Consider the following 60,948-nt stretch of genomic DNA (forward strand, 5'->3'; position numbering starts at 1 on the left):
ATAAACCTACTTTAGAGGAATCTGATGAGGCAAGACTAGAGCAAACTTCGAAAAGTCTGGTTCACTGATCATCTGACTGTTTCCCAGATTTCACATGACATTTCCGACGATAATACTTCTCAAAATGCAGTGCTTTTGCAATTCTTATGTAGAAAAAAAAAAAAAAAAAACAACAATAGCGTCATGACAATGCAGATCAGCAGTTATGCCGAAGCTTTCCTGTTTAGGACAGATGTGAGTCACATTAGCGTTCTTCAAACTTAAGTTTAGGGGTATGAGAAAAAAAAAAGGTTACACTTTATTTTAAGGTGTCTGTGTTACAGTGTAATTAAACATTTACGAACTGAGTAATAGTATGTAACTGCATGTACTTACTATAGGGTTAGTTTGGTTTAGGGTTAGTTGCATTTAATTATGCATAATTTATAGTTATTACTACATTAATTACATTAAAAACACTAAAACAGTGTTACCAAAATTCTTTTGAACTTCTGTTAAATAATTAAATAAAATTGAAACCATTATTGAAGTTACAAAAGCTATTCAGTCAAGAGTGATTTCTTCGTGCTTTGTCATTTGATTAACTTTAAAACACAGAGTAGGAATATTAGACTGCTGTCCCTTTAAGATATTATTCAAAGATCCAGTACACTGATACTGACACACATGTGTTGTCTCTCGTTTTTCTCCACAGACATTACCTACTATGTTTGTTAGGATACTCACTAAGATGGGCATGTTGACAATTTTTGTGTGAATTTGTCTGTTTAGGTGCAAGACTTCAAAGAGAATTTGTGCGAGTATTTGCACGATGTGACGCGGCTCCATGCACGCATTTCGGATGAGTACACACAAATTACGGATGAATGTTTAAATTGGCAAGGTTTAAATGAGTTTAGTTTAAACACAGATAGCAACGTGACATGTTCAGGTCTCACCTGCGCTCGCGTCACGCGCTATCAACACCCGGGTGATGACGCCGTAAATGACTGCTTACAGAGCTTTCGGCACATCATTGAACATTTGTTTACAATGAGTGATATATATATATATTTAAAGGGATACTCCACCGTTTTTTCATATTAAACTATGTTATTCCCTTAACTAAGACGAGTTGATGCATACCTCTCTCGTCTCAGTGCGTGCACTAAATCGCTCTGTCTTGCGGCGAAACTTTGTTAGCACTTAGCTTAGCCCAGTTCATTCAATAGGGGCCAAGCAGAGAAGCTACCAAACACCTCCACGTTTTCCCTATTTAAATACAGTTACTCGAGTAGTGTAACTCGACCTAGGACGGTGACACAAAACAAAACGTTGCGCTTTTCTAAGCGTGTAAAATGGATAACTATATTGTATGGCGGAATACCATAGCAAGTGCTCGGGAGCACTTTGACTTGGCGCAGTAATATCTTCACTCGTGAAAAGTCCTCTCACCGGCCCCCGCTCCCTCTCATTTCCGTCAATAGAACCAACGTGACCTGCACCAGTAGTAATAGTTTGAGCAGAGTTGACGAAGTATCAGGTTGTAGGAAGATAGTTTGTGGACAATCATGGTTATAACGTGCATCGTAAAGGGTTGTGATAACAAGGAGAAGGTATATAGTGCCGTCATGTTTCACAGAATTCCAACTCACCACATACAGCGGAGAGCTTGGTTAGCTGCTTTGAACAAGAATCCAAAAACACCGTTGCTGTTCGCAACAGTCACACTTGCACCACCAATTGCTGTTTGCCCGTGTTCTTTCGCCGGCTCCGGTCTGTTCTGGTTCGTATCTTTTTTCCCTCTCACGGTCCATAAGAGCTAATTCCTCCTCCGTGTACTCGGGTTCAACAGATATGGCTCTGGGTCCGCTACAAACAAGTCATAATCATCTACAAAGTCCGCCATTGCAAATGATATCTTGCAGTTTGCTAATAGCACAGGTGGTAAAAGTCACGTGGTTCTATTGACGGAAATGAGAGGGAGGAGGAGAGGGAGCGGGGGCCGGTGAGAGGACTTTTCACGAGTGAAGATATTACTGCGCCAAGTCAAAGTGCTCCCGAGCAATTGCTATGGTATTCCGCCATACAATATAGTTATCCATTTTACACGCTTAGAAAAGCGCAACGTTTAGCGCAACACTACTCGAGTAACTGTATTTAAATAGGGAAAACGTGGAGGTGTTTGGTAGCTTCTCTGCTTGGCCCCTATTGAATGAACTGGGCTAAGCTAAGTGCTAAAAGTTTCGCCGCAGACAGAGCGATTTAGTGCACGCACTGGACGAGAGAGGTATGTATCAACTCGTCTTAGTTAAGGGAATAACATAGTTTAATATGAAAAAACGGTGGAGTATCCCTTTAATGTGTGTGTGTATATATATACACACACACACACACACACACACACACACACACACAGTGCTTCCCACACAGACTTTACTTGGGCGGGCCGCCCATTTTAAAGAGGGACTTGTAGAATTTCAAATCATGTTCGGAAGTAGTCACACCAACAACAAACATGTAACCAATCAACATTAGGGGCGTTTCAGGAGAGAGAACGAGCAAGAGGGAGATTGTCTGGAGCTGATGAGCTGATGGCGTTGGCGACTAACAACGAACACTTGTTTGCATTTACTCTTGTGCACTGTACGTTCATTTTTTATGCTTCTTTGTCATTCGTTCATCAACTGCGCTTTATGTTTTGTGAAGCATTTTGTTGCGCATCAGCTGTGCTAAACAGACATCCACTTGCATTGCGTGTGTAACAGTGGCCAGATAGTAAGAGTTTTGCAGGTAAACTACTGCGCTGATGACTGCTAGAGAATCAAGTGCTTAGCGTCATTGGTAGTGCATTCGCCTCGCATGCCAGCTGTGATGGGGCCGGGGTTCAAGACTGACTCGGAGCAGGGTGCAACAATGTTAGACTGATTGGAGTGTAAGTTTTGGAGGCAGAGCAATGAAGAGAGGGGTCGGTTTATAGCCTTTGTATAATGTTTTAGATTTCAAATATCAACAATGTCCAATCTGAGCGTAGTTCAAGATCTACTTACCGCACCTTTCCTGGACGGCTGCCCAAGTATATTTGGAGACACACCAGCCTGGAAGTTTTGCTTGCGTAAAAAACTTGATGCATTCAGGTTTTTATCCGGGTAGGAGCCCGAGATAATGGCCCTCCAACCAGGACTGGACACCCCTGGTACAGACATTGAATAACTGTGTATTGGCTTGTAAAAAATCTCCATTTTTTTCTCGCCCTAGGCGTTTTGTACCTGTATTTGATTTCTTTATTTCGTTCTAAAATCTGTGTCCCATTCACTGAGAGACACAAGAACAAGGTGTCAACCATCACTCCCGCTGACATAATTTACAATGCATAATAATGCATAATATTAGTATTTAATTACATGTAACAGTAGCCTATGTAATTAAAATGAATTTCAATAAATAAAAATATTGATAAAATTCACACATTATTTGTTGTTTGTCACATGCAAGGGTTCACCCAAAAATGAAAATTCTGTCATTTATTACTCACCCTCATGCCGTTCCACACCCGTAAGACCTTCGTTAATCTTCGGAACACAAATTAAGATATTTTTGTTGAAATCCGATGGCTCCGTGAGGCCTGCATGAGCAATGACATTTCCTCTCTCAAAATCCATAAAGGTACTAAAAACATATTTAAATCGGTTCATGTGAGTACAGTGGTTCAATATTAATATTATAAAGCAACGAGAATATTGTTGGTGCGCCAAAAAAAACAAAATAACGACTTCTATAGTGATGGCCGATTTTAAAACACTGCTTCAGGAAGCTTCAGAGCATAATGAATCAGCGTGTTGAATCAGCTGTTCGGAGCGCCAGCAGTTTGGCACGCGATCCGAATCATGATTCGATATGCTGATTCATAATGCTCTGAAGCTTCCCGAAGCAGCCATCACTAAATAAGTCTTTATTTTGTTTTTTTGGCGCACCAAAAATATTCTCGTCGCTTTGGGGTGGTTTCCCGGACAGGGTTTAAATTAAACCAGGACAGGCCTTAATCCAGAATAGTTAATCATGGTTTAAAAAATGGCTTTCTGAAACACAGATTAAGTTCAGATTACTAAAACCTGGACTATGGAGTCCTGAATTAAAATAAACCAGATTAATTTAAAACCAACTGTGTTAATCTGAATTAGCACGAGAGAGGTTGCCTGTAAAACATGGAATGAACCAAAAACAGCTTAAAATTGCATGGAAATGAGAAGCAAATCTAAGGAAAACCATGTCAGCAAAAAAGACTCCAATATAAAAACTTAACTAAACAAGAGACATTTATTTTAAAGCAAGCAAAATACATCAGCTGTGAAAAAAAGAAGAAATGCCTGGAAATATGTTTGTAATGAATTCCTTTTAAATAGATGAATTGTATATATATATATATATAATAATCATATGATTATTAATGCTTCTGTTTTGTCCTTTATATAGCAACAAACTAAACATAACTATTTACATGTGATAATCGGTGTTGGCTGGCAGTCTAGAAATGATACGGGTTTGATCCTAAGCACTATCATAGTGGCTGTTTCATTATATATGTATTTATAAAAAAAAAAAAAAAATCTTGTTAGCAGGTCCTCAACCCAAGCACAAGCTCAACACTTCACAACAACGGTAATCACCAAAAAAACATTAACTTAACATAAAAAAAATTTACATAATAGAACATTAAACAGTAAGAAGTCTCTCCATATTCTCATCTTTCTAAAAAATGCGTAAAATAACACTTTTTCAACATTTACTCTCCCACTTCAGCCCAGTGCAAAGCATGATGGGAAGTGGAAGTCCTATTTGATTGGGTTACTTGACTGAAACATGTTATTTCAAAATGAAAACATCAAGTGAGTTCCAATTTAAGCCTCAATTTAGTCCTGGAGTAGCTCTAGTCTTCCTCCAGGAAATCAGCTTATTAAACTCTGGACTAGACTAAGTTTAGGACTATTTTAAACCAGAGAAAGCAAATTTCTGTTATTCTGGTTTAAAGGGCCATTTTATTCTAGGACTAGGCTTAATCTCTGTCCAGGAAACCACCCCATTATAATATTAATATTTAACCACTGTACTCACATGAACTGATTTAAATATGTTTTTAGTACATTAATGGATCTTGAGAGAGGAAATGTCATTGTTGGCTATGCAGGCCTCACGGAGCCATCGGATTTCAACTAAAATATCTTAATTTGTGTTCTGAAGATTAATGAAGGTCTTACGGGTGTGGAACGGCATGAGGGTGAGTAATAAATGACAGAATTTTCATTTTTGGGTGAACTAACCCTTGCAGTACACCATTTTTGTGACGAGTAATAGGAGGATTTTTCACCTGGCTCCCACTGCAAGTGTATTTCAAACCTGTGGGAAGCACTGATTATATATATATATATATATATATATATATATATATATATATATGTGTGTGTGTGTGTGTGTGTGTGTGAGAGAGAGTGTTGGGGAAAGTTACTTTTAAAAGTAATGCATTACAACATTGCGTTATTCCCTAAAAAAAAAGAAAATAATTGCATTACATAGTTACTTTTTATGGAAAGTAATCCGTTACATTACTTTTGAGCTACTTTTTCTCATCTGGACTAGGCTGTTTGTTTGTTTTTATACCAACAAAGAGTTCTATTTTTGGCAAATGTAAAGGCCCTTTCACACCAAAAGTGAAATGAATAAGCCTCAGGCTGAAGCAAATGCAAATTCACGCCTGTACAGTAGAGCTCAAACAAACAAGCCTTTCAGCTGTGCTGCCATTCAGGAATACAGAAGAATAGCAGGGCTCGACAATAAGGACTGACCGATGGCCCGGGGCCAGTGTGAACGACACTCGGGACAATAGATGGAACTGTCACTTGCCCAATCGGGCCAGTGCTGTAGGGTGTGCGTTATATATTGTCTATGATATCGTAATTTAACTATCTGACATTATAGAGTATGTCCCTCACTTCACAAAAAACAAACGAAAAAACACACACACTGAGTGCACGCATACACTACGTGACGTAGTCTAGTACGTTAGATTAGTGCACGTGGATATTTAGAGCTTCACTGCGTGATTTAGTCTATTACAATGCATTTAGAATGCCACCAGAATTCAAGATAAGGGACAAACATGCCCTGTATATCATTTAATACAGTTAACCAATATTACATGAAGAGCACCATTTTTATCCAAATTGAAGCATGAATACAAACGTGATATTGATTTTATACAACTTACAGTTTAATAAACAAGCAGTTTATATTAAGTGAATTACATTTTAGACACCAAATTGCTTGTTTTGCTCTATTTCGCCAACGAAAATAGTTCCAGTTGTGTCTCTGAGCAACACTTCCTGAATGAGTCAGCCATTTGAATGAATCGGTTGAATCTCAAAGACTCGCTCATTAACAGGGACCTGCTGCCACCTACTGGTGGGTTTAATTTCACATTTAAAGTATATTTAGTATTTAATGCTTTACATTTTCAACATTTTAAAAAATTTATGCATCTGTAACTGCTCTTGACTGATTAATTTTAAAGGTGCCCTAGATTATGTGTTTTACAAGATGTAATATAAGTCTAAGGTGTCCCCTGAATGTGTCTTTGAAGTTTCAGCTCAAAATACCCAATAGAATTTTTTTAACTGCCTATTTTGGGGCATCATTATAAACGCGCCGATTTTATGCTGCGGCCCCTTTAAATTCCGTGCTCTCCGCCCACAGAGCTCGCGCTTGCCTTAAACAGTGCCTTAAAGTAACCCTCTAATATAACCCTCAAAATGGATCTTTACAAAGTGTTCGTCATGCATGCGGCATGCATGCGTTGGATTATGTGAGTATTGTATACTGTTATATTGTTTACTTCTGATTTTGAATGAGTTTGAGGCTATGCTCCGTGGCTAACGGGTAATGCTACACTGTTGGAGAGATTTATAAAGAATGAAGTTGTGTTTATGCATTATACAGACTGCAAGTGTTTAAAAATGAAAATAGCGCCGGCTCTTGTCTCCGTGAATACAGTAAGAAACGATGGTAACTTTAACCACATTTAACAGTACATTAGCAACATGCTAACGAAACATTTAGAAAGACAGTTTACAAATATCACTAAAAATATCATGATATCATGGATCATGACAGTTATTATTGCTCCATCTGCCATTTTTCGCTATTGTTCTTGCTTGCTTACCTAGTCTGATGATTTGGTTGTGCACAGATCCAGATGTTAATACTGGCTGCCCTTGTCTAATGCCTTTTATAATGTTGGAAACGTGGGCTGGCATATGCAAATATTGGAGGCGTACATATTAATGATCCCGACTGTTACGTAACAGTCGGTGTTATGTTGAGATTCGCCTGTTCTTCGGAGGTCTTTTAAACAAATGAGATTTACACAAGAAGGAGGAAACAATGGTGTTTGAGACTCACTGTATGTCATTTCCATGTACTGAACTCTTGTTATTTAACTATGCCAAGATAAATTCAATTTTTCATTCGAGGGCACCTTTAATAAAAGTTTAATCTATAGTTATACATTAGATTACAATTGCTGTACCTGAAAATCTCCTGTTTAAGCCTACATAAAAACCCATTTATTTCATTTATTCTGTTGTATTTATTTGTGCCATTACTTGTAATTTGATTATTTGTTCCTGTTTTATTAATTACTGTTTACTTGTCTAACAATATTTAAAATTTAAGTGAGTTACTCTAGTAGCTTTTGGTGTCATAAAGTTATTTATTAAGGTTACATGTATTAAAAACAATGAAAACAATAACTAGGCTTATTTTATAGGCCCATTTTCTTTTCTTTTACTTTATTATTTTTTTATTGTGGGGCCAGTGAAATTTTGGCGGGGCAAGTAAAAATTTTAACCACTGGCTCGACTGGGCCTGTAGAAAAAATCCTTAGTGTTGAGCCCTGAATAGGACACAGGAGAAGAAGTAAATGACTATATGTATGCTCACATTTAGTCTAGAACTAGACTAGAATAACCAACATGTTCACACAGCGCACAGTCTCTGCAGTCCCGATATCTCTCAACATGCAGACAGGAGAGCTGTCAGTAAATAAATGGTAAAACAAAGTAACTTGCGTTACTTATTTGAAAAAAAAAAACTTAGATATTTTGATGTAAATCTAAAAGTAATGCATTTACTTGAAAAAAGTAATCTGATTACGTAACTTGTTCCTTGTAATGTGTTACCCCCATCACTGCACGTATATTATATATATATATATATATATATATACACACACACACACACACAGTACAGTACAGTTTATGTTTTTAAAAGAAGTTTCGTCTGCTCACCAAGGCTACATTTATTTAATTAAAAATACAGTAAAAACAGTAATATTGTGAAATATTATTACAATTTAAAATAACTGTTTTCTATTTGAATATATTTCACAAAGTAATTTATTCCTGTGATGCAAAGCTGAATTTTCAGCATCATTACTCCAGTCTTCAGTGTCACATGATCCTTCAGAAATCATTCTAATATGCTGATCTGCTGCTCAAGAAACATTTAATGTGTACAATTGTACAAAATATTTGTGTACAATATTTTTTTTCAGGATTATTTGATGAATAGAAAGTTCAATAGAACAGTGTTTATCTGAAATCTAATCTTTTGTAACATTATAAATGTCTTTACTGCCACTTTTGATTGATTTAATGCATCCTTGCTGAATAAAAGTATTCATTTCTTTTCAAAAAAATACAAATAAAAATTCTTACTGACCCCAAACTTTTGAACGGTAGTGTATAATGCTACAGAAGCTTTGTATTTCAGATAAATGCTGTTCTTTTGAACTTTCTATTCATCAAGGAATCCTGAAAAAAAAAAAAAGTACACAACTGTTTTCAACATTGAAAATAATCATAAATGTTTCTTGAGCAGCAAATCAGCATATTAGAATGATTTCTGAAGGATCATGTGACACTGAAGACTGGAGTAACGATGCTGAAATTCAGCTTTGATCACAGGAATAAATTACTTTGTCAAATATATTTAAATAGTACACAGTTATTTTAAATTGTAATAATATTTCACAATATTACTGTTTTTTACTGTATTTTTAATTAAATAAATGTAGCCTTGGTGAGCAGATGAAACTTCTTTTAAAAACATTAAAAATCTTAGTGGTTCCAAACTTTTGGACTGTACTGTGTATATATATATATATATACACATATATATATAATGTGTGTGTGTGTGTGTATGTGTGTGTAAATAAATTGACTTTTTGACTGCAGAAATCTTATGGGTTTCATTTATGTATAACTAATAAATAATCTAGGCCCTTGCATTTAGCTTTTCACTTGTCAAATAACCAGACAACAGCAACAAAATTCTGTAAAGTAATCTTTTCTTTATTTAATCAAAGTGAAAATGCTTACAAAAAGACTTTCTTCTGCAGCATTCACACCTTTTCAAACTCTAAGCTAGTCATGACTTTATAAACGCTTATAAAATGAAAACCATTCCAAAACTATCATGACTTTACAGTATGGACCTCTCTGGAAAGGCACTGAAGGAGTATTAGCAACATATGATATGAGCAGAAACCGAACAAGATAACGGAACACGGCTACACGGCGTTCTTTAGTAGCAGCGCGGCAACTACTAACATCTGTTTCAAGTCTGAGGGGTGTTTGAGGAACCAGATCAAAGCAGCAGAGGATCATTCAGCTGCCCAAGTTGGGGAACATCTCAGTAAGGGTGGTCTGCTTCGCCCCCTTCTTCAAGCTAGTCGGGACCGTCGTTGAAGGAGAAGATGCAGGGGGCGATCCCACTGTTCCAGTCAGTCTCTTTTCAGTTTTCCCGTCGTCCCTGCGTCCCGTGCTGCTCCTCGCAGTCGACCGTGACGTACTAATGTTCTTTTTCGTACTCTCCACATCTGGGTTTGTACTTGTGGAAGCCGGAGTGTTTTTTTGCCTGAGCTGATAGCTACCGGCTGAACCCTTCCTGCGGTCCACAATGTTTTCACGGTTCAGCTCCCTCTGAAGTCGCATCGCCAATCTTCGGTCCTCTTCTTCCTGCTGCCAGCGGCTCCGTGCGGTCTCCTCGTCCCATGCCATTTCAGACAGGAAAGGGCTGTTGGCTGAAGGAGAGTCACACTGCGGAGCAGCACAAGGCCTCTTAGTGTGTAGGTCGGCTTCGCTCAGAAGCTCTATCTCTGAACTCTTTCCTTTTCGAAGAGCTGCTGTTAGGACTGTTAAAAACAAAAGTGTATTCTGAGCAGCTGGGATTGAAGTTGGAGGTGGAGGGTTTCCCGTTGTAGTCCAGCACAGGCACGATCTGTTTGACTGTGTCCTCCACAGATGGTGCTGTGAGGGGTTTTGGAGGGCTAAGAATGTTCTCCTGAAAAATGGAACATTTATCATCTTTAAAATTAAACTATGCAACTATGTTTTATCTTCCACCAAACATGCATGAATTTTTCATATACACCACTGTACAAAAAGTTTTGGATCAAGTAAGACTTTTTTCAAGAAGTGACAGTATAATGTTACAAAAGATTTTGGTTTCAAATAAATGCTGTTCATTTGAACTTTCTTTCCATCAGAGAGTCCTGAAAAAAAAAAAGGTCGACTGATTCATCGGTTTTGCCGAATAATCGGCACGATAATTGATTGGTTGGAACAATTGGTTATCAGCAAAAATCCATGCCGATAGTTGTTGCCGGGTTGCGTCCAATGCTGGAGTAGCTGAGAAGGCTCTGCTGTCATCATACAGTACGAGAGCGACCTCTAGAGGCGGAATCACTGATACCTCATGTTTATTTTGACACACGAGGCTGCGCTCTGCACGGAGAGCTCTGACACTTCAGATGCGCAATTTGCTCATTTAAAACACCGACAGTGAGACGGTATAAATACAGAACACGTCATATCATTACAAAGTAATTCATTTGCTGACAAAAGATCAGCCGTAGCCTATGTTTGCCATCAAGGCTGAGAGTGTGCTAACATTAGTAGTACCTCAAGCGGTTAAAACAATGACGTGACTAATGTAAACGAGTGTGCATTAGTTTAAATTTAGCTGGTCACTTATGCATACATTAGCCGGCGAAGTTGCATATTTAAAGCTAGTGACATGCATCTGATAATAATATTTATCCAGCAGACAGAAAATATAAACAAATAATATTTAAAGATGACCATTTTTAAAGGGTTAGTTCACGCAAAAAAGAAAATCCTGTCATTAATGACTCACGCTCATGTCGTTCCACACCTTCGTTCATCTTCGGAACACAAATTAAGATATTTTTGATGAAATCCGAGGGTATCTGATCCACATATAAAAACAAATATACAAAATAATGACTTTATTCAACAATTTGAACCGGATACGTAGTGAACACAGTGCAGGCTTCCTTGTTTATGTCTGAACAACTCAGTATTGGCCGAAGCTGAACACATGAGCAGCATGATGCAAGCATGTGATTCTGCCACAGGATCCGGCCAAATTGATGGCATATGGACATAAACAAGGAAGCCTTCACTGAGTAAACTATGTATGACAACAGTTCAAATTGGTGAATAAAGTTGTTATTTTTGTTTTTGCACACAAAAAGTATTCTCGTCACTTTATAATTTGATTTATAGTCAAGTTAACTATTTTAACCATGTTTTTAACTACCTTTCTGGACATCAAAAGGTGCAATGACGTTGCTGCCTATGTGTGGATCAGATACCCTTGTATTTCATCAAAAATATCTTAATTTGTGTTCTGAAGATGAACAAAGGTCGTGTAGAACGACATGAGGGCGAGTACTTAATGATAGAAATTTCATTTTTGGGTGAACTAACCCTTTAAGCATGACTGTTTGGATTTATATGAAATGGTAACACTTTACAATATGATTCCATTTGTAACATTAACTAAGATTAATAAATGCTGTAAAAGTATTGTTCATGGTTCATGGTTAGTTTGTTAATTTCAACATTTACTAATACATGTCTTTTATTTATTTCAATATTTATTAATATAATTAATATATTCATAATTATATATTTGTGTTAAGTTTTTGTTTTTTTATCCAGTATCCAATTTAAAAGATATCGGTTGATTAATCGGTTAATGGCAAGTATGGTCCAACCTAGTTATCACTATCGGTAAAATCAGTCGACCTCTAGTATAAGCACATATTAACCCCTACTCTTAACGGTTTTCAACATTCATAATAAGAAGAAATGTTTCTTGAGCAGCAAATCAGCACATTAGAATGATTTCTGAAGGATCATGTGATGTGACACTGAAGACTGGAGTAATGCTGCTGAAAATTCAGCTTTGATCACAGGAATAAATTACATTTTAAAACATTTAAACAAAAAACAGTTATCTTAAGCTAATACAATATTTCACAATATTACCGTTTTGTTTTTTTTGTTTTTTTATTAAATAAATGCATACTTCTCAATAATGTTATAACAGATATAACAGGACTTTCCCCAACATTTAATTTGGTCTTTTTTCATAAGCTGTATTTTAGAGAAAAACTGTTATTAATTTGGTATTAAAATTGTAAAAAAAAAAAAAAAAAAAACCTTACAGAAAACATGACTCAATGTCTTTCACAAAAAAAGCATTATAAAAGTATTTTTAACACATTAATTATGCCTTTTAATACAGCTTATAACGAATTGTATGGTCTCATGTGTAATAGTAACCAGTTTTATTACATTATAATACTTATCTATTCACTGAACACAGCTTTAGAAAGTACAATGCATTAAAGGGAGAGTTCACCCAAAAATGAAAATTCGGTCATTTACTCACCCTCAATTTGTTCCAAAGCTGTATAAATTTCTTTGATCTGTTGAACTCAAAGGAAGATATTTTGAAGAAAGTTTATAACCAGGCTTCCATAGTAGAAAAAAAGTTTCCCACATTCTTCAAAATGTCTTCCTTTGTGTTCAACAGAACAAAATACATTTATGTAGGTTTGGAACAACCTGAGGGTGAGTAAATGATGACATAATTTTCTTTGTTGGGTGAACTAACCCTTTACACGACAAACGACCAATTTCAGAATCTGCAATTATTTTAATGCATTTTAACTCTGGTTACAATTATTTGTTAAAATATATAATGCATTATAATGTGCATTATGAGTACCTTTATACTGCATTATACATTAAAGCTTTAGGTAAAGTGTTCCCAAAAAACTTTAGATGTTTCTTTAGATGTTTAACATTTAAAAATCAAATAAATTACAACTGATAACTACAAATGAATGAAGCTTTTGTTCCACATGCATGTGGCATGTATGATCTCAAAGACAACATTATTTATTTGATAAGTAATTAAATCAATGCGTTTTATTTTTATCATCACTTTTAAAATTAATTTCAGTTTATTTCCTTTGTAATGATTTCATTTATAAGAGGAGGAGAGAATCAAAGCATCATCAAAATCACCTTATTAGCCATCAGAGTGGAGTTTGGGCTGCTGTCAGAACCGCTCGGCTGTTTATGAGACACTGGACGCAAAAACCTGACATGTAAGAGAATGCAGTGCATTAGAAAAAACCCTCTCTCTTTATGGTCTTTCAAAACTTTCAACAATAACCAGACCTGAAAAGATGAGTTATGTTACCGATATACTGGGGCTCAACAGCAGGTACTCACTTCTCAATATCCCCCATATTTGGTTTTGTTTTCTTAGCCGGCGTAGCATCAGTAGGTTTGACGTTCCATGGCGACTCAGAGATTGGTCCTGAATTCTGCACAAACAGCACAAAACAGCATTAATCATCCCCAAAAAGTTTTGCTGAGCTTTACTTAACAATGCTTAAGGCTGAGCTTGACAAATGCAGTCAATGCTTTAGGAAGACAGAATGAGATTATTTACGTCTTCCTGTTATGCTCAGACGGTCCAAATGTCTGCTGTCAGATTTTATTGTTGTTTTGACATGTTATTAAAACAATCTTGACAAACAGTTTTAGGGATTTCAGTCCGTCCAAAAAGAGAGGAGCCACACTTTTATGACCGTGCATGTCACTGATTTTGGCTCACGGTCTCTGATGTGTGACCTCACCAGTTCTTGGCTGAGCAGTCTGGCCAGTTTCTCATCATTCTCCAGCTGTTGCTCTTCCTGCCTCCTCCTCTCCTCCGCCATACGCTCCTCCTCCTCAGCCAGCAGGCGCTGAATGTACTCCTCGCTGGCTCTCCGCTCGGCTTCCTCCAGAGCTCGCTTCTCCTCCACAAGCTATTCAAAACAAGAGATGAGATGATGAAAGCCACTCTTCACAACAACAAAACACCAAAAACAAATTCTGTTCTGATTTGCACTAAAATTGACCATGTCATTACAAGAAAAAAAAAAAAAAAAACATCATGAAATCATATTACAAAAAAAAAAAAAAAAAAAATGCTATTAATATTTTAAATAAGACTTCAAATGGACAGTACTATTGAAAAGTTTGGGGTCAGTGAGATTTTGTTTTAAATCAATTCTTTATTCAGCAAGGATGCATTAATTAATCAAAAGTGACAGTACAGACTTTCATAGGCTTTGTCCACACTAGTACATTTTCATTTAAAATCTTTTTCTCTCAGTTTTCATCTTCCACCCACACTGAGACTGTTTTTGTCAATGAAGCTTTTTGAAAACACTATACCAAATGGATACATTTGAAAACGCTGTTTTGGCAAAGTAGCATGGACTGTGAAAACGGAGGTGATCGAAAACAATGCATGTTCAGTAATGTGATGCATATTGTACATACAATATCTATGGTAATACCTGCATTGCTGTTCCTGATATTAACTTTAGTGTTTCTAAAGATAAATGTTCCATTGCAGAATATTCTTATTGCATTCCTGCAATGCAAAACATGATGACAAAGGTGTTTTAGACCATATGATTTTGAGTGCGACCTGGACGCAACAGTGAGTGGTGGGATATTTTGCTAATAAAATGATTGTGCCAGATGAACTTTACGTCTGCTACGTTTATTGCGTTTCACGTATGCGCAGTAAGGTGATCTAAGCATTTGTAATGTTTCAGTGTGGATAAGCATCTTTTGGAAAATGCTTAAAAATGCTAGTGTGGATGATTAGTGATTTAAAACAAAAACACGGTTTTGAAGTGTATACGCTAGAGCTGCATGACTCTGCACGATTTTTTGTTTTTTGTCTTAAAGGTGCCCTCGAATGAAAAATTGAATTTATCTTGGCATAGTTAAATAACAAGAGTTCAGTACATGGAAATGACATACAGTGAGTTTCAAACTCCATTGTTTCCTCCTCCTTGTGTAAATCTCATTTGTTTAAAAGACCTCCGAAGAACAGGCCAATCTCAACATAACACCGACTGTTATGTAACAGTCAGGATCATTAATATGTACGCCCCCAATATTTGCATATGCCAGCCCATGTTCCCAACATTATGAGAGGCATTAGACAAGGGCAGCCAGTATTAACGTCTGGATCTGTGCACAGCTGAATCATCAGACTAGGTAAGCAAGCAAGGACAATAGCGAAAAATGGCAGATGGAGCAATAATAACTGACATGATTCATGATGACATGTTATTTTTAGTGATATTTGTAAATTGTCTTTCTAAATGTTTCGTTACCATGTTGCTAATGTACTGTTAAATGTGGTTAAAGTTACCATCGTTTCTTACTGTATTCACGGAGCCGTCACTATTTTCATTATTAAACACTTGCAGTCTGTATAATTCATAAACACAACTTCATTCTTTATAAATCTCTCCAACAGTGTAGCATTAGCCGTTAGCCACGGAGCACAGCCTCAAATTCATTCAGAATCAAATGTAAACAATATAACAGTATACAATACTCACATAATCCGACGCATACATGCCGAACACTTTGTAAAGATCCATTTGAGGGTTATATTAGCTGTGTAAACTTTGTTTATGCACTGTTCAAGGCAAGCGCGAGCTCTTGGGGTGTGGAGCACGAGAATTAAAGGGCCAGTAGCCCTGAATCGTCTCATTTATAATGATGCCCCAAAATAGGCAGTTAAAAAAAATGAATAAAAAAAAATCTATGGGGTATTTTGAGCTGAAACTTCACAGACACATTCAGGGGAGACCTTAGACTTATATTACATCTTGTAAAAAGTTCTAGGACACCTTTAAACAGAGATCACGATTCTCCTACGATTCTGAACACACAGCTGAAACAATAACATGTAATTTAGTAGACTTTCTGCAGTCTATTTAAAATGTTTAATCTGAATGATTTATTTTTTTTTTTAAATCAGTTTGAATGAATGATTCAGTGACTCACTCATAAATACTTCACTTATTTCATTATTAAATGAATCAGCAGTTCTGAACAAATCTCTTGAATAATTCAATGAGAAATACATTTCTTAACAGTCACTTGCTGCCAAGTGGCGTAACGATGTAATCATATACAATCATATTTTGAAGCACCAAGTTACTTTAAAAGATGATTTACTCTATTTTGAATGTTAATCAAACAACAAATGTCAAAGAAATCACTCATTGCTCCTGACTGAATAGCTTTTGTAACTTCAATGATGATTAATCTTTATTTAAAGGTGCCCTAGAACCACTTTTCAAAAGATGTAATATAAGTCTAAGGTGTCCCCTGAATGTGTCTGTGAAGTTTCAGCTCAAAATACATCATAATTTTTTTTTTTATTAATTTTTTTATCTGCCTATTTTGAGCCATAATTACATATGCACCGATTCAGCTTGCGGCCCCTTTAAATCTCCCGCTCCCCTGCCCCCGAGCTCTCGACTGCCTTAACCAGCATAAACAAAGTTCACACAGCTAATATAACCCTCAAAATGGATCTTTACAAAGTGTTCGTCATGCATGCTGCATGCATACTTCGGATCATGTAAGTATGGTATTTATTTGGATGTTTACATTTGATTCTGAATGAGTTTGATAGTGCTCCGTGGCTAAAGCTAACATTACACACTGTTGGAGAGATTTATAAAGAATGAAGTTGTGTTTATGGATTATACAGACTGTAAGTGTTTTAAAAATGTAAATAGCGATGACTCTTTTCTCTGTGAATACAGTAAGAAACAATGGTAACTTTAATCACATTTAACAGTACATTAACAACATGTCATTTCCATGTACTGAACTCGTTATTCAACTATGCCGAGGTAAATTCAATTTTTCATTCGATGGCACCTTTAATACAGTGAAGATAATATGCAGTGTTATTTTATATTTGATTATTTTATTCATTTTCTGTACCTGAAAACTACTATTAGAGACCTGATATACCTGCTGTTGCTTGAAGTTTTATTATTTGTTCTTATTATCTTTATTTGACAGTTGTCCTTTTTTCCCTGACCATAGCACATACCAAACCATACTGAAACCGTAACCATAAAACCGTGATAAAAACTGAACGGTGAGTAATTTGAACCGTCGCAGCCCTATAATATACACATAAAGAATATCGGCCGATATATCAATATCATTGGCCCCCCAATAACACTAGTAGTAATAATAATAACAACAAATCTTAATGCTAATTATATGGCTATAAACAACTATACATATTATGTGCATGGAAAAAAAATCTCAGATCGTCCACTGCAGCAATGTTGGGATGCAGCATTGTGCTCGGAGCAGGACTGGACACACAAACAAAAACTATTGTGTTTGCAGAACAACAATACAACCCATGTAAACATGGGATTGCTGTCTGCAATGTGCATTCATGAGGCCCACCTGTTGTTTCATTGACTGCTGGCTAAAAATCCACCACCATCATGAATCTCTCACCTTGCTGATCTGGTCCTCATACTCTTTTCTCAGCTCTCCTGGCTGACATACTCGAGGTCTCGATATCAGCACTGGAGGAAAAAAAAGCAACATGCATTACCATGATACAGTTATTAGGCACATACTGCTTCAGTCAAGCTGTGCTCCATACCAGCATCATCACAATCATCAATTCCCTGCACTCTCCGCTCGCACTGAGTGGGGAAAGCGTCCTGTATGCGTCTCCACAGCTCCATGTTGACCAAGGTCTTGTTCCGGCTGTTGAGTCGTGCCCAAGTGGACACACGTTTCCGGCAAAGCGGACAGCACATGTTGGACTTGTCCACGGTTTCCAGAAAGCAGGGTTTGCAGAACGTGTGTGTGCAAGGCAGAGTGACCGGCTCCAGGAATATGTCCAGACAGACCGGACAAAGACAGTCTGAACGTTCAAGACCCCCGGAGCTTTCTTCAACGGGACCCGTGTCCATTTCAGACACAGGCGGCATTCTGCGGCCGGACTCTCTGTGTCAATAAATGACGACTCTCTCTCAGCTTCTACTGCAGCATATGACAGCCAGCTGAAAGACAAAACAACAACTGAAAGGCTGATCTAAAACATAGTATTATTACCCAGAAATGTACTACATTAGATCCAGGGTTTCCTCCACCACCAAAATACAGCAGATTTTGTATGGAGAAAATATACAAAACATTTTCAGTTTTCATGGGTCTCTAAAGGCTGAAACCTCCTGCATTAGAAAACATTAAATCGAATGTAAATATCTATATATGAACTGCTTATTCATATCAACAAATAATCAATTCTTCAGCAAGTGTCTGCAAACCTGCACATCACTATAGTTTTATTGTTTATCAGTTAAGTGTTCGTCATTAGCAACATTAACATGTGTGAATTTTAACACGAGACGTCCAAAAAGGCTGTTAATAAAATATATTTTTCAGAATGAACTGAGGTTTATTTTAAACAAGTTCTTATGCTAACCCGCATCTGAATGCTAGAGTAATTAGCAACTTTCCAGCAGTGGGAGTGATTATTGTGAGGGCAAAATTGAAGTACACCTTTATATTGTTTGAAGTACGTAACATCTCTGTTGTTATATGGTTCATCAATGCGAATGTCAAAAAACAATTACAAATATTACAATTCACACTTATTTGCTTACTTACTGACTAGGCCCCGCAGTCCCGGGAATTTTTTGCGCCCTACTACTCACACATGTGAAGCCATGAGCGCCAATAACAGACTGGCATTTCAAAATAAAAGTCCTTCGATTTCACAATGGACTTCAAACTGGGTTCCGGGGCCCACAAGGGACTCATATATTAATAGTAATAGAATAAGTAGAAATAGTATAAAAATGTAAAAAATAAATAAATAAATGCAAAAATAAGATTAAACTAACTAACTAACTAAATAAATGTAATTAAATAAATAAAAAACTGATTAAAATAAATAAATTGATTCATTAATAAATAAATAATACATCTGTATAGCACATAGCGAGTAGAAAAACGTAAAAACGTAACAAAATAGAATATTTTCCTAAATAATTTGTATGCATATTCATAATATTCGTTTGCACAACCTTTTAAATTGCACTAGGAAGATCCTATTAGGGGGTCGATGGCATCTAAAAGACTGAAAACCTGTGCTAGTTAGCTTGTTACCAGATGGATAGATATAATAGGCTTTTCTAAAATTAATAGACAACTATAGAAGACTATATCATCATCAAAAAAAAAAAAAAAAATGTTGACAATGTTGAAATGATTCTCGTTCTGATCCTGTGACCAGCAGAGGGAACTACTGTTACACACATCAGTGAAATGTGAACGGATGTGTCCCAGTTCACACACTATGCACTAAAAGTATACTTCACTAGTCACGGGAAAGTTCATACTTTTGATTGTGTAAAATAGTGCATCATGCCATTTTGTTTCATTTAGATTTGGTCTCTTTTTGAATAGCCAAAAGGGTTTAGCTTACATCAATAATGATTTTCTTCCATTTTTCTTCTATTCTTTTTTTATTACAGGTTTATTACAATTTCAATTATGTAGCTATATGAAAATGCCTATATGTATACTATGATTGTAATGAAAAATAATGAATATATCCTTTTGTGTTTTTCTTTTATTATGAAATAGATGTAATAATCCACTATCTATCTATCTATCTATCTATCTATCTATCTATCTATCTATCTATCTATCTATCCACACACACATACAGTGCCCTCCACTAAAATTGGCACCCTTAGTAAATATGAGCAAAGGTGGCTGTGAAAATTAATCTGCATTGTTTATCCTTTTGATCTTTCATTAAAAAAAAATCACAAAATTCGAACCTTTCATTGAAGTAATGGGGGGAAATCACATTATGAAATAAATGTTTTTCTCTAGTTTACGTTGGCCACAATATGTACCTCAGAGATGACGTTTTTGTAGGCAAAACCCGGAAGCGAGTTAGGATTTTAGGACTTTCGGTTCCATCGCCCTAAAGTCTATGGGTTTTTGATAAATCGCCTGAAATAAGGTCTGTGGTTAACAAAGCCTCTAAATATTTTCACGTTTTGATCTATGACATAAAACAAACCAGTTATAAGCCACTTGTGATTTTTGACTTTAGACGTCATCATGACAAACAGGACATTTGGACAGCATTTCTCATGAAAAAGTGGATAAGTATTCATAACAGCACAGATCATAATCAGCAAGCATGTTTATAAATAAAGTTGTTTTTTAAATATAGTTTGAGGAAGCTTGGTGGTGGTGATGTTGATCCGTGACCATGATGTGCTGTAGTCTGTTTATAGCCTACTGTTAGCTTTTTATATCTGACGACTTTATTTAGGATTCAAAATGTATAAATGTTGTGTTAACTTGCAAAGATTTTCTTGATAGACAAAACATGTAAGTGTCTCAACCCTTTGTTAAACACAGAGATTATTTAGACTATTTATTTATAGTCTACAGGAAAAATGCATAGGCTTTCGATCGAGGGAACCCGTGTGCCACTAACTTCTGAGTTGGCCTACAAAAACACGTCATCCCTGAGATACTTTATTATTGGCACCCAATTATTGCAACCTCCTTTTGCTAAGATAGCAGCTCTGAGTCTTCACCTATAATGCCTGATGAGTTTGGAGAACACCTGACAAGAGATAAGAGACTATTCCTTCATGCAGAATCTCTCCAGATCCTTCAGATTCCCAGCTCCATGTTGGTGTTTCTTCTCTTCAGTTCACTCCACTCATTCTCTTTAGGGTTCAGGTCAGTGGACTGAGATGGCCATGGCAGAAGCTTCATTTTGTGCTCAGTGACACATTTTTTTGTTGTTTTTGATGTTTGTTTTGGATCATTGTCCTGATGGAAGATCCAACCACAGCCTATTATTGAATTTCTAGCAGAAGCGGTCAGGTTTTGATTTTTTATGTTGATATTTGGTAGAATCCATGATACCATGTATCTGAACAAGATGTCCAGGACCTCCAGCAGAAAAATAGGCCCACAACATTAAAGATCCAGCAGTATATTTAACCGTGGGCGTGGGGTACTTTTTATCCATGTGTGCACCAAACCCATCTGGTGGGTTTGCTGCCAAAAAGCTCTTTTTTTTTTAGTTTCATCTGACCATAGAAGCCGGTCCTGTTTGAAGTTCCAGTCGTGTCTGACAACTGAATATGCTGAAGATTGTTTCTGGATGAGAGCAGAGGATTTTTCTTGAAACACTCCTAAACAACTTGTGGGGATGTAGGTGCTGTTTGATAAATTTTAGGCTTTCTGAGACTCAAGACTCAACTAATCTCTGCAACTCAACTCTCCTCCTCACCGTGCATTAGGACGATTTAGACACATGTCCTCTTCCAAGCAGATTTGTGACATCTTTAGTTGATTGGAACTTCTTAATTATTGCCCTGATAGTGGAAATGGGGATTTTCAAAGCTTTAGCTATTTTCTTACAGCTACTTTCTATTTTATGAAGCTCAAAAATCTTTTGCTGCACATCAGAACTATATTCTTTGGTTTTACTCATTGTGATGAATGATTACGGGAATTTGGCCTTTGTGTTTCCTCATGTTTATACTCCTGTGGAACAGGAAGTCATGGCTGGACAATTTCATGTTCATGATCACCCTGGTGTGCTAAAAAAAAATGTAAATATGAATGGGAATATACTTCAGAGATATTTTACTCATAAAAAATTCTAGTGGTGCCAATAATTGTGGCCAAAATGTTTTGGAGAAAAAAATGTATTTCATAATGTGATTTCCCCCCACTTTCAATTGTTTTACTTCGATGAAAGGTTAGAATTTTGTATTTTTTTTAATGAAAGACCAAAAGGATAAACAATGCAGATTCATTTTCACATCCGCCTTTGCTCATATTTACCAAGGGTGCCAACATTTCTGGAGGGCACTGTACACACATTCAGCATACTGTTTTCAAAATATAATGCAAGACACACTACCGTATTTGTTCCTCATGTATTTTATTTAGGACAGCATTAAAATTAGGAAATTATGTTCTGATAGTTCATCATGAAATGGTCAATGTAATGCCATTGACAATCAATAGGCAACATCTATTCACTGTAGAGTCACCAGCCTGACTTATAAAAAAGTGTCAAATATCAGATGGTCAGGGTGGAGGTTTGTCCTCATGTTCAGGAGATAGACTAAAGGAAGAGGAGATACTGTTTGTAGGAATCTGTATTCTTCGTCGCAGCTCGAACGTTTGCCTCTCCACCTCCTCCAGAACACTTTTACTCAAAGACTGAAGGAAAAGGTCAATATGAGAACAGTGAAAACAGTAGTTCCACACAATTTTTAAATTCAATGAGAAATCAACATATAATTAAGTATTATTATATTAATTCTAATTCATTATTTCGTAACAACTTTGAGTCTATGTAGAAGTCACCTGATTCTCAGCCAGTGCCTCTTTGGCCATGTAATGCTCTCTTTTGATCTTAATTTCCACCTCCTCTGGAATATCTGGCACCATCCAGTCAATAATACGTCCAATCAGGAGTACAACATGCTGTGAACCCATCGTCAACATTAAAAATTGTGTTCAGTTTTCATTTTATAATCATCTATATCGCCATAATATGGAAGCTTGTTTCCGCCAAAACTTTTCATGACTTTTTATTTCACAATTACGAGTTTACATTTCACAATTCTGATTTGTGATTCTGAGTTGTGATATTATGTCGAATTGTGTGATACTTGCAATTGTGAGATAAAAAGTCGCAATTATCTCGTCATTTGTTTCTCACAATTGAGTTTATATCATGCAATTCTGACATTATAACACGCAATTGCGAGTCTATATCACAACTTTATATATTTATATCAAGTTTTTATCACGCAATTCTGAGAGAAAAAAAGCCAAAATTGCAAGATAAAAATTCGGAATTACCTTTTTTATTTTTTATTCAGTGGCGGAAACAAGCTTCCATAATTATCAGAACAAGTGTATGTGCAAAGTTTACAAAATTATGTTTGGTCAAACTAGTACCAGACTGTGCACCTCGAATATAATGACGAAACTCAGTCGTATGGCCAGCAGGTGAAAGTAATCTTGTGTGTACTGTCCTTTCTCATCCCTGAGGCCTCGATATCTAAAATAAATAAATAAATAAATAAAAGTAACACTTAAATAACACTCATAATGGCTTATGTATTCAAATATTAATAGAACACAGATTTAAATACAGAAACATTCATACTGTCAGAGGTTCGTTGTGTATAAACGCACAAAGATGAAGGAGCATCAATATAACGTCTTTAATGACAAAACTCAGGAGATCAGGAGAACAGAGGGGTTAATCTAAAACACACAATGTAATATAAACGAGAACAGATGGATAATGTTGGAGAACACAGGGTATAAATACATGGAGCTAACAAAAGGAACTAATGAGATAATTACTGATACAACAGGTGAACAAACTGACTAATCAAACACAGGAAAACTAGGTCACAGGGAAAAGACACAATAAAACATAATATTACTCTAGCAGAAGCTCCCCTTCCCAGAAGGTGTGACCACACACTATAAAGATTTCATCAGAATAGGGAGGATGGCATGGAAAAGGAAAACAAAAACAGTCCATGGAGGGAGGAGCCATGGTGTCGACTTGGCAGGCTCCACCCTGGGGATGGCCGATGGAGACTTAGTCACTGAAGATGGAGACTCAGGTGGAGCTATGGCGACGAGCATCTGAGGTGGAATGTAGAAAACTGAAGACTAAGGACGATGGTGGAGCTGGGGAGAAGGTGGTGCTGGCAGGGCGACATCTGACCAAGGCAGAGTCTGTAGGATGAGGGAGCCCGGTGGAGTCGTAAGGCTGAAGGTTTCCGGTGGAGCCGAGGGAGGAAGGAGCCAAGGCAGAGCCGACAAGTCGACAGGTCATGGTGGAGTGATGGGTACTGCGTCTGGATTTAGAGCCAGGGGATCCTCCTCAGGGCTGATTCAAGGCTGGACGTAACCAGTGGAGAAACCAGAGATTCAAGACTGGGCATAACCAGCAGGGAAACCGGAGATTCAGGACTGGGCGGAAACAGCGGGGAAACCAGAGATTCAGGACTGGGAGGAACCAGCAAGGAAACAGCAGATTCAGGGCAGGATGGAACCAGCAGGGAAACAGGAGATTCAGGACTGGGCGGAACCAGCAGAGAAACTGAAGATTCAGGGCTGAACAGAACCTGCGGGGAAACTGAAGATTCAAGATTAGGCGGAACCAGAAGGGAAACAGGACATTCAGGACTGGGCGGCATCAGCGAAGACACTGGAGATTCAGGGCTGGAAGGAACCAGCGGGAAAACTGGAGATTCAGGACTGGGTGGAACCATCGAAGAAACTGGAGATTTTTGGGCTGGACTGAACCAGTAGGGAAACAGAAGATTCAGTGCTGGACGGAACCAGCGGGGAAACAGGAGATTCAAGGCTGGATGGAACCAGCGGGTAAACAGGAGATTCAGAACTGGGAGAACCAGCGGGGATACTGGAGATTCAGAACTGGGTAGAACCAGCCGGGATTGGAAAAAAAGGAGAATGATATCCACAAATACCTCCAAAAGTGCAAAAAAATTTTCCAGTGGAACACATCCACCATGGTAAGGTTGTGGGCAGGACTTTCCTCCCAGCCCTCATCCTCCACTAACGCTCCTTTACTGCGCTCACGCACCTGGTCAGACACATCTTGTGGTTCAGGCTCCGGGGTGATGACTCCTTCCATCCTCAGTTTAGGTTCGGGCTTGTCAGTCATAGCAGGCTGAAGTCCACGGTCTGTGGTGTGGTCTTGTATCTCCATCTTGCCGGTCGTCGGTGGTGGATGCTGGTCTCTGGTGTGGGGCTGGTGTTGTCCTTAGCCAGGCCAATGGTGAACGGTTAGTTATTGTTCACCAGCACCCACTCCACGAATGTGGTGAATTCTTCCCCGGGACCACTCGCTGGAATGCGTGCCTTGGACCACTTGCTCAGGCTGGAGTAGTAAAATGAACAGAGCGAGCAGTCCCGGGTTTGTGTCTAGCATGCAAGATGGTCTCCTTGCTCCAAGTAGATAAGGTAGATACATAGAGGGAAAAACAAAAATCCACAGAAAGGGAAAAATAATGGCACAATAATACTGTTAGGTCTATTCTTCTGTCAGGGATTTATTGTGTATAAACACACAAAGACGAAGGGGCATCAATATAATGTCTTTAATGACAAAACTCATGAGAACAGAGGGGTAAATCCAACACACACAACGCAACATAACTGAGAACGGACAGATAATGATGGAGAACACAGGGAATAAACACATGGAGCTAACAAAAGGAGCTAATGAGATAATTACTGATATCATCTGTAATACTGTTATACTGAAACACACCAATCCCAAACTACTGAACAGTAGTATATAATAGGAGTAGTATATCAACAGTTTGGTCTTCACCTGCATGATGTATGGCTTTGGGTTAAGTTCACAGGGGAAACAGCGAGGGTGAAATTGATGTATCCGCTCATGCTGCCCGCAGTGTAGCGGTAAAAGAGTCGTGGCAGGAAATCAGACGTGAAGGCAATCAGGAAAGCCTGCCAAAAGAACAAGACATCAAACACAACTACACAGGATACACAGCCTGTCTAATTAACATTATTTTGTACTAAGATTTTTGGACATCAAAAGCTGTAAATGAACTCACAATTCAGTGTTGACCAGACTAACACTGATAAGCATAACAAGTGGCAGATACACTCCCACGTAGAAGGTGACATTCTCAAGACCTTGAGCAATGTTCCCTATAAGTTCTGTAAAGGTGACGAAAATTGTGAACCTTTACAGAACATTAGGGACATTCCTAAAATGTCCTCTTTTGGTAATGAAAGTGCTGCAGTTCAAGGTTCCTTATATGACTTCAGGGGGATGTTCTCTTTTGGTTATTTTATGGTCACATAAGAACATTACAATGAGGATATTTAGGACATTAATATTCCCACACGGTCCTCTGTTGGTCATTTAATAACGTTATGTGTTTAGGGGGACGTTCTATTTTGGTTATTTTATGGTTGCCCGAGAACGTTACAAAGAGAACATTTGGGAAGTTATCAGACTGTCCTATAGTAATAGTCCCCTAAACAGTCCCAGAACGTCCTGAATGTTCCCTGAAGGTCCACCAAATAATGTCCCCCAACCCTTAAAAGAACTCCACATTGTGACTGTCTCTGAACGTAATGGGAACGTTACCAGGTGACAGGTTACCCCGTTAGAAATTTTACGTTCCCAGAACATTGTCAGAACATCCCCACTGTTGTTAAGGACATGGTCTAGTAATGTTCCCAGTATTTTTTGTATTTTTTTTTTTTTTAAATACAAACCATTATTTAATTATATTTCAGCATAAACATGCACCATTTGACAGGGAATGAACATAATCCTGCTAACATTTATAATTAGTTTACTGCTGAAATGTTGCATGTATATGTAACAAGCAAATTATTTATTATAATGTACTTTAAATAGCATTAAAAAATGTCAGAAAGATATCAGTTCTGCTGTTGATCATTAATACCAGTAGTAATGTTGTAAAATGAGCATGTTGTCATGTCACCAGAAATAGAGTCATCAGTGTTTCCCAATGTGTAGTGAGCCAGGGTCCTTTACTGTTCTTATCAGTGTCCGAATTTGTGTACATTATATACTGATTAATGACCTTTAGGAAACTAGGGAGCTAACTGAGATGCACCCATTCAATTTAATGCAGCAGTTATGTATAAAAAATTTCATATTAATATATCAACATGTTGCAAACGTGGATACAACCTCATTTTCTGAACAGCGTAATCACGATCAAATTTGATACATTACAAGAGAATCAACCTGATCTCACAGGAAAACATAACTATTTTACGAGGTGACGATGTTATATGAATTTGTAATTTGTGAATCGTACGAAAAAAGGAAAACAAAGCCCCTAAACAACCATCACAGAGGCATAAGCAGCTCATATGAAAATGTATGAATGAAAGGGTAAGAATTCATATGAATTAACCACAAATTCGCCAAAACATAAAATAGTTACAAATTGTCAAGAGATTGTGTTAGATATATTATGAGCTCAATTTTTGTTATATCAACTTGGTGCTTGGCCCCGAATGATCACAATAAATTAAGAAGACCCTTACATTACTGATGACAGCCAGGAAGGAGATGAACTTTAGGATGGTCAGCCAGATGCCAATGTCTTGTGCTCTTTCCACAACCGGCCTGCGATACTCACACACAAACTTCTGGGCATCGAGACGCACCTCCACCCAGTTATTTATCAAGGCAAACAACGGAGCCAAAGGACAGGCTGCTACAAAGATAGTGATGAAGCCAAACTGCAGAACTGACAAGACAAAGAATTCCAAAATCAGTGTTTCACTGCAGTTGCCTCTAATTTGAAAGCCATCAAAATTGTAGTTTTTGTTTTGATGGCAATAGGCTATATTGTGTTGCAAATAATTTATTAAAAGTGCCCCTATTATGCTTTTTTTGGATATTCATTTTCATTGTAGTTTATAATATGTCGTTTGTGAATGTATAAGGTCTGCAAAGTTTCAAAGATCAAAGTCCTCATCAAATGAAGTTACTTTCTCCCAAAAGAAAGAACTGATTCTGAACTGTCTGAAATGAGTCATCAGTAATTCCAGTCTTAATTCCTGCACGAACCTACGTAGGTTTGTAACAAATTTGCATAATGCCAGCCGAAGGTCTTCATTGGCAACCCGTGAACAAAGTCTAAATTGACCCTCAAACACTGTAGCTGTAGTTGAGGCCGGAAAAGAGTTTGGTTTGTGTTGTCGACATGTTCAGAAGACACTGTTTTCAGAGCAAAAGGATGAGAACTCGCGCTCGAATTGATCTGGTAAAACCAGCACCATCGTTACTGTTCGTATGACTGTGCTGAGGAAGACCTGGAGCTGAAAGTCAGATATGCTAATAGGCATTTCGTTTCCAACACGCACTGTAGGCGGTTGACGATTCACAACAGACTGAGCCATCTGACCAATCAGAGCAAAGTAGACTAATTACAGTAGACTGGACCATCTGACCAATCAGAGCAGAGTAAGCTCTCGGAAAGTAGGGGTTTGGAGAGACCAAAGACTATAGAATAACACAAGGCGTCACTCGTATTATTATGAATGGGAGAAAGTGCAACGCACAATATGGCGGAATAAGTCCCGCCTTCTAAATAAGACCCAATCGCTGATTGGTAAAGTCACACGTCACTGCAGCAGCCGTTAGAAGCTCCGGTTCCTATAGAAACAGTCAGACACGCGCGTCCGTAATGAGGCACAAGAGACGCGCACTTTTTGTGATTTTTTTGTGATTCAAGCATTTAGAAACAAAATTTATGAGACAGTTGTTATCAGATTTCATTGGTGATTTCAAATATGACATTTAATCGAAAGCTTGGCAAACAGCTTTGGAGAATTTGATGTTTCCCCATTGAAAGAGATAGGAACTGCACTTGGATGCCCGAGAGGCATTTCAAAGATGGCCGCCGTGTGAAATGACTTGTCTTAAAGGGAGTTTGAAGAGACTGAATCCTTGATCGAACCATTTCAGACACTGTGAGAAAAGAGCTGATGCTGCAATGTATATTATGTGAAATTGTTTTTTGACCTGTGATGCATGTAAACCTACTGCAGGAGACCTCTAAAACAAAATTACAAGCCTTTAAAACAGCATAATAGGGGCACTTTAGGATAAAAAAAAAAATCTGATCTCTTCTCATAATCATTCTCATAATATATTTCATCATAATTAGAGAGTAGAAGCTACAATAAGAACAAAAAACATAATAAAAATCTGTATTCTCAACAGTACACAGAAGATGTTTGAAATTACTGTATGAACTGACCAAGATTTGCATTGCACAAACCAGTCTAAAGCGGATATTAGAAGTGAATTTATTAATCTGACAGGAGATTATTTCTGTTATCATAATAGCTGAACTGTCAGAGCCAATAAGTCATTGACCGAATAAAGTCTGTGACCCAAATAGAATGAAGATCTTTGAAATCAGGATACTTCCATTCCCTGGACAACCAGTTTTTATAGAGATTTGAACTGATAAACACATATAATATGATTTAAATAATTATTATCCAATCACATAAATATATACATTTAGCTCTGTGTCAGTAAGATTTTTTTTGAAAAAAATTAATACTTTTATTCAACAAGGTTGCTTTAAATTGATTAAAAGTGACAGTAAAGACTTTTACATCATTACAAAAAACAGTTTAATTTAACAGTTTTCAGCATAAGAGAAAACACTAAAAATTCTCACTGACCCTATATGGGTCTCTGGTAGAAGTATCTTATATACTGTAGTGTGTGTGTGTGTGTCCTGATATTATATTATATTTGTGCATCTAAAATTCCATCCATAATAGATAATACAATAGACATTAGGTCTTACCCATTTCTAGATACTCATCGAACAGCCCCTCACACACTAGCAGCTGATAGTTTGTTTCCCATGGACTGATTTCTGGCATGGTGTCGGGTTCATCTATCACCTCCTGACTAGGAGCTGGCTTCAGCTTCCTCCTGTGCCACCAAGTCTTCAATTTACTGTTGGAAAGAGAAGAAGTAATCTTGGGCCCATCATAAAATGCACTATAATGAGTAAACTAAATCTTCAAGAAGATGCATTGAACATATAAAAGACCTACGGCAAGACAAATTCCTGGATGTTGCTGATGACCTGTTTGCCAACCATGATGACTAACAGCTCTTGAGCAAGTTCAATGAGACATCCAGAGGAGCCACACTACATAAAAGAAGGACACAACCAAGTTATACACATGGATTAATGAGATATCCCTATTCCGAAATCTAGATTTTTTTTCCAAAATTTATGATTGAGGGGGAAATGTTGCAGAGTTGTGTATTGTGGCTGACAGTGTTAGTTTTACTAGGCATTTTTGGAGTGACATAGACAAAAGTAAAGACTCATAACTCATTATAGCAAGGAGAGTCGAAAGGTAGATATCGTTTCATAGAAAACATTTTTTAAATTTTTAGAAAAAAAAATTATTACATTTAGACATTCTCATGCTGAGAAACTGCTGATAAAAGACAAAACAATATATTTTTTTATTATAATTTTACATATCTTTCTTATTTGACATGCAATAACTCAGGAAGAAAATAATATAGGAGGACAATTCTTTTTTGGTGAAGTTCCCCTACGTGTGAGCTGCATCCTGGATCAAATGATAGCATAAAGTATTTAAATGTTACAGCATTTGGAACCAAGCTAGCCTTTTTGTTTAGCCCTTATCCCCCCCATGAGGGATATCTTGTGGTCAATGCAATGGATTATGTTTTGGACTCTGTAATATACAGATGCGGTATTTATGTCACGTTTTTGCTCGTAACTTCATGAAACGTGCTCCAATTGTGGAAAATGACACATCATTGTATAATTTTTCCACAATTGGAGCACATTTCATGAAGTTACGAGCAAAAACTATATTATTTAGTATATTATTTACTATATTATTTAGTATATTATTTACATATAGGTCCTGAAGGGCTTTACATTCAAAAACTCAAGATTAGTTAAAGCCTAAAACAATTATGCTTGTTACTCCGTGAGACCTTTCAAATGACGTCACATGCCTATCTGAGCTGTATGATGTTTTTGACTCAAGTATTTCATAAATTATGAAAACATTTTTTTTTTTTTTATTTATCTATCAGCAAATAACTCACCACTACTTAAGAGTTAATCAAATTGGCTACATTCCTGGTAAAGTTCAGACTCAAAGCTTTGAAATGACACCTATTTTGTGTTGTTTAAGGCAGTAGTGTTGAAAAAATATTTTTTCTTAGCTAGGTGCCGCCTGCAGGCGGTACACTCCAGTTTAGAGGTATGACTCGGCACTCATTAAGAGTTGATCAAAATGCATTAAAAAGCTGTGTTTCTAAGCTTTAAAATGATACCTATTTTGGTTTAAACGGTTAATCCAACAAAGGAGGACTACGTGAAAAGTTAGAAGATTTGCTTTCCTACAGTGTAAATACTCACATCCTCATTTCGGATTCCTAGGAGTGTATTATAGTTTCCAGGGTATCCAACAAACCTGTAGAACAGATCAAATATTAGATGAATATTGAATCTTCATAAATATTCATTCATTCTTAATGTATACAGACCTTCCCTTGAAAAACGCAATGTAAACAGGAGATGAATAGAAGTTGACAAACTGGAAGATGAAAACCTTGAGGATGAACGCGTCCTCATATTTGGTCTGGGTGCGGTGCATTTCTAATATAAGGAAGAGGATGATATTTCGTTGTTGCATAAAGAAATACCTAAATAGCATGTGTAGATATGAAATAGCTTACCCCATCGTGTCAGAATTTGGGCCAGGTAAGTATAGAGCCGCGACAACAACAGAATAACCAGCAAATTTAGCATAGAACCAGTAAGGCTAGCGATCCTTCCAGCCTAAAGGGGTGAAAAAAAAGTTCTTTTAGTAAACAAAACATTATGTTAAAATTGTGCTGCGCTGTCATCTAAACAATGGTTGGTTTTCATCGGAGTAAGTATTAGCGCAAGGCTTTTGAATCATTGTAGCTGGATTCTAGCTCATCCAAGCTGGTTTATTTGCTGGCCAGTGACAACTCAGCTAACAAAAATATGTTCTAGGTATGTTATGTTATTCTGAATGTTCTCTGAAGTTTCAAAACATCCAGTTTTAAAAGTGCTCTCATTTTATTTTCTGGCTTAGTTCTATATTCCTGGTTCCTTAGTATATTTCCTGTCTTCCAGTTGACCAAAGCCACTTTTCCACCGTCGGGCCGAACGGTTCTAAGAATGGTAAGGAACGGTTCCAGTTATACTTCCACTTGAGCTTGGTTCAGCACGGCAAAATTACAAACCATTCTCAGCCCGGTATTTTCTAAGGGTATATTTACATAGCAACGATGTACAAAAAATGGAAAACTATTTTCTTTGCCATTTTCACATACAGATGACAAAATTGTCAAAACGATCCCCATTCACATGGATCTGTGAAAACGACTAAAAATGCTGTATTACTCATGCCAGACCAGTAGTTGTCGACGTCACTTTGTAAAGAAATACTACGCACCTATAGACTGAACCTATAATATGCATGTGCATGATGTTACCGTTTTCACAAATTCGTGTTTTTTCAGTTTACACAGAGATGATAACAGTATCATTTTCAAAAACTTGAACCAGTTTTCAAAAGTTTGCATTTAAACAGAGAAATTTTACACTTTTATCCACTAAATGAGCTCATTTCAAATTTGATGCATGCTACAGGTCTCAAAATAGTTGGGACGGGGGCAACAAATGGCTGAAAAAGCAAGACATTTTGAAAAGATTTAGCTGGGAGAACATCTAGCAACTAATTAAGATAATTGATATCAGGTCTGTAACAAAATTAGCTACAAAAAGGATTTCTTAGAGAGGCAGAGTCTCTCAGAAGTAAAGATGGGCAGAAGCTGTGAAAGAGTGCGTAAAAAGATTGTGGAATACTTTAAAAACATTGTTCCTCAACGTCAAATTTCAAAGGCTTTGCAAATCTCATCATCTACAGTGCATAACATCATCAAAAGATTCCGAGAGACTGGAGAAATCTCTGTGCATAAGGGACAATGCCGAAAACCTGTGGTCTTTGGGCCCTCAGATGACACTGCATCACTCAGCATGATTATGTCAATGACATTACTAAATGGGCTCCGGAATACTTCCAGAAACCACTGTTGGTAAACACAATCCGCCGTGCCATCTGCAGATGCCAACTAAAGCTCTATTATGCAAAAAGGAAGCCATATGTGAACATAGTCCAGAAGCGCCATTGTGTCCTGTGGAGCCAAGGCTCATTTAAAATGGACTGTTTCAAAGTGGAAAAGTGTTCTATGGTCAGACGAGTCCAAATTTGACATTATTGTTGGAAATCACGGATGCCGTGTCCTCCGGGTTAAAGTGGAGGGAGACCTTCCAGCGTGTTATCAGCGTTCAGTTCAAAAGCCAGCATCTCTGATGGTATGGGGGTGCATAAGTGCATACGGTATGGGCAGCTTGCATGTTTTGGAAGGCACTATGAACAAAGACTAGAATAACACAAGACGTGTCACTCGTATTGTTTTGAATGGGAGAAAGTGTAACGCGCAATATGGCGGAATAAGTTCCGCTTTCTAAATAAGAGTCATCAAAAATTCATCGCGTCACTTCAGCGGCTGTTAGAATCACCGGTCAGACAGAATCAGACACGCGCCTCCGAAGAGACGCGCATTTAGGTCTGTGCATGTGCATTAACTTGATCCAGCCTGAAAAATACAGTTTTTTTTTTTTGTCAAGATTCGAGCATTTAGAAACTAAATTTATGAGCCGGTTGTTGTTAGATTTCATTGGTGATTTCAAATATGAAATTTAATCGTAAGGTTGGCGAACAGTTTTGGAGAATTTGATGTTTCCCCATTCAAAGACATAGGATGCATGATGCCCAGGATGCCCGAGAGGCGTTTCAAAGATGGCCGCCGAGTGAAATGACTTCTCTTAAAGGGACTTTGCTATGAATGCTGAAAGGTATATAAAGGTTTTAGAGCAACATATGCTCCCCTCCAGACAACGTCTATTTCAGGGAAGTCCTTGTGTATTTCAGCAGGACAATGCAAAACCACATACTGCAGCTATTACAACAGCATGGCTTCGTCGTAGAAGAGTCCCGGTGCTGAATTGGCCTGCCTGCTTTCCAGATCTTTCACCTATAGAGGCGCATTTGGCGCATCATTAAACGAAAAATATGTCAAAGATGACCATGAACTCTTCAGCAGCTGGAAACCTATATCAGGCAAGAATGGGACCAAATTCCAACACCAAAAGTCCAGAAACTCATAACCTCGATGCCCAGACGTCTTCAAACCCAACATTTCCGGGGTTGTATGTTGGTTTGCTGTTTTCTTTTGCTCCTAAGGGTTTTTTCCAACATGTATTAGTTTTTGTTTCTTTTTGTAAATAAATATGTTTTGCCGACATTATGCGAACGTTAAAGAAACATTTTATTTTATCATTTTGCAAACATTATGGGAACATCTTCACAAGTTTCAATAGAAATTAAATCAAATTTTAGTTTACCATGAATGCTTGTCAGTACATTCAGTACATTTTAATCACATTTCAAAGACAATAGAAGTAATTATGAAATTGCATATAAAGATAAGTCCTACTGAAGTTGGTCTAAAAGCACTCTCAAGTTCAGCTAATTTCCTAACTATATTTAAACTGAAATTAACATGCAATTAAGTGTTTGGAAACATTACATTCAGTTAGAATTAATTCTATTCTTTCCATATTTTTGTGTACTTCTCAAGTTTACTTTTTTTCACAAGCCTAATGTAAATTTACATGCAAATATATCTGATCCAAGAGATTTTAAAACTGTCTCATCAACAATCACTTGACAGTCTTTACTCATTATGAAAATAGTATGGTCAGGTATCGAAAGGAATAGAAAGAAACTTACTGAAAATATGAAGAAGGCATTCTGAGATCTGTAGATAATGATGCTTAGGATGGACCGATACATGATGATGCCCATTAGGAATATCAAAACGATGGCAATCTGCAAGCACAAAGAAGAAAATTCAACCATGATGATAATGATTTAGAAAATTTGTTGGCAAGATTTCTCAACAGATGTGAGATGGAAATCCATTAACTAACCATTATAATGACGACCATGTTGCCAGTTATAGTACGACTCAGTCTTTGATTCTCTGGAAAATAGGGCTCCTCAGCACCAGTCACAGGATTACGAACCGTCAGGGGTGCCAATGCTGTAAATTCTGGTCTTGGCCTCTCCTAATATCAGAATGGAAATATTATGGAAAGCAATGGAGGCAAATCATTATATTGTTGTTATTCTATTAGCCAAAATGCCTGAAGCCTGAAGACTAGTACATATTAAAGTTTTAGACACACTGTAATAAACTCAATCACCTCTATTTCTTCAAATTCGGAACAGTCCCATCGGTGGGAGAGTATGGAGCTTGTGCGCTTCCAGTACTCCAGGAAGGTGACCGCCCACAGAGTCATGAATATACTGAAGAACACAGTTCCTCCATTGTCAAATAGTAAGCCTGCCTATCGCAAATTTATGAACAAGTATTTTGAGTACAAAATGTGATAGCTAGTTCACAGAGAATGTGAAAATGCTATAAAATTATTTAAAAACTTGGTGACCTTGTAGAAATGTCACCTTATAAGTATAGCAGATGCTGGAGAGGTTCCAGTAGCTGCAGATGTTGCATAGTGGACACATGACAAAGGTGTTGCCACTGGAGCACAGCTCTTCTCTGTGGAAAAGATATCAGCACAGACCACAGGGTCAAGGGTCAGGATCAGTGCTTGGTCATCAACATTTTGCATTGTACGTCTACTTACGCTGGTACATCGGTGACCATCAGCCAGATACCAAACAGAAATATAATAAAGCCCACCACTGCTGCTGGTAATAACCAGCCTGTGTAGAAACCTACAGACAAGAGAAATGAGGACAGAAAGTTAGTCATAAGCTGCAGTCCCTAATCACAGGCTGCATCTTTCGAAGGCCGATTGTGTCACAGCGGCGTGACGAAACACAGTAAAATCCCCAGAGTTAAATCAACTCTGCTCAGAGTACATATGGTCCATCTCTAAATAGTGTTAAAGTAACACTGCAGCAGAGTTAAAGTTAATGAGATAATTAAGCAATTAATAAGGCTGTGACTGAAGTCAGATGTAGTTCTTGTGTTTCTCTTTTCTTCAGTGATTCTGCTTGTTAACAGCAGGTGTTCATCACTAATGAACAATCATCAATTCAATTGTTTAATTATCTCGAAGGCTCCTTCAAATGCGACCTCGAAATGTGTCCTTTGTTTCCCGGGCTATGAAGGATACAACAGATGAATTTTTCACAGCCTAGCCTATCCCAGAATTCATTGCACACCAATGATGACAGGATTTTTTGAGGGAAGTTGCCAGATTACTCTTTTAAAGGCAAGTATTGGGTTTCAACCTACTCGAATATCTAATAATAATTAAAAAAAAATCTTTAAAGTGGTTCAAATGTTGATATATCTTACTGATATGTGATTTTATATAGTTTATTCTCTTTATTATGTACATAAATAGACCAAGGTGGACAGGTTGTGAACCCGGTTTTGTTTTAAGACAGTTTCGAAAAAGTCCAGTACAAACATCACAGTTGATAGGTGACAAGAACAATCTTCCCTATTCTAGACCGTCCCATTTAAAGAGATAGTTCACCCAAAAAGGAAAATGATCCCATGATTTACTCACCCTTAAGCCATCCTAGGTGTATATGACTATCTTCTTTGAGACGAACACAATCAGAATTATATTATAAAATATCCTGGCTCTTCCAAGCTTTATAATGTGAGTGAATGGCTCCAGGGGGTTAATAAAGGCCTTCTGAAGCGAAGCGATGGGTTGTTGTAAGAAAAATATCCATATTTAAAACTTTATAAACTATAATAACTGCCTTCCGGTAACAGTCATACGCAAGTCGAATTGCGGTAGAAGAGTGACTTCTGAAGTGATGTATGATGTAGATGTAGGAATTTCGTAAGTTTAGACGCCTCTCACGGTTCCTACAAATAGGCCTGGACAACAAACTCAAGCTCCTCTTCTCTTATATCGAAACCCTCCAACATTTTTCTTTAAAAATTCTAATTTTCAAATTCTAATCCTTCACTGGTGTTTTGTTTTGCTCTATCCTCTGCGCTTCAGCGTTCGTCAATACGTCATGCGTCCAGGTCAGAGGTCACTCTTCCACCAGAACTAGACTCGCGTAAGGCCGTTACTGGAAGCCAGTTATTACTTTATGAAGTTTAAAATATGGATATTTTTCTTACAAATATGCATCGCTTTCAATTCAGAAGGCCTTTATTAACCCCCTGGAGTCATATGGATTACTTTTATGATGAATTGAGGCACTTTTTTGGGTTTCAAAATTTCGAGTGCCATTCACTCCCATTAAAAAGCTTGGAAGAGCCAGGATATTTTTTAATATAACTTCGATTGTGTTTTACTGAAAGACATACTGCTAGGATGGCTTGAAGGTGACTAAATAATGGAACAATTTTCATTTTTGGGTGAACTATCCCTTTAATAATGCTAGTTCCGACCTTAGTCCTTTGAAGGATGCAGCCTCTGAATTGACACATACTGTAGCTATATTGATGGAAATGTTAGACTGTTGTAGTTGACTAAGCTTGAATGCAAAGCTTGTTACTTTTTTTATTATTTAGTCCTATTATTAATTGGGAACACTTGATATCCAACAATGTTTTTGATCAGCCTGCACTGACACCATTGTATGTGAACTGAACTTTGCTGGACGATGACATTACCATTTTCTCCAGAGCTGCTGTATAGATAAATGAACTTAATTAATAACTAATGATTTTTACAATGGAATGAATCAATACTGAATTTACTTAAGCTAGACAATGACACTATTTTCTTCTAGAGCTGCTTTACAGACAAAATTATGTTCCCTCTATCACTGTAAAGCTGCTTTGACACAATTTATATTGTAAAAAGTGTTATATAAATAATTAAGTGTTCATATTCTGCCACTGTTGGTTGAAATAAAGATGAGTGAAAGGATCTAAACACGGCAGTTTAAGACATTTTCTTTAACAAAATTAGGACAAAAGAACAAAATCCCGATTATTTCTTACATATTCAGTATTTATGCAATCATCTACTTATTTTTAGCTTTAATGAAAACACTTTACAATACAGTCTCATTAGTTAACAGTAGTTAATGTGTTATCTAACATTAACTAACATTGAGCAATTAATTTTTTACAGTAGTTATTAATCTTTGTTAACATTAGGTAGCAAACATACAACTGTTTATTGTTAGTTCATGTTAGCTCCATCAAATAATATTTACAGAAACAGCTTTTGATTTTAATAATGTATTAGTAAATGTTGAAATGCTGAAAGATTAATACATGATTTAGTTGTATTTTTATTGTTAGCTCATGTTAACTAATATTAACAAATGAAACCTTATTGTAAAGTGTTTCGGCATTAATTAACACAAATTTGGTTGACTTAAAAAAACTAAAATTTAAATGATAGATAGATAGATAGATAGATAGATAGATAGATAGATAGATAGATAGATAGATAGATAGATAGATAGATAGATAGATAGATAGATAGATAGATAGATAGATAGATAGATAGATAGATAGATAGATAGATAGATAGATAGATAGATAGATAGATAGATAGATTACATTTTTATGCCTTGGAATTGGCTAAATGTAGGTTCAATCATACCCAACCATGCAAAGTAGAGCGCTATCTTCTCTCCAAAGTATTCGCGGATGTGATCCAGAGGTTGGTACTTCCTCCAGCAAGCCCAGCGAGCCCAGTAGTGATGCAGAATCTGTCTCATGTTGAGAGACTGTGGATCTACTGGAGTCTTCGGCATCTCAAATGGGCCCTAATGAGAAGAACACAAATCATTGCCTGTCCAAAATCAACATGAAATTGTGCTTGCAATCCCATTTTGTTTTCATGATGTGACATTTCCATTAATTGGATTGTGAAAAGTGGGAATTATATGGCAAAACATTATTAATAATAATAATAATAATACATCTTCAAGGTTATCGTGGAGGGGTTGAAAAATAAGACGTTTCTTGGTGTGAGACAAAAGAGGAAAGTTATTTCACGTAGAGCAAGTTGTTTGATTCTGAGGAAAGTTTATGAAGATGCATTAAGAGTGTAACTAAAGTCAAATTTGATTTCATGTTGACTTTGCGTATCACTACATGAAGATGTAAACAAAAAGAAATATGAAAATAAGAAGTGTTTTTGTTAAGGTAATGTTCAGATATTATGTAGGAGACTTACTGTACCTCATGTAAAGGAAAAGCAGCAGTGAGAACATTCTCACTAACCAGCCTGCCGATTCCAACTTCCCCTCTCTTCAGCGCTCCATATGGAGTCCTGGCTAATATCTCATATAGCTTTAGAACAAGGACAGAGAAATTACAGAAAACTAGCAGATCAGTTACTGTACGAGAAACATGATGGTAAATATTATGTCTATAGAACAGACATTTAAAATGCACTAAGTATTGTTTTCTACAACAGATGTCAGTATAAAGCCCAAGACCTTTCACATTAATTAGCCAAATAAATAAATAAATAAATTCCTTAGCACACCTTTAATTTTCAAGAACAAGCTCTCAAAACTCACTATCTGGTGCCTCTGTGTGGTCTTGAAAAAAGTGTCCTTGTTTTCATGACCAAGAAACCTAAAAGCAGCATTAAAGATTAGTGTAAGATAAAGTAAATATGCATTTCATAAAAGTAATTACATGTAAAAGCTTGATTCAAAATGATGAACGATAAAAATATTCAGTTCACAAGTGACATTTACATACAACATCATGTCTCATATTTAAGCTCTTTACTGATACTGAAACATGTAAACTTTAAAAAAATTCATAAGGGCAAAATTGTTGGTTGTGGTGAAAATGACACCATAACTAAGGTCCAGTTTTTATTTGTGTAAAAAAATAAAGAAAGAAAAGAAAAGAAAAAAAATCATCACTCAATAAATACTGTAAATACTATTATATCAATATTATTATGTTATATTATATTAGATTACATATTATATCGTATTTCAATATAATACACTTAGTTTTATTAAATAAAAACAGTTTTAATATAATTTAACCCCTAGGGGGAAAAAAGTTGTTTGTAAGTGTCAATATATGGGTCAGACAGTGCATCTGACACAGCAAGCACTTTGCATAAGTTTGTATTGGGAGTGTGTGATGTGTTTGTCTTTAAGGAGGTGCTGCCTCTCTGCAAACACTAAAGTGTATGAACTGCATGTTACATGACAGGCTCAGATCCTCTTTGTCAAACACACAGGGTTTGGATACATGTTTACAGTTCACTATTTTTTTTTAACTCCCTTCCTTCACAAACCACCAACTTGTTAAAATGTATGAGGTGCATATTCTATAAGTAGACCTGTCAATAGCTTTGTTTCCATCCATGTATTTTTATGCAAATGTTAGGATATTACTTAAAAAACACTGGATGGAAACTGTAAGACACACATACAATTTTATTTACTGTATTATGTAGGAAAAAAAGAGTCACAGTCTTCCCTAGTTCCAGCAACTTTTTATTACTGTATTACTGATACTTTGCACCAGTTTCACAGAAAATGAAGATTATATCCATGTATTTATCCATGTATTTTTATGCAAATGTTGGGGTATTGCATAAAAAAAAAAAAAAAAACAGCTGAGGGAAATGCAAGATGCGCATAAAATCTTAAAATGTGCATTAAAAACGTATGTGCTCAATTTAGGCAATCAATTAAGAATGCATGCGCATAAATGATGGAATCACATTTACCGAATAACTGCAATTATTATGTAGGACAGAACAGTCAGATGTTTTTAATACAACAACTTTTTAATATCTTAAAATTAAAAAACAGCATTGAGGGTAACATGCAAGTAATGTAATGCAAGTAACAAGTAACGTGCATTACATAATCAGATTACTTTATGATGTAACGAGTAAAGTGACGCATTACTAATTTACACATTAATATTTGAATTGTTACTTTTACAAAAAAATAAATAATGCACATTACTTTTCAATTTAATTAATTTGCATAAACACTTTTTAAACTATTGCATTAAAATTCTCTCTCTTCTCCATAACGTAGTCTCTTAGACAAGAGTTACTGCACTATACACTTGCAAAACCCAGGTGAGAGAAAGTAACACAAAAGTAATATAATGCACTGCTTTCTATAAAAAGTAACTAAGTGATGTAATTAGTTACTTTTTAGGGACTAATATTATCCCAAAAGAATAATATTTATATTCAGTATGGATCAGTACCTCTCTAGTTTATTGGTGCGGAACTTGGCAGGTATAGTAGTCCGGTGGAAGGTTGGGCACATCTTGTGCCATTACGTTTGGGATGTGCAGTTTTTCTAGGATGTTCTCAGACCAGTTTGATATTGGAGTTGTCACAACCTGAAATCACCCAAAAGAGAAGAACAGTTAAGATATATTGAGTATATATACACTTTACTTTGTGATATAAAAAATCAGTTATCCTCTACCTGTAATGGCACTCGAAGGCTGATCTCCTCAGCATAATAACACAGAACATTCCAGGGAGCGCTCAGAAGGACATAAGTAGTCTTTGTTTTTCCCTGTACGACCTCTTTCTGAGACACATTTACAGTAGGGGAAAGACATTACATCAGAAGTTGTACTTTCAGATAATCCGTTTCATACAGGTATGTGTGTTTATATTCAGTCAAACATGGAGATATTTTGAAATATATCAGTGTTTTTTCCATACAGTATAAATGAATGGTTTCCAATGTTGCTCGAAGAGTGCTGAATCCCAGCTTTGCTTATATGCATTGCAAAAACCCTCAAATCACAATCATCAGATCATATAATTACATTATGTTTAGCCACTATAGGTTAGCAGACAGAGCTAATGATGGCATGCAGTGACAACACTTAGTCTGATTGTATGGAGATGAAAGAATGGGGGACAAAACATATTGGGGGGACATGATACAGGGCCAGGATTATCGAATTGTAATCCTTTGGCTTGTGGACTGATTGATTGCTTTGGAAAATTTGGACTAGAAATTTAATGTTCCTGAGCCTCAGCTAGACGTTAGGGCTGGTTCAGCTGATTTATTGGGAAAAAAGAGGAGTTTCTCTGGGGAATGCAATGATGGGCTAGGATAACTGAATCATGGCCTTTTGAGGTTATGGTTTGATTCACTGGTCCAGAAAAAATAAAATTACTCCTGGGCAGGGATTTAGGAAGGACTGGGCAAAGACATAACGGAGGGACACAAAGGAATATTTATTATTATTATTATTATTATTATTATTATTGTTGTTGTTGGATTTACCAGGATGGTGGTGATTGATTGAGGTATGGAAGGGGAACATGATACGGGTTAGGATTGATTTTTTCCTTTGCGGTTGAACTTTGGAAAGTGCAATGTCGGTTTAAGGGGTGCAAATACTACTCTTAAGGCAGGAACACACCAAGCCGACGGTCGGCCGTCTGGCAGTTTTTGTTCGTCGACCGACTAAGTTTTCTGAGTGTGTTCTGCACCGTGGGCTGAAGTTGGTCCTTGTCGCCTTTTTTTTCCGCCGATTCGAAATGTTGAATCAGCATCGGAGCTCGTCGGTCCGTCAGGCCATCTGATCATTCTGATTGGCTGTTCAGCTACTGCCACCTGCTGGTTCGGAAAGGCATTTCATCTCACGCAGGCGCAAAACTGACGTGCTACTTGGCCGTCGGCTGTCTAGCGTTAGTCGTGTCATCAACGTGACATTCACTGGGCATGATCGGAGAAGGAAAGAAGTGCATCCTTTCCCATATTTTACGTATCCCCTCCATGAATTTGCCGCCCTAAATCTTTGTACTCTTTAAACATGAATTGTACAAATGTGGTTACTTTCTAATCTCTTTGCACAAACGCTGGTCAAGTTCGCTGTCCATTGTCGTGTTTTTCTCTTTTTTCAAGCGTGTTTTTAAACCGGTCTTATCACACTCTTCTTTGACGGCTGAACACTGTGCTCAATACTATGCGTATTGCCACCTAGCGGACTCTTCTATACTGCTTGCGCATGCGCTGTTACACACGGACTGTCCGCGCTGTCTCGAAATTTGGCCTGCACGCGGCCAGGGTGTGCGGCCGGCCGCGAGCCCTCCGCATGACGAAAATTACGTCATGTGGACGGTGCACGAACGCGGACGGCCGAAGTATACCCGGGGCTTAACGGTTGTATCAATTTGCAGGTCCCAAACGGACCCGCCGCGGAGGTAAGGTTTTAATCGCGGATGCAGCGCGGAGCCACGGCGGGTCCGCGATCCACCTTCGTTGCAGATCCGTTCTGTGCTTTTACTGTGGGAAATAGTAATAATTTGAACTATTTCTTTCAGACTGTAATTTTACAAACAGAGCATCTCTCTTTCAGTGAGCTGTGTGTTCTCATGTACTTCTGGGAAAATTGTGTTTTTGTTAAAGACTACATCTGGATCAGATTCAGAACTATGATCAAAACATAGATGAAGCAGATTGTCCTAAACCCCTTCCTGGGAAAACATTTCATTCTGTGACATTTGGCAGTTTTGATATTGATATGCTTTTTAATGTTTGATGATCGCATTTTTTTACATGTGCATAAGCAGTGATTTTATCTCTCGTTTCTGCTTCTTTTTTCCTGTGTTTTGATCTGGAGATTCTGTACTCTTTCAGAAGATGGGTAATAGCGCTCCCTTCCGTAAAACAGTAAAAACATGGATTGCCGGAAATTTTTGTCAGTGGCGGAGAAGTGTTGTCTCATAAATGACAGAAAATTCCATCAATGGCATTTTATCTTATTAGATGAAAACATGTGTTTTCCTTTGGGGACATTTTCAATTGAAAAAAGGTAATAGCAAAATTTTGCAATATGTTATCGCATTACTCAGCATTAGTATCATGATAATATTGTATCATGGCGATTTCCACCCATGCTAAACAGGATATTGCAGACTAATCTAAGCCTAAGGAAATAACCTTAGGAAGAATGAGGATAATTGTAACACTAATTAGGTAGGAAATAACCTAAGAAGGGATTAGTAGAATGATTTACACTGATTTACATTAGTAGAATGAATTACACTGTAACATGGACATCTAAAAATGAAGTGTAACCAAAATAATTATTAACCCATAAATGCCTACCTCGGGTCTTTAGTGACCCGGGACGTCATTCATTACCCTCCTCCTCATTCATTTTTTAAAGTTAGACATCAACCTTCTTGGTATTCCTCAATCAATTCATTATAAAGAATATAACAAGAAAAAAATAATAAAATTATAAAACAATGCCTATTTTTGTATTCATTTTTTGTAAAAATTGTATATGGTCACTAACGACCCGAGGTGTGTATGAGTGTATGTATATTTTTTTCTGCACAACAATAATTGAATCTTAGATGACGGAATAAGTGCAATTCACCTTTATTCCACAAGGTGGCAATGTCTGATAAACAATGCTGAAGTGACGACTCATTCAGACAGAAAACGAAATAATAAGAAACATGAAATGGTTCAGTGATTTATTGCAGAAGTACTGAACGCAATCAAATATGACTGTAACTGTCACTGGATGGATCTGGTGAAGCTGTTAGCGATCGAAATATTGATTTTGAAGATGTTAAAAATTATATAGTTCTGAGAATACGTTTGAGATCGCGAATGGGCTCATATTCGTGACCTCGAATATAAAACTAGCCCATTATTTGCTGAATTTACTGGGAAATGAGCTCTGACGAGGACAGTGGTGATGGCATAAAACATCTGCACAAATGGAGCCCTTTCAAGCTCCAAAAGGTAACAAAATACGATTTATTTTATTCTTCTGTAATTGTTGCTCTAATAGCCTATCAGAGGAGTTTTATATTATCGCGACAGGTAGATAATCTTCCGTGTTAGATGTAGATCCGGGTCGATAAAGACCCGAATATGTAAGAATGATTGGCGAAACAGTCATGCATTTAAGGGTTAATATTGTTGTTAATTTTATAATCTAATAGTCTGGGTTTCAAATACAAATTAATGAGTGGAAAGTGTACTAACACATGGTCATAACTATGAATTAACTCTTTAAAAGAGATCTTTTTGAGTCCATCCTTAAGGCCAGGGCGATTTTGGTAACATTTTATTTTACATTGGCCTTGTTACATTTTACATGTATTTACTATAGTAATAACAGTAAATTTTTCCCTGGTTTCAAAGACAAAGCAAAAGCCTAGTCCTAGAATAAAATGCATGTTTGAGCTGTTTTAACTAAAAGCACTTTGCACTGACACATCTTAAAATATGTCATTGCCATTGTTTTGTCTCCAGATTACACACTAGTAAAGTTTTTTTCTAAAAGTTATTTAAATGTCCTAATTGGAAAGGACCTAAGGTACTAGGTAACTAGGTACTAACCCTGAACCTACCCCTAATCCTAACCTTAACCAATGTAGTTACATTATATTACCCAGTACTTTCTTACATAAGTACACTGTAAGTACACATAAGTGCACGTACTGTAAAATAAAGTGCAACCAAGTATTCTTTTTAAAAGTATGCTAAAGTGAAATTCTTTTTTCACAAAGCTGTATGCAAATAAACTTTGTATTCAGAACATGGCAGCAACCCAAATATAGACCTTAAACTGAATTTGATGTGCATGTAAATGTTTTCATACTGTAGTTACATACTGTCTCCTGATGAATGCCGGCAGTCTGGAGTCTGGAGAGGAATTCTGTCCTCCATTTCCTGTGTGTATCACGCGAGGAACCAGATGAAACTTTATCCGATTCTGCCAACTTCAAGGGGTTCACAGATTCCTCCCAAACCAAGACAAAATCTTTCAACAAATTAAAAATTGTTTTCATATTCATCAAATGCATTAAAATTCTAAATGCTTTGATTAGAGGCTAACGTTTTTAGAAATAACAATTAATCAGACATTCATAGTTTTTGCAATATACAGATGAATCTCATACAGGCAACACATGGGAAATATTGTTAGTAGAGAAAGTGGGCAAAAAAAGACATTTTCTTTAAGAAATCCTTTGTCAAAGTGGCTGTAAAATACATGATTACATAAACTCTCAGAATTGCGGGATTCAAGCAAATCTCATTAACTTAATTATAAACACATAAGTCTTTTCCTTGATGTTCTCCCCCATAATACTCACCAATTCGGGTGACTCCATCACTGAATACATTCTTGTTTTCCTGAGGTGCCGCACATGTCTGTGAATAACATGAACACATCTCCATTATCACTGTCAATATGAAGAACTGATATCCATGCGTACAAACCTCAGAGAATGATCTTAACAAGAAAATTCCTTGGAAAAGCCTCTAATGTGTGTCTTATCAGGGATATTAGGGTGGAGTGGTGGAGGGTGAGGGATGCGAGGAAATTTGGCATGTTTGTGTTACATTGTTAACTGCTAATTAGCTTCCTCTCTTTGTGACCGCTGATGATTTTTGTAAACAAGCTGCATTTTTTTTCCCAAACCAGGATAACAGGCAATCCTAGTACCTCCATGCTCCCGTAGGTTTGTTCAGGCTGGTCCGAGAGGGCGATAAGCGTGGCATTGTCCTCCACTAAATTCTTCTTCCTTTTCATCATTACCCCAATAGAGCTGGTTTACCTCTGTGATGTCCTACCGCAAATCTGAAAATGTTCTGTCGCCCTGCAATGAACATGATGCAACGATTCAGTAATTATATGGCAATAAAGAATATAACAAAAATACAAACTCTGGCATGTGCAAGTACTAGTCAAAAGTTTGGAAAAATGTATATTTTTGTGGAAACTGATAACTCTTTGATGAATAGAAAGTTCAAAAGAACAGCATTTATTTGAATTAGAAATCTTTTGGAACATTTTAAATGTCTTTACTGTCACTTTTGATCAATTTAATGCATCCTTGCTGAATAAAAATATCAATATATTTTTTTATTTGTATTAAATCTTACCCCAAACTTTTGAACGGAATGTTTCTACAAAAATATTAAGCAGCAAAAACTGTTTTCAACATTGATCATGATAAGAGTTTCTTGAACATCAAATCAGCTAATTAGAATGATTTCTGAAGGATCATGTGCAGGGTTGCCAGGTTTTCACAACAAAACCTGCCCAATTGGGGTCCCACGGTAAAAAAAAATCGCGTTCTGGTGGGGTAAAATTTGCTTTTTTGGTGGGGCTCCCCTGGTAAAATTCGCATTCTAGGGACTAAATATCGCATTATTTTGAGTCGATTCAACCCACGGACATGAAAACAACCCGCGGCAACAGTGTAATGTAACAATTCTGCAGGAAAACCATGGACTTGTGCAACACTGATCACGTGACACAGAAGACTGGAGTAATGATGCTGAAAATTCAGCTTTGATCACAGGAATAAATTACATTTTCAAATATTTTCAAACAGAGAACAGTTATTTGAAATTGTAATAATATTTCACAATTTTTCTGTTTTATCTGTATTTTTGATCAAGTAAATGCAGCCTTGGTTAGCATTAGAGACTTATTTCTAAAACATTAAAAAAAGTAATTATTCCAAACTTTTGACTGATAATGTAAATAATGTATTAACCTGTTTGGCTATTTCAGGATATTTTTGAGGTATTACAATGCTCTTTCAGACCTCAAACAGAGCATGATGATCAAATAGTTCTCAAAATTAAAACCTATATATAGGTAAATTGAGATGACTTCAGAAGAGTAAACAGTGTTCATACAATGACCCAATTAAAGATGTGCACACTATGTACTTAGAAAACCTCCCTAAAGTGCCTAGAGTCCCAGAGAGAAACTTTATACATAGAACAACAGTACAAACACTTTCCTTCAACCACAAATATATTTCATATAACTGGGAAAATGAATGAATATTATTGCATTTTAACAAAATATCAAACCAAGAGGCATTAAACACTCTATGTCTATGAGACGTTGTATGTGTCATTACACCACCCAAGTGTTGAGTCTGATCTCTGAAACAGATACAGAGTCAGGATATTAGTTAAAGGGGTCAGTGAGGGAATCACTTCTACTAATTAAGCAGTCTGAGGGACAAATTTGGGTCATGTGTCATACTAATGCATGCTTTAAAGTATTACATCACTGCATTGTTTCAGACAGTTGATCCTTCTAAGTAATGCTCAAAACTTAATAGTAATTTTAACATAATAGTAACGATAAAATGACAAGAAAATAACAAAATTAACTTATTTAAGTAATACTCACAGCGATATAATCCAGCATGATTTAAAGGTGCCATAGAATAGAAAATTTAATTTACCTTGGCATAGTTGAATATCAAGAGTTCAGTACATGGAAAAGACATACAGGGAGTCTCAAACACCATTGTTTCCTCCTTCTTATATAAATCTCATTTGTTTAAAAGACCTCTGAAGAGGCGAATCTCAACATAACACCGACTGTTACGTAATAGTCAGGATCATTAATATGTACACCCCCAAATTTTGCATATGCCAGCCCATGTTCAAGGCATTACACAAGGGCAGCCAGTATTAACGTCTGGATCTGTGCACAGCTGAATCATCAGACTAGGTAAGCAAGCAAGGACAATAGCGAAAAATGGCAGATGGAGCGATAATAACTGACATGATCCATGATATCATGATATTTTTAGTGATATTTGTAAAATCGTTAGCATGTTGCTAATGTACTGTTAAATGTGGTTAAGGTTACCATCGTTTCTTACTGTATTCACGGAGACCAGAGCCATGTCGTTATTTTCATTATTAAACACTTGCAGTCTGTATAATTCATAAACACAACTTCATTCTTTATAAATCTCTCCAACAGTGTGTAATGTTAGCTTTAGCCACGGAGCACTATCAAACTCATTCAGAATCAAATGTAAACATCCAAATAAATGCTATACTTACATAATCGGTTATGCTGCATAACGAACACTTTGTAAAGATCCATTTTGAGGGTTATATTAGCTTATTATTATTATATTATAGAGTCGCGAGCTCGGGGGTGGGGAGCGCGAGCATTTAAAGGGGATGCACGCTGAATCGGCGCATATTTAATGATGCCCCAAAATAGGCAGTTAAAAAAATTAATTAAAAAAATCTATGGGGTATTTTGAGCTGAAACTTCACAGACACATTCAGGGGACACCTTAGACTTATATTACATCTTGTGAAAAAGCATTCAATGGCACCTTTAAGAAATTAAAGAAATTAGAAGACATTCATCTCAGGGGCGTCGCTAGCCAGTGTTGCCAAGTTCGCGGTTGATTTTCATGTCCGCGGGTTGAATCGACCCAAAATAATATGATATTTAATCCCTGGAATGCGAATTTTACCAGGGGAGCCCTGCCAAAAAAGCAAATTGGGTGGGTTTTGTTGTGAAAACCTGGCAACCCTGTCACTAGCCCCTTTTTACTGTGGCAAGAGCCCCAGAATAGCTTTGCTGTGCCCCAGTAAAATTTTTATTATAGGCCTATATCATTGTCTGATGAGGTATGTAGGTTACAGTAGATATACTTCTGAAAATATGCTCTCCTATTCATTGAACATTACCATTTACATAATTTGAATTATCTAAAACTTGAAGGCAGATAACGCTAACTGAAGTGAAATGCTCGTTGTGCTCCTCCTCCACTTTTCCCTATGTAATCCTTGACAAGAAGAGATTAGGCCTATACCAGGATAGCTGTGGTAATGAGTTAAATCTAAAAAAATGCTGGGTTGTTTCAATCCATGTTTGGGTTAAATATTGACAAACCCAACCGTTGGTTTAATTGTTTTTTAATTAAATTTAAACTCAGCAGTTGGGTTTGTCCATATTTGACCCAAACATGGGTTGAAACAACCCAGCATTTTTTAGAGTGTTATATGTGAGTTTGCATTATGCAGTTTGCATTGAATGGGGACATCCTGTTTTCCAGATATAATTTAGTAAAATATTTCCCAGTAAATTTTCCTGATATATCGTGTGATAGGTAGGAATCAGTAGATAGTACTGTGGTAATCACAGTATCGGGCAGGAAATCCAAACGTTCGCCTATCATCCATCGTCCTCAAATTTGGCTTATCATTTGAAACAGTAGCAACTTTACATGGCCGCTCGCTCTAACGTAACATAGATAAATGTGTGTTATTATTAGGTGCATATCCGTGTTAATTATGTGACTAATGGCTTTCCTATTCTTTGAACGTAATCATTCACATAATTTTAATTATTTAAAACCCGAAGGCTGATAATGCTAATTGTAGCTAAACTCTCACTGTGCTCCTCCTTCTCCATTTTGCTTCCGTGGAATCCTTGATTTGCATTCACTGATTTGACGTCACTGTAATGCCAGGAATACGTGAGACTGCAACTTTGGACAGATGTCAAATTTTGATGGACAAAAACGTTTTTTGTTTTTTTTTACGTCAAGCTTCCAACGTTGGACATACGTCGAAATTATTATTGATTATATCAAAACCTAATGTTGTCTTTACATCAAACTCCAACGTTGGGCAAATGTTGCATTTTGGTTGGAATAAATCTCTCAAACCCCAACCTTAGCTGTCAATTCCAACTTAAGAAAAAGGTGATTACATATAGTTAGTATGGATTTTGTTGGCACGACACCAAACTTTTAACCAAGCCAGGTTTATGTTAGAAATGGAAAAAAAGAGAAAATCAACAAACCGAGAAGAGAAACTTGGATACCATGGTCTAGATCCACTGTCAATCAGATCCAATGTATTTATCTTAAGACATCAGTAGAGAAAGTTAACAAACTTTAAAATCGTAGAGAAACTGAAAATCTTAAATGTTTAATGGTTTTATTGGATTAATGAGACATGCAATGAATTATCAAAATAAACTTTTATTGTAACACATATTAAAAACTTGCTTAATAATTATAATTTGATGATAAAAAAGTTTCATAAAACTCAAAATTGTCCAGAACTCTGACCCCTCTTTTGCACATTTAAATTCCATTTGTACTACTGATGTATTTTATATTGTAGAACAAAATATGAAAATATCTTGAGCTTGTGTTAAAGTGTAACTTCACCCATAAATGAAAATTCTGTCATTAATTACTCACCTTCATGTCGTTCCACACGCGTAAGACCTTCATTCATCTTCAGAACACAAATTAAGATATTTTTGATGAAATCCGATGGCTCAGTGAGGCCTGCATTGCCAGCAAAATAATTAACACTTTCATATGTCTAGAAAGGTACTAAAGACGTTGTAACACAGTTCATATGTACGGGAGGAAGGAGGCAGGAACCGGCGAACGTTAAACACATAACTTTAATATAAAATAAACAAAGAACAAAACAAAAGTAATGGCGGCAGACCCTCACGGACGTCTGCCGGCCACACAAAACATAAAACATAAAATAAAGTCCAGGCCTGGTCCTCTCTCATCCTTCACTGTCGTCGCTCCTCCTTTTATGCTTCCGGAGCTCCTCTGTGAGAAATTCGAGACCGGTGCGACTCGCAGCTGATGCTCGTTATCACTCGCGTCACCAGCCTCGCGTCAGTATTTAGTTTTTTTGTTGCACAAAAAGTATTCTCATTGCTTCATAACATTAAGGTTGAACCACTGTAGTCACATGAGCTGTTTTAAATATGTCTTTAGTAGCTTTCTGGGCATCTGAAAGTATTAATTATCTTGCTGTCAATGCAGGCCTCACAGAGGCATCGGATTTTATCAAAAATATCTTAATTTGTGTTCTGAAGATAAATTAAGGTCTTACGGGTTTGGAACGACATGAGGGTGAGTAATAAATGACAGAATTTTAATTTTTGGGTGAACTAACCCTTTAACCCATTCTGAAAACTTTGGGACAATGGAAAAATATGCATCCTCATTAGGATTTAGGATTCATTCCTGCATCACTCTACTTGTTATCAACCTGTGGATTCCAAAGATAACCATTCATTTAGGAAATAATGAATCTAATTACATTATATAATGGTGAATTAATCAAATTAACCACAAACAACCACATTTATCCATATGTGCGTGTAAAACCTAAAAATATTAGCTTATTAACATTACAATAGTGTGACACTTGAGTAAAGCATTGATTTATCACTCAAGTCAATGTTTCCAGCCCGTCCACCACTCTGACGGAGCAACCCGCCACTAATTCTGGCCATTTTGTACAGAACACCGTAAAATATTTTTAACAGAATACCTAAAACTTTTTAATGAATTGTTAACATATGGAAATTTATCACTGATTAATTAATGAATGAGTACTTTTGCATAAAGCAAAACTAAAAAGCAAGGTTAAATGCACCTTCTCTGTTGTTTACCAGGGTATTGCTTAGTCAAGAGTTAGAAAACAAGGAAAACAAGTGTTTTTTTTTCTCCCATCTTTGTTTTTACTAGCTAGATTTCAGGCTACATTATTCTTATGTTAGTGTAGCAATGCAGCTAAATGAAACTTAAAGTATTTAAGCTAGGTGGAAATTGGTGCCAGTTCAACAATCCACTGCTGACAATGCTAGCTCGATATGTCCCACATAAACTATAAACCTAATAAAGAAAATATTATCATGACCAGAATTAATTTTCCTCACCTCTTCTCATGGTCAGCGTGCACAATCTTCTTGGGTTTTGGTTACTTAAAATCCTGATGTAAATCCAACACGATATCAACTTCAGCTGTTGTCATATTCTACATCAAATTGACTTTGACATTAGACGCTGTGCTGACATTCATGACACTACCAGGCTTAACGCTCATCGCTGTTTGAATGAGTTGTATGCGAGTTTGTATTATTTGATTGAATGAAGACATCCTGTTTTCCAGATCTAATTTACTTGGCACAGATTTGATTCATAACAGCTTGTTAACGGTTAAAAGAATGCTTGCTTATCTCTTGTAATTTGGTATCGTTTCATCTGTGGCTTGATTTTGTCATCATTTTGAAAACATAAAACCAGATTTAAGCAGGTTTTGAATATTATTATTGAAGTTATCAATGTTATAGATTTTTGGACACCATTGTATTTTTATTCCCTCAAGATTTAGTATTAGTGTTGGAAACAATAATGATAACTAAATAAATGTGCTTCCTCATTTACAGTGATGATCTACTAAAATACCAGATGTGTGTTCATGTTATGTGCCAGAGGAGTGTGACTTCACACCGATCTGTGGGATTCGAACCACACAGCGAGCGGGACAGCGACAGTGATCTACTGTACAGAGAATGATCCTACTGTACAGCTTCAAACCCTATAAGTCAAACTGGAGATGTAAATGGTCATTACATTTTCCCCATTTTGCATTTTTTCATCATGCACTTTGATCAAAGCTACTTAAAAATAATACTCATAATCAGTTCCTTACTCTATATAATTCAGATCCAGACGTTGAATGTTGTCTTCAAAAGCCTTGTGTGAAGAATTTTGAGTGTATAAGCTTTACTGAGCGATGTCAAGGTAAGTCTAAAGAGTTTAGAAAACTTCCGTTAGATCAGCATCAGACATTTACAATGGAAGTATATGGGATTTTGGTGGTACCGAGTTTAGAGTATGAAGCTTGAGTTTAAAACTGGGTTCACTTTATTTTAAGGTGACATAGTTACATTTTACTTACTCAAATATGTACTGAGTAATATTAAAGGATTAGTTCACTTTCAAATTAAACTTTCCTGATATTTTACTCACCCCCATGTCATCCCAGATGTCCTCTTCAGTCAAAAAGAAAAATGAAGGTTTTTAATGAAAACATTCCAGGATTTTTCTCCTTATAGTGGACTTCAATAGCCTCCAGACGGTTGAAGGTCAAAATTACAGTTTCACTGCAGCTTCAAAGCGTTCTACGTGATCCCAGATGAGGAATAAGGGTCTTATCTAGAGAAACCATTGCTCATTTTCTAAAAAAAAAAAAAAAAAAAATTTATACATTTTAACCATAAATGCTCATCTTGAACTAGCTCTCTTCTTCTTCTCTATTAGAATCCCAGCAGTGTATAGACACTGCTAAGTGTATTACTGCCCTCCACAGGTCAAAGTTTGAACTAAATTGTCATATACAATATGCTAGTGCAAGTATATAACAATTAGTTCAAACTTTGACCTGTGGAGGGCAGTCATATACTTAGAAGTGTCTACACTGCTGGAATTTTAATAGAGAAGAAGAAGAAGAGAGCTAGTTCAAGATGAGCATTTGTGGTTAAAACATATATAATTTTAATTTTTTTTTTAGAAAATGAGCGATGGTTTCTCTAGATAAGACCCTTATTCCTCGTCTGGGATCATGTAGAACGCTTTGAAGCTGCACTGAAACTGTAATTTTGACCTTCAACCGTCTGGAGGCCATTGAAGTCCACTATAAGAATAATCCTGGAATGTTTTCATCAAAAACCTTAATTTCTTTTTGACTGAAGAAAGAAAGACATGGACATCTGGGATGACATGGGGGTGAGTAAATTATCAGGAAATTTTTATTTGAAAGTGAACTAATTTAAGGTTAGGGTTTGGTTTAGGGTTAGTTACTTGTAATTATGCATCATTTACTGTTATTACTAGAGTTAGTACATGTAGTAACATGTAATTACGTCACCTTCAAATAAAGTGTTACCTAAAACTGTTGGTCTCAGTTTATGGATTCAGAAAAAGTAACAGCATGTTTCCTTTGCCAAATGATTTGTCAGTGCAGCATAAACATTATTTCACTTATTAGGTCTCACATAGAGTCATTAACTACTATGTACTCTAATTTAAAGGTGCCATAGAATTGAATTTACCTCGGCATAGTTGAATATCAAGAGTTCAGTACATGGAAATGACATACAGTGAGTCTCAAACACCATTGTTTCCTCCTTATGTAAATGTCATTTGTTTAAAAGACCTCAGAAGAACAGGCGAATCTCAACATAACACCAACTGTGACGCAACAGTTGGGATCATTAATATGTACGCCCCCAAATTTTACATATGCCAGCTCATGTTCAAGGCATTAGACAAGGGCAGCCAGTATTAACGTCTGAATCTGTGCACAGCTGAATCATCAGACTAGGTAAGCAAGCAAGGACAATAGCAAAAAATGGCAGATGGAGCAATAATAACTGACATGATCCATGATATCATGATATTTTTAGTGATATTTGTAAATTCGTTAGCATGTTGCTAATGTACTGTTAAATGTGGTTAAAGCTACCATTGTTTCTTACTGTGTTCATGGAGACAAGAGTTGTCGCTATTTTCATTTTTAAACACTTGCAGTCTGTATAATTCATAAACACAACTTCATTCTTTATAAATCTCTCCAACAGTGTGTAATGTTAGCTTTAGCCACGGAGCACTATCAAACTCATTCAGAATCAAAGGTAAACATCCAAATAAACACAGTACTTACATAATCTGATATGCTGCATGACAAACATTTTGTAAAGATCCATTCTGAGGGTTATATTAGCTGTGTGATTATAGACAAGGTATTATAGAGTCGCAAGCTCGGGGGCGGGGAGCGTGAGGATTTAAAGGGGAAACAGCCTGAATCAGCGAATATTTAATGATGCCCCAAAATAGGCAGTTACAAAAATTAATAAAAAAAAATCTATGGGGTATTTTGAGCTGAAACTTCACAGACACATTCAGTGGACACCTTAGACTTATATTACATCTTGTGAAAAAGCATTCTAGGGCACCTTTAAATTATCACTTAATTGTGTCCATACATGTACGTAACCTTACCTGTATCCCACCTCAAAAGCAGCATACAATAAGTGTTTTGCAAAAATTACATTGTACCTAAACAAATCACGTAAATAAATGCCTAATGAAGCAACTTCCTGTCAGCTCTGTCTCATAGTTCATGGCAGTGTTTTGTGGCTCATTTTGCATCGCATCTCTCTCGCTGCTCACCTGTAGTTTCCTTCCTGAATCTCTCTCTCCTCCTCTCTGCATTTGTTGAGCGTGGCTCCTCCAGTTCTCCTCAGCTCAAAGATGTTGACATTATCTTTAAAATCTTTTCCAAAAGTGGCTCTTTCCAAGGCTTCAGAGCTGTTGCAGGATAAGGCTTAGAGGGAAAACTCTCCGTCGGGAACGGAGGGATAGAGTGCATGTGAAGAGGAAAAGGAGGGGTAGAGTCTGATCATGTTTGCTGTTAAGGAGGAGTTTCTTTTAACTTCAGCTACATACACATGTGTGCAAATATGGACACACAGACACACATTGAAACCAAACAGTAATTAATGACTTGTATACAGTATCAGTGTGTCAATCTTGTCAGTGCAAAAACATTAGCTTTATTTGCAATTTTAGCCATTATTTCATATATAGACCTTTTTCATGCTTAACAGTTTTAAAACTGCTAAATTAAATAAATTGCATTAATATTTGAAATATATGTGAACCCAGAATAATGAAAGAGGAAGTTTATTTAATGAGAGACCTTCGGAACATATATTATGATATTATTTTCATGATATCTTTCAATTTAGAATACATCAATAACACACAAGACAACACTACAGACACAAAGCAGCAAAATCCAGCTAAACAGGATAAAAGAGCTCTGATGAACACAATTATTATTATTAAACAATGCATTGTCAGTTATCTGAAGAATCAATTTAAAGAAATAATTCTTTCATGGTAAAGGTGAGATTCTAGAACTCGGAAGTGACGAATGCATGGCAAAACTGTTCAGATGGAATAAATCTCACAAATTTTGTAATTTTGATAATACTAAAACCATCATACAAAAACTTCTATGGACATTTAAGAGAAAAACTAAAGGTCAGGGTACAACTTACCCCTTTTTGCCTTACATTCAGCTTGATCATTTAAGTTAGAGAATATTTCTGTTTTTACATTTACATCTTACACAGTTAGAAATATATCTGAAAAACATGTAAACAGTTAAAGCAGGAACAAATCATCATCTCAATCATCATATCAGTGGTTCCCAAACTTTTTAGCTTGGAGTACCCCCTGAAGGGATTACCATCCTTCTGCGTACCCTCTCTGTCACTTAGACTGCAGTCACACCCTTTTCATTGAGGGACAATATTTGCCCCCTAAATTGATTTTCCAGTGCATATTTTTACCTTTATAAATAACTTTATAAAATAAATAATGTTTTAAATAAAAAATGTTCAATGAAGAAATATGCAATGATGGTAAAACTAAGTAAAAATTTTAAATATTAAACTAAAACCGCCAGTAGGTGGCAGCAAGTCACTGTTTTTATGAGTGAGTCATCGAGTCATTCACTCAGTAACGAAGCAAGAGGCTGTGAATGAATCATTGAATCATTGACTCTCACGATTCGTTCAAAGCCGCAGAATTGTTCGTGAAACACAGACGTGTGTTGTAGTTCTGCTGTGGTTTTCGTTAGAACTATTAATTGCAAAATAGAGTAAATACTGACAGTACTGTTTTTAAAATGTACATTTTATTTTTTGACCTGTTGTATAATAATGTCACATTTGCAGTCATGTGGATATTTGGGAACAACTGCATTCTTACTCGTTATGATCATTAAATACAAGAACTCACACATGGTATGTTTTTTGTATCGGAGAAAGTTTGAGTCTTTAATCGAAACAAATCCATTATCTGTGTCTATATTTGTTCTTCATGCGAGTAAGTGCTAAATCCCCACTTTTACTGTCGAGAACGACAGTAATTTAGCACGATTTAAGGCAGCAGAATCTGCACGTGATCTATCATATGCATGTTGCTTTTGTGAATACAGTCTGCAAATGAAGAGGTAATTCGATTAAATGTACTGGATTTACGACATTTTAGCAGTTAGAAATACATACTCGATTTTAATATTATTATTTTAAGTTAGAATTAAATGCTACTCAGCATTCGCGGTACGCAAGTACCCCTTTGGGGGGTACCCCTTTCGTACCCCAGTTTGGGAACCACTGTCTTATATAATTCATAAAATGTTACAATTTCTGTAAATGAAATGGTCAGGATGACAAGAATCAAAGCAAGAGAAGAAATGTGAGAACCCAAATGTAGGTATTTATTGACAACAGCAGCATAAACAAGAATGCAGGTGAGTATATAACTGGAAACAGTTCAAATGGTAAAATATGGAAGTTAACCCGTCCCTTGACTTTATCACAGGTTGAAGACGGAACCACACACCCAGAGATGAGCAGACGAGATGAGAACACACACACAGGGAGTAAATAAAGGAGGTATCACCACAATCTGGAGATAACAATGGAGATTGCTGGCATACAAAGTTAAGTTTTACGAGATCCAAAGGTGAGTAGAGCAGCTAAGGATTCTGTAAGGTAAGGCCAGACATTGACTGAATGTGTATGTGCGCTTATGAGTGCAGTGATGAGGATCAGGAGCTGGTGATTGGTAACTGGGGTGATGTGTCAAGTCAAGTCAAGTCAAGTCACCTTTATTTATATAGCGCTTTTTACAATGCAGATTGTGTCAAAGCAGCTTTACATTAATAACTGGTACATAATTTGGCTGCACAGCAGCTCTTAAATAATAGTGTCAATGCAGGCACATCAGAAGCACTGTTGAATAAATGTCAAGAATACTATTGAATGTCAAATGTCAAGTGTCCCCAACTAAGCAAGCCAAAGGCGACAGCGGCAAGGAACCCAAACTCCATCAGGTGACATCAGGTGGCAAACAAGTGGCAACCATTTGTTAAAATGGAGAAAAAAAAAACCTTGGGAGAAACCAGGCTTAGTCGGGGGGCCAGTTCTCCTCTGGCGAACAGTGCTTTGTTATAATCAGGTTGCTATCATAAGTCTGATAGGATCGCAACAATCAGAGTATTTATTTCAGTTCCATCCAGCTGAGGATCGTATTCATCACGCCGATATGGACGGTCTGTTGAGGAACTGTGGCACTGGCTGTCGTGTCGATGAGGCCTTCACAGTGGATGATCCAGTTGACTCGATCTCTGCTGATACTTCAGGGCTGCGTTGTGGTCGTGTCCAGTTGAGGATCGTATTCATCATGCCGGTATGGACGGTCTGTTGAGGAACTGTGGCACTGGCTGTCGTGTCGATGAGGCCTTTACAATGGATGATCCAGTTGACTCGATCTCTGCTGATACTTCAGGGCTGCGTTGTGGTCGTGTCAAGGCGCAGGTCCTTGGTCTCACCTGGATACGTCCTGGATCCGGTTGACTACACCTCGGGATAAACAGAAAGACTAATATTAGCGTAGATGCCATTCTTTTTTCTGATGTAACGAGTACATCTGGTGTTATAGGAAGTGTTCCCGGTTCCGGCTGACCTAATTTATGCAGCCTAATAATCCTTTAACGGATTTGAAAATATAAATTGATAATGTGTTATGTGTATTCCAGGTTAAAGAGATGTGTTTTTAGTCTAGATTTAAACTGACAGAGTGTGTCTGCTTCCCGAACAATGCTAGGAAGATTGTTCCAGAGTTTAGGTGCCAAATAGGAGAAGGATCTACCACCTGCAGTTGATTTTGATATTCTAGGTATTATCAGCTGGCCTGAATTTTGAGATCGCAATAAACGTGAAGGACTATAATGTATTAAGAGCTCGCTTAGGTACTGGGGAGCTAAACCATTTAGTGCTTTGTAAGTAATTAGCAAGATTTTAAAATCTATATGATGTTTAACAGGAAGCCAATGCAGTGATGACAGAACAGGGCTAATATGGTCATACTTCCTAGTTCTAGTAAGAACTCTAGCTGCTGCATTTTGTACGAGCTGTAGTTTATTTATCAAGCGAGCAGAACAACCACCCAGTAGAGCGTTACAGTAGTCTAGCCTTGAGGTCATAAACGCATGAACTAACTGTTCTGCATTCTTCATTGAGAGCATATGTCGTAGTTTAGATATATTTTTCAGATGGAAGAATGCAGTTTTACAGATGCTAGTAACATGGCCTTCAAATGAAAGATTGGTATCAAAGAGCACACCCAGGTTCCTAGCTGACGACGAAGACTTAACAGAGCAGCCATCAAGTGTTAGACAGTATTCTAGATTATTGCGTGAAGAAGTTTTCGGTCCAAAAATTAGAATCTCTGTTTTTCCTGAATTTAGTAGTAGGAAATTACTGGTCATCCAGTTTTTTATATCAGTTATACATTCTGTTAATTTAGCGAATTGGTGCTTTTCGTCAGGGCGCGAAGAAATATAGAGCTGAGTATCATCAGCGTAACAATGAAAACTAATGCCATGCTTCCTAATGATATCTCCCAAGGATAGCATGTACAGAGTAAAAAGCAACGGTCCTAGTACTGAGCCTTGCGGTACTCCATATTTAACTTGTGATTGATATGACATCTCATCGTTTACTACTACAAACTGATAACGGTCAGATAAGTATGATTTGAACCATGCCAATGCAATTCCACTAATGCCAACATAATTTTCAAGTCTGTTTAGAAGAATATTGTGATCAATAGTGTCAAATGCAGCACTAAGATCCAGTAACACTAATAGAGAGATACAACCACGATCTGATGACAAGAGCAAATCATTAGTAACTCTAATGAGAGCAGTCTCAGTACTATTGTATGGTCTAAATCCTGACTGGAAATCTTCACAGATACTATTTCTTTCTAAAAAGGAACATAGTTGTGATGAAACTGCCTTTTCTAGTATTTTTGACAGAAAAGTGAGATTTGAGATCGGCCTGTAATTGACATTCTCTAGGATCAAGTTGTGGTTTTTTAATAAGAGGTTTAATAACAGCCAGCTTAAAGGTTTTTGGTACGTATCCTAGTGATAAAGATGAATTAACAATATTAAGAAGAGGATCTATAACCTCTGGAAGCATCTCTTTCAATAGCTTAGTCGGTATAGGATCTAACATACATGTGGATGATTTTGATGATTTAACAAGTTTAGACAATTCTTCCTCTCCTAAAGCATTTCTCCACCTTCCTCTGGAGGTGGCTCCTGACACCTACAATCTCTTTACAGTCCTGAAAGGTGCTGACTGTCAAGGGCAAACGGAAACACAAAGCCAGAATGTAGTCAGAGG

The 60,948-nt window shown here is 36.8% G+C and overlaps 2 protein-coding genes across 2 annotated transcripts; both read right to left on the reverse strand.

The window, feature by feature from the left end:
* Window positions 1–9,362: 9,362 nt before the first annotated feature.
* On the reverse strand, window positions 9,363–19,091 carry rnf168 (ring finger protein 168). The gene is given in 8 exon segments (XM_048160393.1): window positions 9,363–10,205; window positions 10,207–10,374; window positions 13,437–13,512; window positions 13,647–13,741; window positions 14,057–14,227; window positions 17,772–17,842; window positions 17,923–18,328; window positions 18,939–19,091. Coding segments are annotated over 7 exon segments (1,422 nt in total). The 5' UTR covers window positions 18,257–18,328; window positions 18,939–19,091; the 3' UTR covers window positions 9,363–9,698.
* A 3,155-nt stretch (window positions 19,092–22,246) lies between these two features.
* On the reverse strand, window positions 22,247–56,083 carry ano7 (anoctamin 7). Its single transcript, XM_048161492.1, is given in 25 exon segments — window positions 22,247–22,547; window positions 22,695–22,814; window positions 23,307–23,397; window positions 25,720–25,856; window positions 27,447–27,652; window positions 29,735–29,889; window positions 29,991–30,088; window positions 31,352–31,406; window positions 31,480–31,591; window positions 31,672–31,774; window positions 34,824–34,922; window positions 35,024–35,161; window positions 35,300–35,443; window positions 35,559–35,655; window positions 35,744–35,834; window positions 38,660–38,825; window positions 39,244–39,354; window positions 39,588–39,645; window positions 41,266–41,291; window positions 41,293–41,403; window positions 41,493–41,600; window positions 45,671–45,819; window positions 46,154–46,211; window positions 46,507–46,660; window positions 55,850–56,083. Coding segments are annotated over 24 exon segments (2,658 nt in total). The 5' UTR covers window positions 46,597–46,660; window positions 55,850–56,083; the 3' UTR covers window positions 22,247–22,412.
* Between the last annotated feature and the right edge of the window lie 4,865 nt (window positions 56,084–60,948).

Source organism: Megalobrama amblycephala, linkage group LG16 (assembly GCF_018812025.1).
Source record: "Megalobrama amblycephala isolate DHTTF-2021 linkage group LG16, ASM1881202v1, whole genome shotgun sequence".
Classification (NCBI taxonomy): domain Eukaryota; kingdom Metazoa; phylum Chordata; class Actinopteri; order Cypriniformes; family Xenocyprididae; genus Megalobrama; species Megalobrama amblycephala.